A 72,089-nucleotide genomic window follows, 5' to 3' on the forward strand; every position below is an offset into this window, starting at 1 on the left:
CAGAAATTCTTTGAAGGCAAGCAAAACCAACATTCTCAAGCTCAAAATTGCTCTTATCAACTACCAAATCATGCCCAAACATTAAAACCCATAAAACAGAAATTTTACCTATAAAACAGAAATTTACTATACCTCTACTTAAACCCAAAAACTTAGCTACAAAACTACACATGTAACATCTCCAATCCACTACTTTGCAAGTATAAAGAGTAAAAGAAAATTTCTAGATAGTTTACCTTGAAATGAAGGAAAATGATAGCTTCGAGCTCCAACTCCAAAACTCACTCCACCAATCCCTTAAACCCCTCCTAGCTAGCACTTGTACGGAAGGAATTAGAAATCAAATGGTGAAATCTCAAGATTGAAGCCAAAATTGAAGTTAAGAAAAGAGAGCTTTGCTTGGTCTTTTCTCTCAAAAGCCACGGTTGAGCAAGGAAGAAATGAAGATATTTGTGACCCAAAACAAGATAAGAAGGAAGAAAAATCGCAGGTCAAAGCTGCTGTCTCATCAGAATCCGGCCCGATTCCAGGCCGGATATGAGGCAGTAGCTCAACCAATTTTTTTTCAAAAACGTCAAGCAATCCGGCCAGCAATCCGGCCAAGAACTGGCCGGATTTCCGGCCGGATTCGGTCCTTAGGTCTTTCAAAAACTTTTCTTTTTTCCAAGTTCCATCCAATGAATATATGTTCAAAACTCATGCACAAATACTTAATACACACAAACACATGTTCACATATATGAAATGAAACCCTCCTTAGCAGAAGGTAACAAATTCTTTTTGTTTTCAAAAGGAAAAATAAGCATCAATAAAGGCGGAGAAAAAATGAAAATTTAGGGTTCTCACACTCTCTCGCCCTTAAAAGAATTTCGTCCTCGAAATTCCTTATCCCTTCACTAACCAATCCGTATCCATTCACTGGCCAATATACCATGCTAGTAGGCAATCGGTGGCAATCGGTAGAATACTAGAATCTTACCTTCCACGTCTTCATACAGGTCCGAGACTGGATGCTGCTTTAGGGTATACACCTGAGCCGACACCTTTGGTCCATTCTTTTTCCCCTTTGACTGGTCAAGGTTGGTCGTGGATGGCTGTTGACTCCTATTTCCTTCTCGAGAGCGGCCTGGGCAATTTGCGATTTGATGATCTGCGCTCCCACAACGCAGACATTTTCTTCCTTTCTTCCAGCAAACTTCCTCCGTGTGATTCGGCTTCCCACAGTACCCATAAGGACCGCGGGAAGCAGAAACTGAGCCTCACTGTGAGGCACCACTCGACATCTCTGGCAGTTGTACTCCCCCATTGCCCTTTCCAATCTTAAGGGGCTTGCTTTTATCTCCTTGTTCCGAACTACTTCCTGGAAACCCCCTTTTCTTGGCTTGAAAATTCTTAACTTGTAACCTCGCGCCTTCAACTCGTTGAGCTTTCTCCACCGCATCACTAAAAGTATTAAGTTGGGCCACGGCCAAGTCCTTCTGAATCTCAACGTTTAATCCTTGGACAAAACGCCTTATCCGCCTCTGCTCAGTGACGATTAGTTCGGGAGCGAACTTAGACAATCTGGTGAACTGGCTTTCATATTCGGCGACGGTTTGAGTTCCCTGACGCAGCCTAATGAATTCATCTTCTTTCTTTTCTTGGATCAAAGGTGGAAAATATTTCGTGTTAAACTCTCTCATGAAATTCACCCACGTCCTTGGGGTTTGCTCTCTTTCCCATTTCAACCTTATGATATTCCACCAAGAACGGGCTGCTCCCTCTAGTTGGAAGACAGCAAAAGTGACCTGTCGCTCCTCGGTATAATGTAACGCGGCAAATATATCAATCATCTTCTCTAACCATCTCTCGGCCACGTCGGGGTCTGGTCCTCCAAGAAATTTCGGTGGGGAGAACTTCTGAAATCGTTCGAGGGCTCTATCCTCACCCTCTATATGATTACCAGGGTTGCCCGGCTGATTAACAGGATTTTGACCCTGATGTTCCACTACATGGGCCAATAAGTCAGTCATACGCTGGATGGCGGCAGCTACCTGAATATTAGGATCTATGCTAGGTTCAGGGTTAGGTTCAGGCATTGGTTCTCGAGTTTCCCCTCCAATCGAGGGTTGCTTACGGCCGCGCCCCTGGCCTCGTCCTCTACGCGTACTTTCCATTGGTATAACCACTCTAGGGTCGAAACGTAAATACAAGATTAAAACAAATGCAGGTAGGTACAAATAACAACAGTAGATACAACAAAAAGGGCATCTATATAACACAACTTGATCTAGTAAATCACGCAGTATCAGGCAAATGGAAGCAAAAGTAAGTCCAGGCAAGTAACAAGGTCAAATTCAAAATGCACAAAAAAAACTAGACCCAGAAGTATACAACAGCAAGCCAAAAGCTTCCATCCATAACTTACAGGAATACATCGTTTATATCTTAATCAGGACTAATCACACTTCATGAAATCTTACTTTCTCACACAAAGTTCCGCAAATCAAATTCCCAATTGGTCTAAGCGATCTCTAACCTAGGCTCTCATCGATTTAGTAGTCGGGTACAAGAATCCCAAAATAAGAAAATTTCACCACTCGGGCTGGCCAGGCCCAAGAGTAATTCATCTACAATCGAGATTCCCACCAGACCTACAGATCTACTATCTCCAAGCACTATGATACAAATTTAATACTTATAACACTTCACGATCCATGACTTATGCTCAAAGAGCACTTAGACATTCATAAACATTCGCAAAGTCGGGACCATAACACCACTTGGCCCAAGCTCATTCCGCGCAGAGACCACGCGAAGTGGCTCTGATACCACTTGTAACGGCCCCACCTCCCCCTAAGGCGAACCAGAGGGTTCGGCGGGCCGCCTGCCCAGCTCTCGCCGGGACTCAGTCGAGCACTACACTCACAGCTCGAAAGTACGCGTGACAAAAATCAAAGGAAGCGAACAATTCGGAAGCCACCAAGTTAAATAATAACTGACCAAGCCATAAGATTGTCGAAAAACCCTGCCACATTTTTTTTTTCTTTTCTTTCACGCTTGAATACTATACCCGTCCGAAACCTCAGTAATTTCAATAACTCCAAGCAACCATAACGAATGAACATGTTGGAGAGGGGTAACACGTGTACATGAGCAAACACTTTTATATATATACATGATCACGCTTTTACAAATCAGAAGGGAGTTGTTTGATCAAAATACATTCAAGGTTTCCATCTATTGAGGAGCTATACAAAAGAATATATATAACCAGCTCAACTCATGCTTACAAAAGATTTTCCTGTAAGGAAAACAAGGATAACAAAACGGGGTGAGCTATAAGCTCAATGAGGTACCAAAAATTAATAACGATCAAGAACCAACGCACTTCATGCTCAATTAATCACCTAAGTCTACCAAATAAAGAGATAAGTAAACAGCTAGATAGAAAGGATACAGATGGCTCTCAGGAGCCAATTTTCCCGTTGCAGTACTTGATCCGACTATGTTGACCCTCCGTCAACTTCCAAATAAAGAATAACCAGTCCAGTAGAACACCACTTAAACGCCAAATCCCGTTCACCATTCATACCCCTTACCGGGCCCGAACGCCAAATAGAAACAGGAAAGGTAATACTCGAGTATACCGGAATCAAGAGTCTCAATACTCAAAGATTCCATAAAAACAGGCACTCACGGTTTGTCAATTTCCTCGACCAAGCCCTTGCATGGCTCGATTGAATTAACTCCCCATGAGGTTGAGCTCAGGTTTAACAAGGAGGCCGTTGGACGCATCCAAACGACATTATAACAAGTGCAGGTAACAGACTCAAGTTCATAACATGTACGAGTGATAGATTGCAGTTTGTACCACACAAGCAAGAGTACGAGTGTGATAAAGTACACCCTCGTCTCAATCACACTACACAGGATTCATAGTCATTCATGTCATAGATTTCACGTACAGATAACTCAAGTAGCAACAATACAAGGGGGTGGTACACTCACCAGATCAAACAAGAATAGTTTCAAAAGTTTCCTTGCCAAATGTGGTTTTACTCGCTGGCACCTCCTAGAACAAGCAAGGTAAACACTTAAGACTTGACATTAAATCAATGAAATTTGCAAGTAACTCGGTTACAAATCCTGTGCGTATCCACATGAACCATTAATGCAAAGGCAATGCGACTTTGGAGTGAAAAGGGGGGTAACAATCGGTCTTAAAGGCATGAACAACCTCAATACCCTACCTATCATAGGTAACCAACTCCAAATTTGAAGTAGAAAATGAATGTACGATCATTACTCGGAAAACAGGATTTTCCAGTTTTGCACAACCCTATAAAAAAAATCGTATCTCAAGTTTTGTAAGTCCAAAATTGATAAAATTTACACCGTTGGAAACTACATTCAAAGGGTTATAACTTTCCAGAAAACACCATCTTAAGAATCAGAACGCAAGTCGGTCAAATTTAAGTCGCAATTTACTGCTTTAACCATCAGAAGACAGAACAGGTCACAATTTCCAGTTAACTTTGAAAAAACACCATAAATTGTACGGACAGAAACAGGGTCTGAAATTTACACAGTTTATAGCCCTATGTGTCTAGTTTGAAATGCACAAACGGAACTCAATTCCGATATTCCTACATCAAGATATAGTAAATTTCCCAAGACTGCGCAGGAACTCCTACGAAAATTTTGACAGCACTTCCCTTAGTTTTTCCAAACTTGTCCAACCAAACCTCAATACCAACTCACTCCTCAAATTCACCACAATCTTCCCCACAAATAACAAGCTATAACACACCTTTAATTAAGACCACAAGATCCTTCAAATGCAACCAAGTAAAAGACAAAAATTATAAACCCTAAAACTGGAAATTTTGCTACAAAAGCAGAAATTCTTTGAAGGCAAGCAAAACCAACATTCTCAAGCTCAAAATTGCTCTTATCAACTACCAAATCATGCCCAAACATTAAAACCCATAAAACAGAAATTTTACCTATAAAACAGAAATTTACTATACCTCTACTTAAACCCAAAAACTTAGCTACAAAACTACACATGTAACATCTCCAATCCACTACTTTGCAAGTATAAAGAGTAAAAGAAAATTTCTAGATAGTTTACCTTGAAATGAAGGAAAATGATAGCTTAGAGCTCCAACTCCAAAACTCACTCCACCAATCCCTTAAACCCCTCCTAGCTAGCACTTGTACGGAAGGAATTAGAAATCAAATGGTGAAATCTCAAGATTGAAGCCAAAATTGAAGTTAAGAAAAGAGAGCTTTGCTTGGTCTTTTCTCTCAAAAGCCACGGTTGAGCAAGGAAGAAATGAAGATATTTGTGACCCAAAACAAGATAAGAAGGAAGAAAAATCGCAGGTCAAAGCTGCTGTCTCATCAGAATCCGGCCGGTTTCTGGCCGGATTTTCGGCCGGATTCCAGGCCGGATATGAGGCAGTAGCTCAACCAATTTTTTTTCAAAAACGTCAAGCAATCCGGCCAGCAATCCGGCCAAGAACTGGCCGAATTTCCGGCCGGATTCGGTCCTTAGGTCTTTCGAAAACTTTTCTTTTTTCCAAGTTCCATCCAATGAATATATGTTCAAAACTCATGCACAAATACTTAATACACACAAACACATGTTCACATATATGAAATGAAACCCTCCTTAGCAGAAGGTAACAAATTCTTTTTGTTTTCAAAAGGAAAAATAAGCATCAATAAAGGCGGAGAAAAGATGAAAATTTAGGGTTCTCACAAAATTGGTGCCTTGACCTTTTCTTTATTTTTGGAGGGTAAATAAGTCATTTCACTCCATTAGAGCTCCAACTCGAGGGAGGTACACTCTATCCTTTATTTTTTGATCTTATTTGACCCTACGTGCGTATATGTGCCTTATGTGTGCAATTGCATGACTTTAAGTGTCTCATTTCATTTTCACTTTATTTCTCTCTAGTTCTTTAATTTCGCTTTAATTTTAGTTCAATTTTTGATCATTTGGGAAGGCACTTGAATGCCACAATTGTAATAGTTAGATTTATTTTAACTATTTATTTCATTCCATTTCCCCTTTTAGATTGTAGTAGGCCTTCCCCTCTAAAAATGTAATAGTTAGGGCCTTAATTGCCTTATGTGTGTTGCATGCCTATGTGCTATGTGTTACCGCTTTCTTAGGGATTTGGCATTTAGATATGCATGCTTATGTGTTATGTGTTATGTGAATTACGTGCTCACATGTCTACTTGCTTTAATTATGCACATTACTTATATATGTGTGTATGATGGATACAAATGCACGAAACCGTGGCTAGTCCAATGCTAGTCATGGTTGTCCCCTCGAGCTCTTGCAAGTCCAATGCTTGTGAGAGAGCGTAGATATGGGCTAGTCCAATGCTAGACCCTTAGGAGCCCCTTGCGCGATTAGATCATGATTGCATGATGAAATCACTCCATCTCATGCATATTTTCACTTTTTAGGCCCTTTTATCATTTTGTATGATATTCCCCTTATACGTATAACCCTTATCCCTAATTTCCCTATACAAATATATACCCCTATGCATGATACATGACATTATAATTGCATTTCATTCTAGAAATAGGATTAGGGTAGTGCATTTGCTTGATTAGATTAGGAGCCCCTTGGATATGGGATATGGACGAGTTTGGCTTTCTAGCCTTAGCACGCTCGTATTCCCTCTATTAAAAGGAAAATTGAGTCACGAACATTAGTCCCTCGTACCCGACATGATGCATTCCTTTAAGACATGTATATTTCTATAATTATTTTATCCTTTTCCTCTTCTTGGAGTCTCATATTTTGCATTTTTCGTGACCTCTCCAAAGAGTCGTTATTTGGGCATCACAATTAATGTGATTGGCACCATTCAAGCTTTGAAGAGAAATCTTACCCCCGATTCCCCCCTAGGTCTAGAGTTTGCATTCATATAGTACATCCAAATGTGATAAATTCTTTGGTTAAAACAGGAAAATCTTTGACTAAATCACGCAACTAGCCTTGGCTAGGTCGAATGGGTGCCTTGGATTTTTATCCTTGCCTTCCCCTTCATCAAATGTGACTCCCGAACCTTTTTCATTGGTTTACGTAGACTAGGAGTCGTTTAAAAGGGGTTTCTTTCTACCTTTCCTCAAAAAATTCATTTTTAGGTGACTTGGTATGTGACAGCCCCACCTTCCCCTAAGGCGAACCAAAGGGGTTAGCGGACTGCCTGCCCAGCTCTCGCCAGGACTAACGGTGCAGTTTAGAGCGATCTATTGCGTTCCGGAACTTATAACACGCGTAAACAAGGCAAAAGGGCAAAATAACCCAAAATAAAAAAAATGAAATCCGGAATCGGTCATGAATAGTAACCGACCCGTCAGAATCCAACCGAATAGCAAGCAAACATTCACATCTTGAACTTTAGCAATTGCAATCCAAAGTGACATACAAAAGTTTTCAAAAGTTAATATATACACGGTTTGCCAAATTGAAAGCGAAAACGGCCCTAAAAATACATTTAGGGTTTCACTTCATATACAATACAAAAGAGATATACATCTAGTTCATTCGGCAACCATCTATCAAGATTCATTCCAAAAGAGTCATATTCCTGTAAGGAAAACAAAAGGAACGGTGTGAGCTAATTGCCCAGTGAGATACTATCACTTACGCAACCAAGTGCATATAAGCATCAAGCTTTCATTCAATATAGTAAAATAAGCAAAGGTACACATCAAATATGGTGATAAAAGGATACGGATGGCTCTCAAGAGCCCTTTCCTCATTTGCATTTCTTGATCGGACGTCATTGACTCTCCGTCAATGTTCAAAAGTAACCAACCGTAGACTCCACTTTACTCCCACTCCTTCCACCTAACATACCCCTACCGGGCCCGAAATCCAAACACTTGCACTTTGGTATTACTCGAGTATACCGGAATCGAGAGTCTCGCATACTACAAGATTCCATATAACTTTACCCAAGGTTCATTAATTGGCACGACCAAGCCCTCGCCGGCTCGATTCAATCAACTACCAATGGGGTTGAACTCAATGATAACATTTGTAGTCGTTGGATACTCGTCCAATCAATTCACTTTCATTTCATTTCATGTAACATTTCATGTAACATTCCAATAACATGACAACAATGATATAAGGCATATAAGTGAGAGTGATAAAGTACACTTTCACTTCAATCAAGTCACATTCAATTCACTTCAAGCAATGTACATTCAAAGCCATATAGTAACATACAAGTGAGTAGTACTCACCAAGGTCAGTGCAGATACCTCCCAAAAGAGAGCTTTAATCACCAAGAAACCCTAAAATAATCCAAGGAAAACAATTGAAGGTTCCACTTTCAAAATCGAGTATACAGAATGCACATGTGAGGCTCGACTACCAGTCGTATGCCTCACCAAATAATTACTAAAGCAAGGGTGCAAAACATGATTTTTGGTAACGAAAAGGTAACATGAAGACCTAGGCTCAAACAACCCAAAAGCCCTTCGTTCAAATCACAAGTAAATCCAACTAGCCTTCAAGAAACATTTTGGCAGCATATCCCTTGTTTTTACCTATTTTCCAGCCATCATGGCTTCATTATGTCCTCAAATCAGTCCCAACATCTCGTATAAAATAATCTCATTCCCAAAAGCCGTTCACTAGGCTTAATGGCATTCAAGTACAAAATTTAGCTAGGAAATGACCGGATATGAAAGTCAAGCCCTAAACTAGTCAAATAAATACAAGAAGACTCGATTATAAGTCATAAACCAATTCTACATACTACCAAAATAAGGTTCCCTAAGCATACACAAACAATAGAGGAAACCAGAAAATTCGGAAATGCGATTAGCTTTGGCCCTGAAAAAAAACAGTTTTTGTCCTCATTTTGCGGTAATGGTGCCAAAGGCACTACGATTATCGGATGAAGGTGTACGACCCACCGATTCGAAGCTAAAAGACAGGGCTACAACATCACAGAAGGTCACTCAACCCAGTTTTGAGTACAAACAGGTCAAAAATGCAAGAGACTACATCAAAAACGTAAAACAGATTCACCAAAACGCATTCTAGCGGAAACATCATAACTCAGGCTCTCAAAGTTCAAATCCAGAAATTCCAAAGCCTGATGAAACCTAAGAAACAGGGATAAATTTCATCAGAAGACCTACACAACCAATTCGGAAGCAATTCCAGCCAAAACAACCAATTACAGGCGCAGTTCTTACATTCGGGTAAAACCAGAACAGCAATAGTAATTTCGACTTTTCTCATTCTACACTATTCCGATTGACCTGAAATTTTGTAGACACCTCTAAAATGTCATTCCCTACAACTTTCATGTTTTAAGCCAATGCCAATTCGGCCTCTAACTAGGAGATAAAAATTCGGGCAGAATGCTCCCTCAAGAACCCTAATTTTCTGAAATTTCTTCCAAACCAGCAATTGGTTGCAATTAATCACTTTTTCCACCTCCTAGAGTCATTTTATACCATTTCCAATCATCATAGATAGCCACACAATCATGCTTATATGAAAACAGAAAATCCCCAAAAATAATAAAATTCCATCATTTCAACCACAAATCAGGAATTAATCCATAAACTTGCATCTCATACTACCACTAAGCATGATTTATGCATCAATTAAAGGAGGAGGGTGGTTCTTCACAACTTACCTTAAAAACAAGAGAGAGAGAGCTATTGGTCACCTTAACTTTCCAAAAAACTTCACACAACAACTCACCAACACTTCCTTAAGTGGTTTTATGGAGCAAAATCAAAGTTGGATGGTTGGTTTTGATGATTTGGAACAAGATTGAAGTGTTTTCTTCCTTGTGCTTGGAGTAAGAGAGAGAGAAAGAGAGCAAGAGAGGGCCGGCCACCATGGAGGATTTTTTTTGATGATTTTTGGGTCATTTTTGGTTTATTTAAGTCAAATGGTAAGACCATGAATAGTGGTCTTAAGGTTGGACCACTCAAATAGTGACACTTGTCACCTTTTATTAAATGCTCACCTACCTTGTCTCTCTTATATCAATCCACTTAGCACCCTCTACTTATCTCTTAACACCCAGTAAATTAATTCCAGAATTCAAAACTTAACCTAGTTGACCGAATTTTTCCGAACTTTTTGCACTAGTGGGTCCCACGTCCGGTATACGCTCTTAATGTCTCAAAACCTATTCGATACTAGAAAAATCATCTAAAAATTATATCTGCTCCTTAAAAGTATCTAAAAATTTTTCCTAATCACGAAAATGCAGAAAACAAGCCACGGAAAATAATAAAACCGAGAAAATGGGAAAAAATGCGGGTTCTCACATGGTACACCTTAACTCCAAACCAAGTGGCGACTCCGATTTTTATTTCAAAAACCCTTTTTAAACTACATTTTGGGTCAAATGGTCACATTTTCAAGTCCCATTTAAACCCATGTTTTTCATTTTCTTTCAAATCAAAAATTCATTTTTTAAACCATTTATTTATTTTTCTTGTAAAAAATGGGGCGCGACAGCTGGCGACTCCACTGGGGACTTAGAGAGTCCGAGCATTTGATTTAGTCGATTGTTTTCTTCTTTTAACCTTCTTATCTATTACATTTGGATGTTTAGGATTGCATTCCTCTTTCCCTTTTTGCCCTTTTTCTCTTTTTAGGGATTTTGCATCCACCACGTGCCTAATCGTTCTTCGCACACTATGTATGTGATGAATGGATGGATCATTTATTTATTTACTTACTTTTACTTGTTTCGCGATTGTATTTTGGAATGGGGGGTAGTCACCCTAGAACCTCCGTCCGCATCTATTGGTACAATCCCTCCCCTTACTAAGAAAGCACTTCATACGTGCATGCATAGTCTTATTTACCCCATTTTTTTCTTTTTCATGGGCGTTTCCCACACCTCCTTGTAGGATTATGATCGATTGCCTTGGGTAGGCGGATGGTGTGCCCTGCGCCCATTGCGCTACCTAAGGGATCACTCGAGCCACCGACCAAAGGCCTTGGGAGTGATGACCCTTCGCCTTTAGGTCTGAAGGCTTGGGAGCCGAAGCCTGTCTAGATGCATTAGTGAACCAAACCTCATGCATCCATATTAGAAGTGCCTAGGATAAGTCGACCTACCTGATTAGGGACACTAGGCACGAGGGGAGGGATCCCACCCCTCTTTCCCTTATTTATCTTTTTACTTTTAATTGCCCAACGTGTTATGTGATTATGTGTTGAACTAACGTTTCTTTGTCTTCTTGTCTTTTGCATTCACAAACCTTAGGAATAAGAGGTCTGGCATGATCTTCTTTTAGGACCTGCCCTTGTAGGTAGGCTATTGCACGTTTAAGAAATTTTGGTATATTTTGTTCATAGATTAATAATTGCATATCATCTTAGGCCTACCCTGGCAAATAAAGGGCCCCTTAGGTCATGTTTCATTTCAAATTGCACATTTTACTGCTTTAATAAATTGACATCACGCATAAACCATAGAAAGGGAATGCCACTTAGGGGATCCCACGTTAGGAATAAACCACCCTGGGTCTCGGATATTTAATCCAAGGAGACTTGCACGTTTATATTTTTTGTACCATCCAAAGGGGTAGTGTACAAGGTAAGGTAGAATCCGATCCTTTCCATGAGCCTGGGGCGATCTTTGGTACATTAGAATATGAGCATTTAACGATCATCCTTTGGCCATTTTTAACATAGTTGGTAAAAATCCCTTGCTTAAAGGACATTAACTTGAAAAAATTTGCAAATAATTCCTCATTATTGAGATGGTAAACTTATTGAGGCCAAATCTTGATAGTAGGAGGCTCATAGGCTAATGCATCGCAATGCATTTCTGAAACTACCAAATGGGAGATAATTCCATCAATTTTTGAATAAATCATCAATTTCATTCAACCCATTTGACCAATTAGGGTTTCAATGTCAAATTTCAAATTGGGAAACCTAGTCGATTTTGAGAAAACCATCCATTGTATCCAGCCATTTGATCAGTTGGGGTTTTGACCCATGCTTTGTGAGAAAATTTGTCAACGAATTTCAATCTCTCTGATAGGAAGTTCGTCAAGGTCAAACCGATGCGTTTTTGCAAATTCTAGTCTCGATCGAAATGATCAATCCATTCGGACGTTGTCCTCATTGTGACAAATGTTTCTCGTCACTCCAATTGGCTAATTTTTTTCAAATCATTTTTCACCCAATCAGTTGATCGGATTCATCAGGTATTGTATGGTGCCTACCCTAGAGGATTGCATTTTCATGCTAGGCCTACCCTTGGCACAAAAAGGGTCCCCCCATAGGACATGCACACCGATTTTATAGTCTTGCTTACTAACTCGGGGTATTTTTCTTTTTATTTTTCCCCCTCCCCTGTATTCATAAAAATGCTTCAATAAGGTAAAGAACATTTTTCTATATCTGATAATAATTCTGATCTAATAAAGCGTGAAAATTACAAGTATTATTTGATTCTTGGGCAGACTTTGCAATGAAAACATGAAGGATCTATCTGGAAGCGCTAGGCTAAAGCATCTAAGAGACTTCATAATTGTTGGTTAAAGAGAAAATGTTTGTTCATTTGATTTGTTAATACATTTTTGTTCCAAAAGAAAAGAAGACAAAAAAAATGTAAATATGTGGAGTTTTTTAGAAGTTTTTCTCTTCTCATTTGTATTATAATTGAACGAGAATTTTTGTTTTAAACTTTTTCAGCAATAAAGCTTCAGACAATTATTTGTTTTGTATATACTCATGTACATTTCATTCTTTATTGAGCTCATTAAGAGATTTCATGATGAATTTTAAGAAATAAGCTCAAATTGAGATTTTTCAACCTCTTGCCTGAAAACTCACAAACGTATACACCAGATTGATGACCCGAGCTATGCAATAAGAATGCTCAGAATTAAAAGAGGTCACTCAAAAGACCCAATACGATACCTTTTTCTCCTTCACTGTACAATTCATATTTTACCCACTTCTATTAACCCCAAAATAAAATCAGTCACATTGATTGATAAATCGTAAATTGGGGCAATCTTTGTTTGAAAATGCTCACTGGTCTAACCAGATTCAATCACATCTAAGTGAAAGCAAAAATGTGCATTATTCTTGTTTATTTTGAAAATTTGGAATGATACTTCAAGCATTCGTTTCTCTACCGATACAGATTTTATCATTTGCTCTCCCATTTGAGCCTTAAAAGAATAATTTCGTTTCAAATAAGGGCCTTAATGATCACTACCCTACATTGGGAAGATTTTCAAAAGGGAATGGATTCTCAACGAGCAATTCGTTTACTTGGTTATCATGAGGTGTAAGAATGATACTTTGGTCATCGTTTCTACAACCTAAACACTATTTATCCCTTGCATCCTCATTTGAGCTAAAATTGGTGGTTCTTTTCAAAAGCACTTACGATCGCACCCCACATTGGGGAGGGAGATTGGAGAATTTTCCAAAAAGGAGAAAAGAAAAAATGCTAAATTAAAAGAAAAGAGGGAATCACAAATTGGAGAAATTTGTTTCTGCCGGGGTTTGAAAGAAGAAAAGAAAAGAAAAGGAAGAGTTTTGTCCGCGCGGATCGCCTATGTTTCACAGATATGGATGAACAAGGGTCTTCCTCAGTCAGTTAATTCAGATACATGCAAGAAATTTCGCATTAAAGAAAGTTTCCTTTCAGGGTTAATGTAAGGAACGGAATAAAAGTCAGGCCTTCTTCTTTTCCAATCAAACGTTCTATCCCTAGTTATCCCTTTTGAACTTTCAGAATAAGATACTTCATTTGGCAACCCCTGAGAATCGCAAACCCCACACTGGGGCAAGTTTGAGTTGAAAAGGAAAAGTTTCAAGAAGGAGAAAGTGATAAAGCAGCAAAATCAAAAGGCAAAAGAAGAAAAGAGAACCTCAGTTCAAAATAAACTGGGGCAAATTTTGTGAAAAGTTCAAAAAAATGGCAGAAGGCCGAAAAATCAAAAGAAGAAAGAAAATGAAAGAGAAAAGCCTCAATTGAGAATAAACTGGGGCCAGTTCTGATTTAACCCTAAAAAGGGGTTGATACAACAATACGATCTCGGATTCTTCAAACCGTTTTTGAAATTCGCTTTCAAGCCTTAACTTTTCTAAGCACCCCACCAAACCCCATTACGAAAGCCGAAAGTCCTGACTTCTGTTCTTTGCAATATCTCCGTCAAGGAATTTTCTAATTGGCAAGTGATGTTCATATACTGATGCCAAGAAATTTTTTTGAATGTATTTTTGAATTGATTAGGTGTGAGGTTGACACGGCTTTTCATGTGAAACCTCGCGAGGGCACTTTTGGAAAAAAAAAGAGAAAAGAAAAAAAAGAAAAAACGAGCGAAATGAATGCAAAAGAAAATGCAAAAAGATTTGATGCTGAAAGACCCTATTGAGTGATGATAAAAGGTCAAACAAAGTCCAAGATCTTGGAGTCCAAAATGAGGGCAATTTTGAGAAAAACGCGATCTTCGATGCAATGTCCTTGAAAATTATTTCTTTAACTATCGTCTTCAAGCCACATTACAAGCCCATAAAAGTCCATCGTTGACTTATTCCTTCATGACAACTCAAAACAAAGGTCATGCTTCTAAGGAGTCCATCAATCATTCGTGATCATAAGGCTATGACCAGTTTTCACATGTTTAGCTATCATTTCCATCCATATTGTTGCAAGCCTATAAAGCTTATATGTGGACTACGTTTTCTTAAGAAATAAGGGTGATAAACTCTTTGCTTTCACTAAGATGTGATATTGAAGGGATTACATACAATTTTGGGCACAAGAGCAAGACAAATCTTGACCTCCCATTTCCTTTAGCCACCTCAAAATCATAAATAACGCCCACTTGATTGGTCCTGAAAAATGAGCCAACAAGAAGTGGTGACCCATTACTCTAAGCATCAATGCTAAAGTGAGGAAGGAATCACTTGTAATTTGGTATTATTTTGAGAAATTCATCATGAAATTTTCTGTTAGGAAGCATAGTTTCTTACTTTGTTCAAATAAATGGAGAGACATCCAAATCAATTTTTGCAATCAAATGGGCCCACACTGGGGCAAAAATTTTCATTTGTAAGATTTCGCAAAATAAGCCCACACTGGGGCAAATTTTTTATAGTCCATTTGAGGATTTCGTCAAAGAGTCAAGCAAGACTTTCAAATCAATCACACTGCTCCTTCCATGAGTAGTAGTTGCAATATTTAAAATAAAGTGCACGTTGTATTTTGGCAAGCCCCTGTGCAGGTATCCATGCTGAAATCGAGGAAGAAGCGTAAGTCAGAATCTTACGAATCAAGACCTCAAGGAGGAGCAATCATGCCGTAATGCAAATCAATTGATCAGTTGCACAACAATTGGTGGAAATTGGGGCAAATTATCTTTTGAAAAGATTTTCAAAAAAAAAAAAAATTCAAGTTTGAATTTAATTTCTTATTCCTTGACAAATTTCAATTTCTTGTCGATGAAATCTCAGCGCCCGCCACGAACCCTTCTATACCCCCTTTCTTGACAATCACACTAAATTTCTTGACCAATTGGATGGCAGGACTGGGTCTTATCCCACTGACCATTCACAAATATCACGTTGGGCTTGAATTTTGTGCCACCAACTTCACAAACATCACGTTGGGCCTGGACTTGGTGCCGCCAACATCACAAATATCACGTTGGGCCTGGACTTTGTGCCGCCAACATCACGTTGGGCCTGGACTTTGTGCCTCCAACATCACGTTGGGCCTGGATTTCGTGCTGCCAAGATTACGTTGGGCCTGGACTTGGTGCCGCCAACATCGCAAAGTTCACGTTGGGTCTGGATTTTGTGCCGCCAACCTCACAAAGATCACGTTGGGCCTGGACTTGGTGCCGCCAACATCGCAAAGTTCACGTTGGGCCTGAATTTTGTGCCGCCAACCTCACAAAGATCACGTTGGGCCTGGATTTTGTGCCGCCAACTTCACAAACATCACGTTGGGACCGGGTTTTATCCCGCCAACCTCGGCAGGACCGGGTCTTATCCCGCTGACCGCTTATATCATGTTGGGACCGGGTTTTTATCCCGCCAACCTCGGCAGGACCGGGTCTTATCCCGCTGACCGCTTATATCACGTTGGGACCGGGTTTTATCCCGCCAACCTCGGCAGGACCGGATTTTATCCCGCTGACTGCTTATTTCACGTTGGGACCGGGTTTTATCCCGCCAACCTCGGCAGGACCGGCTTTTATCCCGCTGACCGCTTATATCACGTTGGGACCGGGTTTTATCCCGTCAACCTCGGCAGGCTCGGGTGCTATCCCACTGACCGACCAATTTGTCAAAGGCAGGCTCGGGTGTAATCCCACTGACCGATCATCTCGGCAAACTCGGGTGCTATCCCACTGACCGACCAATTTGTCAAAGGCAGGCTCGGGTGTAATCCCACTGACCGATCACCATGGCAGGCTCGAGTTTAATCCCACTGACCAATTCATCACACTGGGGCAAATCTTTGGATAATTTTTCGAGCAAGTCTTATACAGTTTCTTCATATATACCAGCATTTCATTTTACATCGCCACTAGCCGTGGGTCAGTCCCACTTGTGAGCATTTCATTTTGCATCGCCACTAGCCGTGGGTCAGTCCCACTAGTGAGCATTTCTTTTGCACCGCCATTTTATGTTGGGGTCAGTCCCCTCGAGTCAGTCCCATGATTTTAAATTTTGTTCGGGTCAGTCCCATGATTTTAAAAGTTTGTTCGGGTCAGTCCCATGATTTTAAATTTTGTTTGGGCCAGTCCCATGATTTAAATTTTATTCGGGTCAATCCCATGATTTTTTAAATTTTGTTCGGGTCAGTCCCGTTTAAATTTCTTATTTAGGTCAGTTCCATTTTAAATTTCTTGTTCGAGTCAATCCCGTTTTAATTTCTTGTTGGGTCAGTCCCATTTTACAATTTTGGTCAAAAGGGGTCAATCCTCATTTCAAAGACGGCAGTCGTTCGAATAGTTTGCAGCCCAATAACACAGGTGAGTATTTGGTGTCTACTTCTTTGTCTCAAATTTTTTCAAAACTCAGACAAAGAGGGGCAAACTGTAGACACCAAATTTTTAAGGTATTTTTGTTTACTATTATTTTTATTTTTGATTAATTTCATTTACTTTTAGTCTTTTATTCTTAAGTCATTTTATCATCTAATTAAACTTTAATCATTTAATCATTTAATTTTTATTTTTGTTTGTTTCGATTCTAGGTTTTTATTTTATTTTTTATTCGTGTCTCTTGTCTTGCTTTAATTGAATTAAGAGTTTTTTGCACTAAAATTTTCGGAAAAAAAAAAAGAAGAAAAGGGAAAAAAGAAAAAGTCAATCAAAGAGACAAGAATAAGACACATAAGCCTACTCTGGGGTTTAAAATCTTGGCCTTTCATATTAGGTTTAGTTTTTTGGGTGCCTTTAAAGATGAAAACAGCCGCAAGCCAAAAGGGGGGGAACAATTAGAAAGGGGAAGCTCTCGGTTGAGGACTAAGGAGGAAAAAGGAAGAACGAAAAAATAGAGGGTGAAAGGCGAGGAACAAAAGAAAGAAATGGGAAAAGAGCTACGGAGGGAGGCTTGGGCAGAAAAGGAAGAAAAGGGGGCCGCAGACTGGGTTTAGAAAGAGAGAAAACACAACAGAGGGTTTCGGCCGTGAGTTGGAGAAGGAGAAAGCAGGGAGTTTCGGTCTAAGGGGCAGTGGAGAAAGGCTTCGGCAGAGCAACGAAAAACAGAGAGCTTGCGGTGGAGGCTACGGAAAAAGGCTAGGAAAAGCAAGGAGTGGCGGCTGGGTAGAGGATAGCCGAGGGAGGAGGAGGCGGCTGAGCTTGGAGAGGAAAGAAAGAAGCAGCTTTGGAGAAGAAAAAGGAAAAGCTCACAGGGGAAAATCTGGGCAAAAGGGAAACAACCGAGAGAGGGAGCTGGGGTTGACGGGCTTGAGAAAGAGAGTGGCAGCCGGAAAAAGGCAGCAGAAGAGCCCTTAGACGATCTTCACCAGAAATCCGTCACTTTGAAATCTGCATCTGGACGCAATCTTGTGAACCAACTCCCTGTTCAGTAGACTCCGTAAGACGTCAAAGGTAATCTCTTTTGCCTTATACTTCTCATACAAGCCTAGATCTTCTCTGAATATGCCAAAGATCTTACTACTTTTTGTTATGAACATGCTTTGCTGTTTTGATTCTTATGGCAGCCGAATGGGTTGATTTTTTGTTAAAAATCTGTTGTTTAATCTTGTCCTTAGGAAATAAAATCTAATGGTCAATGTTTTGGTGAAAATTTTTGCTCCAAGTTGTTTGTTTGATCTGATATGCCGCAGATTTGAAAAACCAGAAATTTGTAAGGTTTCATGAACAAATCTGGTTTTTGGCTAGCTTTTTCATCCCACTCAGGTTTTACTCTTGTTTGCATGCTTAGTATTGAATCCTGATGATGTGTTTAAGATTCATTTTTTTTTTAGAGTTTTCCCTTTCTTTTCTGGTGAATCCGTGAAGTATGGATTGCGAAAAAGCTGCAACAAGTTTTGAGCTTTTAGATTGTTGCAGCAATTCTTTCATTTTTCCTTCTGGTTCGCGGAAGCATTTTTTTTCCCCTGATGTCGACAAAACTGTCTTGTGTTGTCTTTGTTATGTATGATCTGCTCTAGAAAGCCTAGTTCATCAGGTTTAGCACTTTAGTCAACGTGTGTTTCTGATATGAGATGAATAAAACAATTCGTCTGTGGAAAGTAGCTACTGGAGCCATGTTTTTTTGTATCCTGTTTTCGGCTGTTTGATCCTAAGTGAGTCAGTTTGGGTTTTGGGGCATTAGTTTGAGGTTTCTGCATGCTCCATTGGAGTTTATAAATGTGTCGTGTGTGTGCTGAAATTGTAGAAAGGAAGTTGCGCAAAGTCTGTGTTTTCTTTTAGTTTCTTTCCTTATGCATCTTTGCTGCATTTTGTGCACCTTCAAATCTGTTGGGATATATCCTAAGGTAATGGCGTCAGTGGGTGGAAAATTATTACACTTGGTAGGTTGGATTTAAGTTGATTGTATGAGCATGCTGCATGAGTAAGTTGCAGCAAGACTGAAGTGAATTGGTCTGCATTTTGCTGAATTGTTATTTATTCCTTTGTGAGTTATTTGTCTCTCCTTGTTCCAGAAGTGCATGGTCACCAAAAACTAGGTAATTGGGTTGATGCCTTGGTATGATATTGTTCTCTTACCTCAAGAACCATGAGCAGCTTTCGGTTGCTGAAATTGAATAGCATAGGGAAATAAATTGCAGACTTGTTTCCTTCATAGTTTGCACCAAATCTGCATGATGTCTTTCTAAGTTTTAGCTTGTTTGTATGCGGAAGTCATGTGTTTCGTTGCTTGGCTTGAAGTTATGATTTTTGGTTGAAAAGCTTTGAATCAAAGTTTGTCTGGAATCCTCATTTGAAATGAAATGGCAGCAGGTTTGAGTTGCAGAAACATAAGCTTCGTAGCTTTGCATGAGTTTGCATGGAAAACTTTCGACAATTGCACTTTAACCCCCCAAGTCTCCCCTTGTTCTATTATGACCCAACCAATTGAATGATTTCCTCAATTTGGTCCTTGGCAACTCTAATTTTACAACTTGTCATTGCTTGTTTGCTTCAATTAACTACCATGCTTTGTTTAAATTGCACTTGATTCATGATTTTAAGAGCTTTATGATCAAGAGAGTTTGTGTTTGCATATTTTCTTTAATTGTTTCAAATTAAATTGGTGCCTTGACCTTTTCTTTATTTTTGGAGGGTAAATAAGTCATTTCACTCCATTAGAGCTCCAACTCGAGGGAGGTACACTCTATCCTTTATTTTTTGACCTTATTTGACCCTACATGCGTATATGTGCCTTATGTGTGCAATTGCATGACTTTAAGTGTCTCATTTCATTTTCACTTTATTTATCTCTCTAGTTCTTTAATTTCGCTTTAATTTTAGTTCAATTTTTGATCATTTGGGAAGGCACTTGAATGCCACAATTGTAATAGTTAGATTTATTTTAACTATTTATTTCATTCCATTTCCCCTTTTAGATTGTAGTAGGCCTTCCCCTCTAAAAATGTAATAGTTAGGGCCTTAATTGCCTTATGTGTGTTGCATGCCTATGTGCTATGTGTTACCGCTTTCTTAGGGATTTGGCATTTAGATATGCATGCTTATGTGTTATGTGTTATGTGAATTACGTGCTCACATGTCTACTTGCTTTAATTATGCACATTACTTATATATGTGTGTATGATGGATACAAATGCACGAAACCGTGACTAGTCCAGTGCTAGTCATGGTTGTCCCCTCGAGCTCTTGCAAGTCCAATGCTTGTGAGAGAGCGTAGATATGGGCTAGTCCAATGCTAGACCCTTAGGAGCCCCTCGCGCGATTAGATCATGATTGCATGATGAAATCACTCCATCTCATGCATATTTTCACTTTTTAGGCCCTTTTATCATTTTGTATGATATTCCCCTTATACGTATAACCCTTATCCCTAATTTCCCTATACATATATATACCCCTATGCATGATACATGACATTAGAATTGCATTTCATTCTAGAAATAGGATTAGGGTAGTGCATTTGCTTGATTAGATTAGGAGCCCCTTGGATATGGGATATGGACGAGTTTGGCTTTCTAGCCTTAGCACGCTCGTATTCCCTCTATTGAAAGGAAAATTGAGTCACGAACATTAGTCCCTCGTACCCGACATGATGCATTCCTTTAAGACATGTATATTTCTGTAGTTATTTTATCCTTTTCCTCTTCTTGGAGTCTCATATTTTGCATTATTCGTGACCTCTCCAAAGAGTCGTTATTTAGGCATCACAATTAATGTGATTGGCACCATTCAAGCTTTGAAGAGAAATCTTACCCCCGATTCCCCCCTAGGTCTAGGGTTTGCATTCATATAGTACATCCAAATGTGATAAATTCTTTGGTTAAAACAAGAAAATCTTTGACTAAATCATGCAACTAGCCTTGGCTAGGTCGAAGGGGTGCCTTGGATTTTTATCCTTGCCTTCCCCTTCGTCAAATGTGACTCCCGAACCTTTTTTATTGGTTTACGTAGACTAGGAGTCGTTTAAAAGGGGTTTCTTTCTACCTTTCCTCCAAAAATTCATTTTTAGGTGACTTGGTACACCTTAACTCCATACCAAGTGGTGACTCCGATTTTTATTTCAAAAACCCTTTTTAAACTACATTTTGGGTCAAATCGTCGCATTTTCAAGTCCCATTTAGACCCATGTTTTTCATTTTCTTTTAAATCAAAAATTCATTTTTTAAACCATTTATTTATTTTTCTTGTAAAAAATGGGGCGCGACTGAAAAGATTGACTATGCCACCAGTTTTAGCTCTACCTAATGGAAAAGACAATTTCACTTTATATACTGATGTCTCGAGAGAAGGATTGGGGTGTGTATTGATGCAAAATGAAAATATGATTGCCTTTGCCTCTAGAAGTTGAAACTTCACGAACAAAATTATCCAACCCATGATTTAGAATTAGCAGCTGTTGTCTTTACCCTGAAAAAATGGAGGCATTATTTGTATGGACTAACTTTCGAGGTCTATACGGATCATAAGAATTTTAAGTATTTATTTTCTCAGAAGGAACTAAACATCAGGCAGCGTCGATGGATGGAATTTTTGAAAAATTATGATTGTACGATTAATTACCATCTTGGAAAGGCTAATGTAGTAACAGATGTTCTAAGTCGAAAGACTCAAGTGGCTGCATTAATGATTGAGAAATGGAATATGTTAGAAAAGGTTAGTGAGTGGAATCCTCACCTTGAACACCAAAAGGTGATTTTCGAAAATATTACGATGAGAACCACCGTACTAGATCGAATCAAAGAAGCTCAAAAGAAAGACTCTATAGTACAGAAGTGGACAAAAAAAGTGCAAAACGGAGAATTCTCTGATTTCAATTTGAGTTCCGAGGGGATTTTGAGATATCGGAGCCGAGTGGTTGTGCCGAAAGATGAAATATTGAAAAAGAAAATTTTGGAGGAAGCTCACCGGTCTAAGTATACGGTCCATCTAGGTAGTAATAAGATGTATCAGAATTTAAGAGGGTTATATTGGTGGGATAACATGAACAAAGAAATTGCTCAGTATGTTCAAACATGTCTCACCTGTCAACAAGTTAAAACCGAACATCAAAAACTCCAAAACTTGTTACAACCCCTCAAGATACCTGAATAGAAGTAGGAACACATTACCATAGATTTTATCTCAAGTTTGCTACGAATGCAGAGAGGCCATGATGCTGTTTGGGTAATCGTTGACCGGTTAATCAAATCGGCCCATTTCTTACCCGTGAATATGAAGTATTCCATGGAAAAGTTGGCTCAGTTATATATGGATGAGATTGTAAGGTTGCATGGAGTACCCGTAAGTATAGTCTCAGACAGGGATCCCCGATTTGTGTTCCGATTTTTACAAAAGTTCCAAGAAACATTAGGGACCAAATTAAGCTTTAGTACCACATACCACCCTCAGACAGATGGACAATCCGAAAGAACCATTCAAACCCTTGAAGATATGTTAAGCACATATATTCTAGATTTTGGAGGTAGTTGAGGCCAATACATGACGTTAGTGGAGTTTGCCAATAATAATAACTACCATTCATCTATTCAAATGGCACCATACGAAACTCTCTACGGAAGAAAGTGCTGGTCACCAGTTTATTGGGATGAAGTAGGGAAAAAGAAGATTTTGGATCCAATGACAGTGCCATGGATGGAAGATGCACATGAAAAGGTTAAGTTAATACGTCAGAGACTTCAAACAGCTCAAAGTCGGCATAAGAGTTACGCAAACAATCAAAGGAAGGATTTGGAATTCGAAGTTGGAGATCTCGTTTCTTAGGGTTACCCCGTTGCGAAGTGTCACGGTAGGTAAAGAAAAGAAGCTCCAACCAAAATTTATGGGACTTAAAATTCTTCAATGAGTCGAAAAAGTGACATATCGACTCGAACTACCATCGAATTTATCCAGGATTCATGATGTTTTTCATGTCTCGATGCTAAAGAAGTACCATCATGATCTACTCACATCTTACAGTCAGAAGAAATTGAAATAGATGAATCTCTAACCTATGAGAAGAAACCGGTACAACTGCTTAACCGAAAAGTTAAGGCACTAAGAAATAAGCAAATTTTCTTGGTGAAGATCCTGTTGAGAAATCACGGTGTAGAAGAGGCAACCTAGGAAGTGGATGAAGAAATGCAAAAGAAATACCCTGAGCTGTTTGTTAATTAAGGTGAGAATTTCGAAAACGAAATTCTTTTAAGATGGAGAGAGTGTGAGGACTCGAAAAAAATATTTTATTTTATTTTGTTTCTTTGAATACATTTTCTTTACTTTACTTTATTGCCTTAATTTCCTAAATATTTTTATAAGAGAATTAAGATTTTTAACCATTTTCTTGTATAAGTTAGTGCATGTCAAGTTCGTAGTGCATTATGGAAATAGGACCCACTAACAAGGTGTGTGTGATAAATTTTTGAAGATTAAGAGAAGTTTTGTGCAAAGGATTATTATTTTATAAGGTGTTAAGGGATGATTAGAGGTTGGTTAGATATTTTAGCATTTGGAAGACAAATAGATGAGGATTAACCTTGGAAAGCCAAGTGTCACCAAAGCCATGGAGTTTTGACTTTGACTAAGACCTTCCTTAACCTTTAATTAACAAAAAAAAATTGACCAAAAATCTATCATCTTTCCTTTCTTCTTGGCCAACCCTCTTGAGGAAAAAAAAAGAGAAAAATTTCATCTTCAACCTCAAAATATTGCTTGAATCCTTAAGCTTTCACCATAAACTTGCAATCCAAACCATAAAAAGTGACATTTAGGAAGGATTAAGGTCTTTGGTGGAGAGATTTGGGAGAAAGAAGCTCTTGGTTTCTATTTCTTCTTCGGGTTTCAAGGTAACTATATCAAGAAACCATCTTCTCTTTTATTACATGCATATGAGTAGATTTAAGGCTTGATTTTGGTAGTTTTCATGAAAAATTTCATGGTTTGTGTGGTGGTTGGAAAATTCCAGCTTTGACTGAGAAATTTCAACTTTGATCGATGATTTGAGCTTAGCTATGATCTATTAGCTTTGCCATGTGAATTTTCTAGCTTTTATATGTTGTTTTGGCTTCATTATAGAAAATTTCGACTTGTAGTTTTAAATTTCAGCTTTGGGTTATATTTCTCCAACTTTATTCTCAATCCCCCACTCAAGAAAGCACATACTTAAACCATTGCCAATAATTACTCCTGTGTGAGAATGTGAGATATTATAAAAATTTAGCACCCGTTTTTTCAACACCCAATCACTATCAACAAAATGCCTTGTCACAACCATGTATTGAATTTTTTTGCCAGATTTCCACAAATCTATAATTATACTAACCCTGTTGACACTTTTTAATATATTTTTTGACCTTCTCTTTTCAAGCATGTAAGCAGTCACACAATCTTCCTTTACGTTTGCTGATTACTCTTTTATAAAACGGAAATGCACCTTTCATGCATTTGTTAAAAACTACATGGTCCAACATAGAGAAAGGACACTCATGTACAAGAACCATGTGAGCTGCTATCTCTCGTACCTTTGAATGATCATAGGAAAAATTAGTGATAGAAATTGTACCGTCCAAGGGTCCTTCAGTGAAGGATAAGATCTGTTGTCCCTTTTGGTTTTCCTCTGTAATGATCCCACATCGGCTAAGGAGGAAGTCCTGGGGCTGCTTTAATAGCCTGTAGTGGCCTCTCCCACCTAGTCGAGGCCTTTTGAAGGGGTACGGGGCTTCATGACCTACGGGTTTGGGCTCCTCATCTGTTGTGGTTTCACCCACCTCCAGGAACAAAACCCACGGCCCAATGGGGCAGCTAACTGTGGGACAATATTGGCTAGGGGCGTTAGAGTTGGTATCAGAGCCGACTCCCGACCCTGGTGTGCCAGCGAGGACGCTGGATTCCCTAAGGGGGGTGGATTGTAATGATCCCACATCGGCTAGGGAGGAAGTCCTGGGACTGCTTTAATAGCCTGTAATGGTCTCTCCCACCTAGTCGAGGCCTGTTGGAGGGGTGCGGGGCTTCATGACCTGCGGGTTTGGGCTCCTCATCTGTTGTGATTTCACCCACCTCAAGGAACAAAACCCACGGCCCAATGGGGCGGCTAACTGTGGGACAATATTGGCTAGGGGCGTTAGATCCTCCCCAAGAGCCAACTTCTTTTGTAAACAATTTTTTAGGTGATGCTTGTGCTGAGAAGTGGCTCTAGATGTACTCTTGGCAAATAACTCCTTACAGTGATTGCACTATAGTTTCAAAGTTCCATTGGCCTGTTTTACTACTGCCATATCCTCCCATATTGTTGACTTCTTTTTTCTTTTCTTTTTTTGAAATGGTTTTGCTCCTTCATCTGGACCGTTTTGTCCTATTTTTGCTCCTTTATTTGGCTATTCTTCTAAGATTTCTAAATCCAACTCTTCTTCACTCATCTCATCAGCAATTTCCTCCAACTCAACTTCTTGATCTACAACTTCATTTCCACCACCATAATAGGACTTGATGATGATCCTTGGTGTGAATGAAATGGAGGACTGTACATACCTATTTTTTTTAAGGAAAAGAACCAATCAATTTGGTGTTAGCATGATCCAATAGAGAAAGGAAAATAGCTGTGTATTATCAAGATATAAAAGTTCTATTCCTAGATTAGAATAAAATCAAAATATTGAATTGTGATAGTAGGTAGTATTAAGATCTAAAATAGCCAAATCTTGAACCTATAAATCTCTAAATTGGCCTGTCTACCCAATTAACAAAGTATTGTATATATTACCATTAATTATGAATTGCCATTTCAACTATATAAAATTATGCATTACATAACTGAATTAGAATTTCTGTGGTAGGAAAAGTAGCTGTAAAGATGTGGCACGAGCATAGACCAATATAACTCTTAATATTTGATACAGTAGTCCAAAAGTAATCAATCAACAAAAATGGTTCTCATATATACCATATAGTAATCCTACAAAAACTGAAAAAGCACATGAAAAATCCTATGTTATTCCTAGGTACAAAAATATGTTAATCTTAGTCCCTAACTTTTGATGTTTATAAAACAAATGGATGATACTAATATCTTATCAAGAAATACCTTCAGCGATGAAGCAAATCAGATTCAAAATCAAGTGCAATTGAAAGAAACAAAGGTTGTTGAAAGCTGTCAGACGCTTGTGAAGATAGGACCAGACGTCTGATAATCATTGCGCAACTTCGGACGCATGATGAACTCCACTACCGGACGTCCGAAAGAATTAAGACATTCCCTCTAACTCACTGACTTCGATCGGACACAAAACATTAGAGCACCGGACGTCCGATAAACAATACAGCACTTTGGACGCAAAGCATTGGAGGTACCGGATGTCCGACAGAACTGAAAAAAATTTCTCATATTTATCATCAGCTTTCAGACGCAAGCATCAGAGACACTGGACATTCGAAAGAATTAAAGAAATTTTCTCAAGCTCACTGCCTGCTGTCGGAAGCAAGTGTCGGATGTACCGGATGTCGGACACTCCCAACGGCTAGTTGACTCTTCAGCTGCCTTCTATCCGTTGGAAGCATTAATAGAGAAACTTTTTGGTCTCATATAAATAGTGTATAGTTAACTACTTTTAGACAACTTTTGCACATTGAAACTACAAAAGATCAAGAGTAATTTTAGTATGAAATTACTCTACAAGGAAGATTTGCACTCTTAGTTGTGTAAATTTTGTATAATTTTTTCTTGTGTGAGAAAAATACTTCAATAGTGTAGTTTTGTGAGGGTTATCCGAGTGATTGTAAAACTTCCTGACTTGACCAAGTGTGGCTTGGGACAAGGAAGAAGTGATCCTTCCTTTGTGCACAAAGATTTGTTGTATTTGATCAACTTGAAGAAACTTGCTCTATAAAGTAACATTCAAACTCAAGAGGAGCTTGGAATTTGGTTTGCTATTCTTTCCCATTACTTACTATCTTGTAAACATAAATTGCTCATCTTTTCTACTCACAAGCAATCTTGCTTTCTTATTAACTGTTTGTAGACACCAAAATTTTAATTAATTCAATTTTAGATTCCTTTTATTATTTTTTTTTATTTTATCTCATTTTAGTTGATTAAGTTTGCCAAGATGATAGTTAGTCTTTATTTTATTTATTTTAGTAAATTAGGTTCATCATTTTTCTTTTTAAGATATTTTTGCATTCAATTTCAGAAAAAGAAAATTCTTTCAAAAATTCTAATCTTTTTATCTTTTCAATTTTTTCAAATAAAATAAAATGAATTTTTGCAAGGTAAAATAAAAAAAAAGGGAATGTAACATTTGTTATTTATCCTAAAAATTTTTTTGGAAAACAAAAAATTAAAAAGGAAAAATTTGTGCAACACATGTATAATAGATAGGTGGAGGCCATGCAAACTAAATAAATGGGATAGGTAAGGGTTGGACAAGTATCCTCATTTTTTGTTGACACCGCAACATCTAGAGGATAGGTGGCTAGGACAAGTGTAAAGCTTAGGCAAAATCTGAAAAAAAAAAAAAAAGAAGACAAAGGAAAAGGAGGTTACCGGCAATTAGAAAAGATAGAAAAAAAGAAAAAAGCTTCGGGCAGTAGAGAGCAAGAGGAAGAGGAAAAAACAGAAAAAAGAAAAGAAGACAAAGCTGCGGGCAACAAGGGAACCGAGAAGAAGGAAAGGAGTTGTGGGGGAAAAAGGAAGGGAAAAGAGGAAAAGAAAAAGAGAGAAGGGAGGACCTAGGAGAGTGAGACAGGAAGGGGGAGGCTATAGAGAGAGCAAGAGAAACAAGAAAGAAATGGAAGAAAGGGAGAAAAGAGCGTTTCGGGGAAGAACAAGCAAGGGAGAGAAGAAGAAAAAGAAAGAGAAAAGAAAGAAACCAGGAAAAAGGAACCTGGGAAGAATCTAGGGAGAATCAGAGGAAAAACAAGAAAGAAAAACAAAGGAGAAAGACAACAAAAGAGAGGGGAATCAGAGAGGAAAAAGAAAAAGGGTAGCAGAATTTTTTTTCCAGAAATTTTTGTGCCAGGGTTGATTTTCTGACCCCATATTTGCCCAAAATCCCATTTCGATTTTGTCTTTTAGGGGATTTTTATTGTTGCTGCACCATATACGTTTATCAGAGAGCAACTTTCGTTCAGGAAAGTTCTTAAAAAATGTCTTCAAGCACGTTGAAATCGGGCTCGAAATCATTGCCTCGTCAGTCCTTGAAGCTGGTTTCAGGAAGCTTCAATTTTCAAGTTCTTACATTTGGATCCGTTGCCTTCGAGGTTTGACATGTTGTTTCATCTCTTTAAAGTACCAAAGGTGAGGCATTTCGTCTGCTCCCGTTCCATTTAAGCTCAGAATCACATTAGACTTGTCAAAAATTATTGTCGAATTTGTTTTCCTATTTTTCTACTATTTTTCTGCTTATTTCATAGCATTTAGATCAGATTTTCTTGCATGAGATTGCGTTAAATTTTTCTTGAGAGTCTAAGGTCACATGGGTTTGTGTTTTGGGTTTGAATTCTTAGTGTCTTCTTGCTTGACAAGGTTGTTGCATTTAAGAAACCCAGAAAACGCAGCAAAGCTTCGACTAGGCTGCATGAAATTTTGGAAATTCATATTTTTGGCCCATCTGATGTATTTAACATTCAAAAAATTATATAATTTGATGATCCATATTAAATTGACCCAATTTGATGTATTATAATAAAAGACTTAATTCATAATTATCAATGGGCTACAATAAAAATAATTACTTTATTGGTCCATATACAAATATACACCTTAGCCTAATTGATAAAAAAAATTTAAAATTAGTGATCTATCCTCTTGTTGACTCATATACAAATATACAAATAATTACTTGAAGGCTTGGTGAAGATAAGAAATTGAGTGATATATCTTGTTATTGGCAGATTGATGATATTTGTTCTCACTCTTTCTGTATCAATTGCAACTATAGAATGTACATTTTCAATTGTGAATATAATCAAAACAAAACTCTAAAACAAGATAAAAGATAATTTCTTGAATGATTGTCTAACAATGTATATAAAAAAAAGGATGATCAAAATTTAACACTGATTCAATTATAGATGAATTTAGTTCTATGAAAGAACGTAAAACTCAATTTACTTTTAAAAAAAGAGGTTGAAATTTCAAGGTATGCTAACATAACTTTTATCTTTTATTAATTGAAAATAGTTATATTATATTGTATAGTTATATTTTTATTTTTGCACAAATGACATATTGAAGCATCTTCTCATAATGTACAATTTGGGTAGTTTGTTATGTTATAAGATATTTAATCAAAGGTTATTTTTTGTCCTAATTTTTGTTATGACTATGCTGCATATTTATGTAATAGACATACCTTTATAATTAAAATTAAAATTTGATATTTTAAGATATCATATATTTAAATAGATGAAAATTATTTTGAACATAACATATTAAGATAATTTTGTTCAGAAAAATTTTGGCCCCCCTCCCAAGGAAAAAATCCTGGCTCCGTTTTATAGTCTATAGAATGGACATTTTCAATTATGAAAATAATCAAAATAAAGCTCCAAAACAAGATAAAAGATCATTTCTTGAATGATTGCCTAACAATGTACATAAAAAAAGGAAGTTGTTCGAAAATTTAGCATTGATTCAATTAGAGATGAATTTAGTTCTATGAAAGAACGTAAAACTCAATTTATTTTTAATAAAAGAGGATGAAATTTCAAGGTCTATTAACATAACTTTTATCTTTTTTTAATTGAAAATAATTATATTTATATTACATAGTCATATTTTTGTTTTTGCACAGGTAACATATTGGAGCATCTTCTCATAATGTGCAACTTAAGTGGTTTGTGATGTTATAAGATATTTAATCAAATGTTATTTCTTATCTTAATGTTAGTTATGACTATGCTACATATTTATGAAATAGACATACCTTTATAATTAAAATTAAAATTTGATATTTTAAGATGTCATATATTTAAATAAATAAAAATTAGTTTGAACATAACATATTAAGATAATTTTGTTTGAAAAAATTTTGGCCCCCCCAAGGAAAAAATCTTGGCGCCATCACTGCCCATCTCTACCCTAGATTTCCTTGGTTTGTATTTTCAATCTTGTGTTTGATGATGGTTTTATGGAATCGGACGAGTGTTTGGGTTCGAAGCTCTGTTTAAAATCATTGCAAGCTTCTTGGGTTGCTAAATTGCTCGAGACTGCAGAAGAAACTAACGAAGAAGAAAGCTGTCTTCGAAAGCTTGCATGAAAACTTCCGAAAATCGAATTTTGCCCCCTATTTTTTCAAATAATGTTACTATGGCCCGAAATTTGAAAAAATAGAATCAATTTTGTCCTTTCAAAATTTTAACTTTCTTTGGCATGCTTTAATTTGATTTCTGGACATAATATTTGTGAATTTTAGGATGAAATTTGGAGGTTTAATAATTTTTGATAGATTTATAGTTTTGATTTGGATTTAGTAAAATTTTGGGTAATTTTGTTGTTTAATTATAGCAAATGGGTTTTCATTCATTTTGTGAAGTTTAGCATTTAGTTTTGGTATGCTCCATCGTAAGCCCTTAACTTAACTTTATTTTTAATTTAGGCCCCTTAATATTTGTAATAATAATGATTTGACCTCTCAAACTTCTTTTCTTTCAATTAGGTCCTTGCTTGTCTTAATTTTTTTTTTTTGAATATAGGTTGTTTACTTTCATTTAAATGTTTCACTTGTTCAATTTCATATTTATTTCCCTCTCTTATGATTATTTGATAATTAAAGTGGTGCCTTAATCATTTTTTTTTGTGTTGGAGGGTAGAAAGGGAAATTTCATTCCACTAGATCACCAATTCAATGGAGATACACTTTACTCCTTTATATTGATTTTACTTGATCCTATTTGCTCCTATATGATTTTATGTGTGTAATTGCATGCATTTTTTGAATGTCTTTTATTTTATTTCATTTATTTATTTATTTGCTTTATTTATTTTAATTTTAGTTATTTGAAAGGCATTTAAATGCCAAATTGTAATAGTTAGGTATTCATTTTATTTTATTTATTTGTTTTCCCCTTTTTAGATTGTAGTTAGGGTCCCCAAATATAATAGTTAGGTTTTTATTCGCTTTTATTTGTTTATATGTTTGCATGTTTGTGTATTTATGTGTTTACCGCTTTCCTAGGGTCTTGCATCTAGATATCATGCTTATGTGCTATGTGTTATGTGCTATATGCAATTTATGTGTTTATTTGCTTTTATCATGTTTTATATGATTTATTTGATTATAATGAATGTATAACGCCACCACACTAGTCCAACGCTAGTTATGGCCCTTTTTCTCGATCTCTTGCTAGTCCAAAGCTAGTGAGAGCCTATAGACATGGATTAGTCCAACGCTAAACCCTTAGGGACCATCCACGCACTAGATCATGTTTGTGTGACAATCACTACATTTTCATGCATATTTTCTACTTTTTAGGGTTTTTTCGTTTTTTCATGATATTTCCCTTATATGTATATCTCTTATCCCATATTCCCCCTATATGTGTATCCCTTATCCCATATTCCCACTATATGTGTATCGCTTATCCCATATTTCCCCTATATGTATATTCCTTGCCCTTATATGTGAAACATGACATGTAAACTTGCATTCCATTTAAGAATTAGAACTAAGTTAGATCATTTGCTTGATTAGATAGGGAAATTACCCCTCGAATATGGGATATGGACGAGTATGGCTCTCTACCTTTAGCACGCTCGTATTCCCTTTAGCAAAGGGCAAATTGAAGTCACGAATATTAGCTCCCCGCACCCACTATGATGCATTCCCTTAGGTCATGTATGTTTGTATATTATTACTATTTTCTTTCTTTTGAGTCTCATTTTTTGCAAAATTCGTGACCTCTTCAAGGAGTCACTTTTGGGGGTCGTAATTAATGCGATTTGCACCAAATCAAGTTTTGAAGAGACATATTGACCGTTTCGATATACATTAGTTCTAGATTTGCATTCATATAGTAACATCCAAATGTGATAGATTTTTAGCTTAAAATAAGAAAACTTTTGACTAAATCATGCAACTAGCTTTAGGTTAAGTTGAAATGGTGCCTTGGATTTTATCCTTGCCTTCCCTTTCTTCAAACGTGACTTCCGAACACTTTTTTCTGATTTTTGAAGACTTAGAGTCATTTAATTCTACTTTTTCTTTAAAAATTCATTTTAGGTGATTTGGTACACCTTAATTCAATACCAAGTGGCGACTCCTATTTTTTCTTTAAAAACCCTTTTTAAACTTTTAAATTTGGGTTAAAATCGTCGCACTTTCTAGTCCCATTCTAGGCCCATTTTCTTTATTTCTTTTCTAAAAATCAAAATCCATTTTTCATTCAAAAATTAATCAACAATCCAATTTTATAAACCCACGTAATTATTTATTTTATTTCAAAAAAATGGGGCGCGACACTGTTCCATTGAGTGGTCATCTAGAAAAGAGGGTAAATTTCATATTGAGCCAAAAAGTGTCTCATAATTTGATTAGCTTTTTAATTTACCCAATTCACCCTCCCTTAGGTTGTCTTCGATCCTTACAATTGGTATCAAAGTTTGGTCTCCTAGAGATTAAGCTCAAACGGCTTTGGAGTAAAATGACAACCAACAATGCCATGTTTTTTTGAAGGACAATCTGTCACTAGACCCCCAATGTTTAATGGATCCAATTATATGAGTTGGAAGGAAAGAATGATTATTTTCTTGCAATCTATTGATATTGAACTGTGGTTTATTGTCAATGAAGGTCCATATGATGTCTCTATAATAGATGAAGTCGCTCACAGACCAAGATCAAAAACCAAAAATGAATTGACTGGTGATGATAGAACCCACCTCACCTTGAATGCCAAGGCTATGAATGTGTTGTATAGTGCTTTATATTCAAATGAATCCATTAGGTTTAAAGGGTATAGGTCTGTTAAAGAAATCTGGAACAAATTGAGAGAAATTCATGAAGGGAGTGAAAATGTGAGAGAACAAAAGAAATCTATATTAGTTACCAAATATGAATCATTTAAGATGAAACCTCATGAAAATATTGATAAAATGTATTGTAAATTCAATGATCTCATTAAGGATTTAGAGGTACTAGAAAAGGAATACTCCTTAGGAGAGAAAAATAGAAAAATCTTGAATGCCTTATCCAAAAATTGGGAAAGTAAGGTGTCTGCCACTGAGGAAGTTAAAGATTTAAATTCTATGCCTATTGAATCTCTTATCAATTATCTAACCTCTTATGAGCTGAAACTTAAGACTAAGGTACAAGAGAAAGAGGATGCAAAGGTGAGAAGGAGCATTTCTCTAAAAGCTTCTCAAGATGAAGATGACTCGGCTTCCTTGGATGGAGAAGATGTGGAAGTTGATGACAATGATCTTGCTCTCATCACAAGAAGCTTCAAAAGAATCATAAACAAAAGGAGATTCAGAAAAGGAGGGCCTAGCAATTCATATCCAAATCAGTTCAACAATGCAAGAAACAAAGGAAAACAAGAGGCCAACAAAAAGCAAGCTGACAAATGCTTTGAATGCGGCCAACTTGGACATTATATGAGTGAGTGCCCGATAAAGAAAAAGAAAGAGGGAAAAGCTGAACGAAAGTCAAAATTCAACAATTTTCAAATCACATGGAATGATTGCAACTCAGATGGTGATGTTGAAAAGGAAGAAGAATCAGCTCAAATGGCTTTCATGGCCATTGGTGATGATGAGGTAACTACTTGCAACTCTCAACCTGTTAGTGATGATGAATCTGATGATGATATTGAATCTTTTATTGAGAGATTGCATGATAGTTTGAAAGAATCTTATGCTAGAAACAAGGAGTTAAAACAGAAAATTAGTTTTTTGTTTGAAGATAATGCAAATCTTTTTCAACAAAACAAAAAGTTGAAAGCTGAAAATAACTACTTAAAAAAGAGTGAAACTGCTTTACACTTTGAGTTTGATAGAAAAATAAAGTTTTGTGAATTGTTCAAAAAGGAACAAAGTGACTTGAAAAGTAATTATTATGTGAGGAAGAATATGATAAATGGCATGAAATGCATGTGGATAGTTAGACATAATACTAACTCTCAAGGATCCAAAAAGTAAAAGGTATCAAATATTATCTTGTGAACTTTTGTGTAGGTAAACTTGATGAACATCATTAAGGAATCAAAATGGTTCATAAATAGTGGATGGTCAAGGTACATGACCAATGATCCATCACCATTCATCAAACTCAAGCCAAAATCAAGTGAAAAAGTGACATTTGGAGATGATAACAAAGTCAAAACAATTGGAGTAGGAGATATTTGTGAGAACCCGTAACTTTTCCATTTTCTAGGTTTTATTATCTTTCTAGGTTTTCTTATCTTCAATGGCTTGTTTTCTGCACTTTCTGTATCCGAAAATTTTTCTAGATAATTTTTATGAGTAAATATAGTTTTAAATGATTTTTCTAGTATCGAATAGTTTTTGAGAAATTAAGAGCGTATACCGGACGTGGGACCCACTAGTGCGAAAAGTTCGGAAAAATTCGGCCAACTAGGTTAAGTTTCGGATACTGGGTTTAATTTACCGGGTGTTAAGAGATAATTAGAGGAAGCTATTTGGATTGATGTGAGAGGGAACAAAGTGATAGACTTGCATTAAATAAGTGACAAGTGTCACCATTTGATTGGAGGAACTTGTAAGACCACTATTCATTTTCTTACCATTGACCAAATAAATCAAAAATTCACCAAAAATTCCTCATTTTTGTCTTCCTCTTGGCCGAACCTCTTCCTACAAGAAAAGAAAGAAAAGCTTCCAAGTTTCTTGCTCCAATCTCACAAACTAACCGTTTCATCTTGAATTCCTTCCATAAAACCTCTTCAATTAGTGTTAGTGAGTTGATTTGTGGAGTTATTTGGAAAGCTAAGAGGACCTATTGCTCTCTCTCTCTTGTTTCTAAGGTGAGTTGTGAAGAACCACCCTCCTCCTTTAATTGATGCTTAAATCATGATTAGTGGTAGTATGAGATGCAATATTATGGATTATTTCTTGATTTGTGGTTGAAGTGATGAAGTTTTATTATTTTTGGGGATTTTTCTGTTTTAATATAAGCATGGTTGTGTGGCTATCTATGATGATTGGAAATGGTATATAATGATTCTAGAAGGTGGAAAAAGTGGACAATTGCAATCAATTTCTGTTTTGGAAGAAATTTCAGAAAATTAGGTTTTGTGAAGGAACATTCTGCCCGAATTTTTAGCTCCTAGTTAGAGGCCGAATTGGCCTTGTATTAAAACATGAAAGTTGTATGTAATGATATTTTAGAGGTTTCTACAAAATTTCAGGTCAATCGGAGTAGCGTAGAGTGAGAAAAGTCGAAATTACTATTGCTGTTCTGGTTTTACCCGAATGTAAGAATTGCGCCTGTAATTGGTTATTTTGGCTGGAATTTCTTCGGAATTGGTTGTTGAGTCCTTCTGATGAAATTTAGCCCTGTTTCTTAGATTTCAGTTGGTTTTGGAATTTCTGGATTTGGACTTGGAGAGCCTGAGTTATGATGTTTCCGCTAGAATGCGTTCTGTGAATCTGTTTTTGTGATTCTGGTATTGTATCTTGCATTTTTGACCTGGTTACACTCGAAACTGGGTTGAGTGACCTTCTGTAATGTTGTAGCCCTATCTCTTAGCTTTGAAATGGTGGGTCTTGCACCTTCATCCAATAATCGTAGTGCCTTTGGCACCATTACCGCAAAATGAGGACAAAAACTATTTTTTTTCAGGGCTAAAGCTAAATCATTTCCGGATTTTTCTGGTTTCCTCTATTGTTTGTGTATGCTTAGGGAACCCTATTTTGGCAGTATGTAGAATTGGTTTATGACTTGTAATCGAGTCTTATTGTGTTTATTTGAATAGTTTAGGGCTTGACTTTCATATCCGGTCATTTCCTAGCTAAATATTGTACTTGAATGCCATTAAGCCTAGTGAACGGCTTTTGGGAATGAGATTATTTTTGTACGAGATGTTGGGACTGATTTGAGGAAATAATGAAGCCATGATGGCTGGAAATTAGGTAAACACAAGGGATATGCTGCCGAAATTTTACTTGAAGGCTAGTTGGATTTACTTGTGATTTGAGCGAAGGACTTTTGGGTTGTTTGAGCCAAGGTCTTCATTTTACCTTTTCGTTTCCAAAAATTCATGTTTTGCACCCTTGCTTTAATCATTATTTGGCGAGGCATACGACTGGTAGTCGAGCCTCACATGTGCATTCTGTATACTCGATTTTGAAAGTGGAACCTTCAATTGTTTTCTTTGGATTATCTTAGAGTCTCTTGGTGATTAAAGCTCTCTTTTGGGAGGTATCTGTACTGACCCCGGTGAGTGTTCCACTACCTGCTACCCGTTATGTGAAATATCTGAATACTTGATTTATGACTGTTGGAGCCAAATACTGTTTTGATAAAAGGGAGGCGAGGGTGTACTTTATCACACTCGTTCTCTGGTCTGTTCATATGCCAATTTTGAACACGTATCTGAATCTGCTATCTGTATCTGTTATCTATATCTAGATCTGTATCTGTTCTAACATCGTTTGGAAGCTTGTATCCAATGACCTTTCTGTGACCTCTGAGCTCAACACCTGTGGCCAGTTACTCGAGTCGGGCCGGCAAGGGCCTGGTCGATTAGATAATGAACCACGGTAGTCTGTTTTGGGATCTTTGGGTATTGAGACCCTTGATTCCGGGTATACTCGAGTATTACCATTTCTGATCTGATTGGATTTCGGGCCCGGTGGGGTATGTGAGGTGAAAGGAATCGAAGAAAGTGGAGTCTACGGTATTGGTTACTTCTTTAGCGTTGACGGAGTGTCAACTATTATTTCGATCAAGTTTCGATGATGCTAATGGGAATTTGGCTCCTGAGAGCCACCTGTATCCTTCTGATTTGAATCATTGGTTCATTTACTTTACATCTGGCATGTGTACCTGATTTGTTAAATGTGAAATGCCATGATTTTACTGCTATATGTCTGGTACCTCATTGAGCGCAAGCTCACCCCTTTCTGTTCCTTTTTGTTTTCCTTACAGGAAAATAAATACTTTTGGACTGGATTTGACAATTGGCTGCCAAATTGAGCTAGTTGAACATATCTTTTGTATAGCTCATGTATTGAAACCCTAAATGTACTTTTGGGACCGTTTTCCTTTTGATTTGGCAAACCAGACATGTATCCACTTTTGAATACTTTTGTATGCCACTTTGGCTTGTAAATGCTAAGTTTCAAGATGTGAATGTTTGCTTGATATTTGGTTGGGTTCTGACGGATCGGTTACTATTCATAGCCGACTTCGGTTTCATTTTTTATTTTATTTTAACATTTTGATTTGTTTACCCGCGTTGGTAAGCTCCGGAATGTATTAGCTCGTTCTATACCGAACCGTTAGTTCTGGCGAGAGCTGGGCAGGCAGTTCGCTAACCCCTTTGGTTCGCCTTAGGGGAAGGTGGGGCTGTCACAATATTGGTAAGAATGGACAAACTTTTGTTCATAATGTTTTTCTAGTTGATAATTTGAGTTATAACTTGCTAAGTGTTAGTCAATTGTGTGATAGAAATCTATTTGTATTGTTCAAAAAGCATGAATGTTTTGTTCTTGAGTCAAAGTTTAATATTATCTTCAAAGAAAAAAAAATAAATGACATCTATGTAGTTATTCTTGAAAATGTTGATTCTTCTAAACTTAAATACCTTAAAGTTTCAAATGAAGATCCTTGGTTGTAGCATAGAAGGCTTTGTCATTTCAACATGGATTTGTTAAAAGAAATTTCCAAAAAGGAACTTGTTAGAGGTTTGCCAAAATTAAAGTTTGAAAAGGACAAAATTTGTGATGCTTGTCAATTTGGAAAACAAGTCAAAGTTTCTTTTAAACCCAAGAAATGTGTTTCTACTTCAAAACCTTTAGAACTTCTACACCTGATTTGTTTGGTCCTACACAAATTGCTAGTTTTGGTGGTAAAAGATATTATTTGGTTATTGTTGATGATTATTCTAGATACACTTGGGTGATGTTTCTTGCTCACAACGATGATGCCTTTAAAAATTTTGTCTCCCTATTTGCAAAAGTTCAAAATCTGATTGGTTTGAAAATTGTTAAGATTAGAAGTGACAATGGTTCGAAATTTAAATTTTGTGGCTTTCCAGAATTTTGTGATCATAATGGAATTACTCATGAATTTTCAATTGCAAGAACTGCTCAACAAAATGGTGTTGTTGAAAGAAAGAATAGAACTTTTCAAGAAGCCGCAAGAACCATGTTAAGTGAATGCAACTTGCCAAAATACTTTTGGGCCAAACCCGTGAATACAGCTTGTTATGCAATGAATAGAGTTCTTTTGAGACCATTTTTGAACAAAACCTCTTATAAGTTGATTTTTGATATAAAAAAAAGCCAATTGTTGGATATTTCAAAGTTTTTGGTTGCAAATGTTTTATTTTAAACATCAAGGAACATCTTGAAAAATTTGATAAGAAATCCGATGAAGGCATTTGCTTGGGTTATTGTGAAAACAAAATAGGTTTTAGAGTATATAATAGAAAAACCCTTGTTATTGAAAAAGTAATACATGTTACATTTGATGAATCTAATAATGATATTTTCAAAAGTTGTTGTGAGGATAATGATGTAGGTGTTCAAGAAGGACTTAAGAAACTCACAATTCATGATCAAGACAATGCTCCATTAGAAGAAAATTCAAAGGAAAATGATCCTCAAGAGAATCAAGCATTAGAAGAAAATGATAAGGATGTTGGTACTTCTAAGGATCTTCCAAGAGTTTGGAAGTTCGCTCAAAATCATCCCAAGGAGCTCATTATTGGTGATCCATCCGAAAAGGTAAGAACTCGTTCCTCCTCTAAACAATTGATGGATAATTTTGCCCTCGTCTTACACTTTGAACCTAAAAATATTGTTGATACTTTGAAAGGTGAAAACTAGATTTTAGCCATGGAAGAGGAACTAAATCAATTTGAAAAGAACAAGGTTTGGACACTAGTTGAAAGACCTCAAAATCATCCTATTATTGGCACAAAATAGGTGTTTAGAAATAAAATAAATGAAAAAGGTGAAATTGTGAGAAAAAAGGCTAGACTTGTAGCTAAAGAGTATGCTCAAGAAGAAAGAATAGATTTTGATGAAACATTTGCTCCCTAGCTAGGCTAGAATCAATTAGAATGTTCTTGGCTTTTGCATGTTTCAAGAATTTTAAATTATCTCAAATGGATATTAAAAGTGCCTTTTTAAATGGTTTTATTGATCAAGAGGTCTATGTTGACCAACCTCCCGGTTTTGAAAATGAGACATATCCAAATCATGTGTTTAAACTTTCAAAAGATTTATATGGATTAAAACAAGTTCCAATAGTATGGTATGAACGTTTAAGTGATTTTTTGGTTGAGAATGATTTTAAAAGGAGTATTGTGGATACCACTCTTTTCACTAAACAAAGTTCAAGTGATCTTTTGATTGTGCAAATATATGTGGATGATATTATCTTTGTGCTACTAATGAGTGTTTGTGCAAGGATTTTTTTCACTACTATGCAAAATGAGTTTGAAATGAGCATGATAGGAGAGTTGAACTTCTTCCTTGGGCTCTAAGTGATTCAAAATCGAGATGGGACATTCATTAATCAAACTAAATATACGAAGGAACTCCTCAAAAGATTTGGAATGGAGGATTCAAAATAAGTTGGAACACCTATGTGCATATCTACCAAACTTGACTGTGAGAACCCGTAAAACCCTAATTATTTTCTTAGGGTTTAGTTCCCTTTAATTGCATGTTTTCTGCATTTTCTGGTTTAGAAATATTTTCTTAGTGGATTTTATGAGCAATTATAGTTTTAAGATGATTTTTCTAGCATTGGAGAATTTTTAGAAAATTAAGAGTAAATAGTGGACGTGGGACCCACTAGTGCGAAAAGTTCGGAAAAATTCGGCCAATAAGGTTAAGTTTCGGATACTGTTTAAAATTTATCGGGTGTTAATAGATAAGTAGAATGTGTGAAGTGATTGATGTGAGAGAGGAAAGAAAGATAAGAATGCATTTATGGAGGTGACAAGTGTCACCTCCTCATTGGAAGTTTTTTTAAGAATTACTATTCCCAATTTTGACTTTTTTGACCAAAGGATTATATATCAAAAAAATGCACAAAAAATCACCATTTTTCTTCTCTTGTTGGCCGGCCACCTTGAGCAAGGAAGGAAGAAACTTTCTTCACCATTCAAGCTTCTACTTGTTGCAAATCAACCAAAAACATTGGTTACATCCAATTCCATTCCATACAATCTTACCTTCTAGTGCTAGTAAGTTGTTTATTGAAGCTTGGTTGAAGGTTTAAGGTGTTCAACAACCTCATCTCTCTTGTTTCTTGGTAAGTGAAGCTTGAACACCCTCTTACACCCTATGAAGCTTAAATTATGCTTAGTAGTGCTTGAAGTGCTGAAATTTCTGGTTTTATCTTGGTTTGAAGTGATTTGGTGAAGTTTTTCATTTTATTGATGATTTTTCTGGTTTAATATGATCTTGATGTTGGGTGCTTGTATGATGGATTGTAATGGTTGGAAATGACTCTAGTGAGTGTGAATTGTGGTTAAATGCAATCAATTTTGGATTTGGTGTGAAAATTGAAAAGTTAGGGTTCTTAAATCCCCTATTCTGTCCGAAATTTTAGGTCATAGCTAGAGGCCGAATTGGACTTTGATCAAAACATGAAAGTTGTAGGTATTGGTGAGCAAGAAGTGCCTGCAAAATTTCAGGGAATTTGGAGTAGTATAGAGAGAGTTATGCCGTTTTTACTGTTGCTGTTTTTGGTGAACAGAATGTGCGGAACTGCGATAGTAATTGCCTATTTTGACTGGATTTGGTTTGGATTTTGAAGTTGGTGTCTTCGATGAAATGTTACTGGATGTCTTAGCTATCATATGCCTTTGGAATTTCGGCATTTGGACTTGTATAGACTGAGTTATAGTAATTACAGTTTTCTGTGTTTTGCAAACCTGTTTTGGTAATTCTGGTATAGTATTTGGCACTTTCGACCTAGTTAAGCTAGGAACTGGATTGAGTGCCCTTCTACATTGTTGTAGCCCTGTTTCATAGCTTCGAATCGGTGGGTCTTACACCCCCAACCGATAACCGTAGTGAAATTGACGCCATTACCGCATTATAAGATCAAACACGGTTTTTCTATTAAGGCTTAAGTTAAGGTCATATATTAATTGCTGGTTTGCTACCATGCTTATTTATGCATATGAGACCCTATTGGGGTTGTGTTCAGCATTGTTTTATGACTCGTCGTCGAGTCTCTCTTAGGGCTTGCTTTCATTTTGGTTGTTTCCTAGCTAACTTTTGTACTTGTACCACTTTGAGCCCTGTACGGCTTTTGGGAAATGAGATGACCTTTGGTGTGAAATGTTGGGGCTAATTTGAGGAAATAATGAAGCCTTAATGGCTGGAAAAGTAAGAATTTTAGGGACGGTGCTGCCCGATTTTCTAGGCCGTTTGGTTCCTTTAAGTAGATTTGCCTTTTGGTGGAAATGAAAGGCTTTTGGGTTGTTTGCGCCTAAGTCTTCATGTTACCTTTTTGTTTCCAAGAAAATCATGTTTTCCACCCTTGCATTAGTAATTATTTTGGCGAGGCATACGACTAGTAGTCGAGCCTCATGTGCATTGTGTTTACTCGATTCTGGAAGTAAAACCTTCAATTGATTTATTTTGATTATTTTAGGGTTTCTTGGCGATTAAGGCCAATCTGAAGTGAAAACTTTTGAAGTTAAGCCGGTGAGTGTACCACTCCCCTCAATTGCTATTTAACTTGATTTCTGCTCTGCAATCTGTTTATTTGTTCGAGACGAGGGTGTACTTTATTACACTCGTTCTCTAGTCTGCTCATATGCCAATTTACTATGCAAAAATTTGAATCTGTTATCTGTGTCTGCATCTGTTCGGATTTCTGTTCGGATTTCTATGACCTATGAGCTCAATCCTGTGGCTAAGTTATTCGAGTCGGGCCGGCAAGGGCCTGGACGATTAGATAACGAACCACGGTAGTCTGTTCGGGGATTTTGGGTATTGAGACCCTTGATTCCGGGTATACTCGAGTATTACCATTTTTGTTCGTTTGAGGTGAGCGGGCCCGGTAAAGGGGTGTTTGGTGGACGGAATTCGGTGATAAGAGGGGTCTACGGACGCATTGGTTCTATATACGTTGACGGAGAGTCAACCGGTTAGGATCAAGTATTGCGCTGGAAATTTGGCTCCTGAGAGCCACCCGTATCCTTCTGATTTGAATCATTGGTTCCTTTGCTTTACATCTGACATGTGTATCTGATTTGTTAAATGTGAAATGCCATGATTTTAATGCTATCTGTTTGGTACCTCATTGAGCGCAAGCTCACCCCGTTCTGTTCCTTTTGTTTTCCTTACAGGAAAAATAAATACTTTTGGACTGGATTTGATAATCGGTTGCCGACTTGAGCTAGTTGAACATATCTTTTGTATAGCTCATGTATTAAAACCCTAAGTGTACTTTTGGGGCGTTTCTCTTTTGATTTGGCAAACCGTGTATATGTATTATCTTTTGAAAGCTTTTGTATGTCATTTTGATTTGTAAACGCTAAAGATCAGATGAAAATGTTTGTTAGCTATTTCGGTTGGGTTCTGACGGGTCGGTTACTATTCATGGCCGGCTCCGGATTTCATCTCATTTTATTTTGGGTTATTTTACCATTTTGACCTGTTTACGCTCGTTTGTAAGTTCCGGATCGCAATAGATAGCTCTAATCTGATCCGTAGTCCTGGCGAGAGCTGGGCAGGCAGTCCGCTAACCCCTTTGGTTCGCCTTAGGGGAAAGTGGGGCTGTTACAATTGGTATCAGAGCCACTTCGCGTGGTCTCTGCGCGGAGTGAGACTGGGCCAAGTGGTGTTGTGGTCCTAATTTCATGAATATGTCTAAGTGCTCGTTTGAGCGTAAGTTATGAACCGGGCATGTGATAAGTGTACGAATCATTATCATAGGACTCGAGGAAGCTAGGTATGTATGTCGGGTAGGAATCTTTAATAAGGATGGTTTACTCTTGGGACCGGCCGGCTCGAGTTGTGAATTATCTTAGATGGGATTCTTGCGCCCGGATACGAAAGATATGAGGGCCTAGGTTAGAAAGGATTTGGTGAACTAGAAAGGCCATTCCTCGGTGGATCGTCTATGTTTGTACTTGACTTAACTGGCTGTATGTATGTGTGCGGCCTAATTTTGACCGACTTGTATATATGCGTTGATCTTGTTTGGAATGTATAAATGTGTGTTATCATAAAAGTTTTGAGTGTTACTTACATGTATCGTGCTTATTTTGGTTTAGCATTCTTGCCTAGACCGAGTGAAACTTATGGAAGGAACACGAAGTGGTCGGGGACGTGGGCGCGGAACTAGACAACCCACGCCGGTTAGGGAAACGGGGGAAACCTCTACTGGACCCAATCCTGAATCCCAAATAGACCCCAATGTGCAGATAGCTGCCGCTATGCAGCAAATGACAAACCTACTAGCACAAGTAGTACAACAACAGGGCCAAAACCCAAACCCTAACCCCGGGAACCCTGGTAACCACGTCGAGAGCGAGGATAGAGCTCTCGAACGTTTTCAAAAGTTTTCCCCGCCAAAGTTTATTGGGGGACCCGACCCCGACGTTGCTGAGAAGTGGCTTGAGAAAATGGTTGATATATTCGCGGCCCTACACTACCCTGACGAAAGGCAGGTCACTTTTGCCGTGTTCCAACTGGAGGGAGCTGCCCGTTCCTGGTGGAACGTAATTAGACAGAAATGGGAGCGGGAGCAGACGCCTAGGACTTGGGTGAACTTCATCCGAGAATTTAATGCAAAGTTTTTCCCTCCTCTAGTCCAGGAGAGGAAGGAGGACGAGTTTATCCGGCTCCGGCAAGGGGCTCAGACTGTGGCGGAATATGAGAGTCAATTCACCCGCCTATCCAAATTTGCGCCCGAACTCATCATGACCGAGCAACGGCGAATAAGGCGTTTTATCCAGGGCTTGAACGTGGAAATTCAAAAAGATCTGGCGGTAGCCCAACTTAATGCCTTTAGTGATGCGGTGGAAAAAGCCCAGCGCGTTGAAACTGCAGGGTTACAAGTTAGAAACTTCCAAGCAAGAAAAAGGGGTTTTCCGGGAAGCAGCTCAGAACAAGCAGATAATAGTACAATCTCTAAAGTTCGCAAGGGAAACGGGGAAGTACGGCAACCAGGGGTGTCGCGTGATGTCCCTCAGGGAGGACTGGTCTCTGCTACTCGTGGTCCCTGTGGATATTGCGGAGGGCCAAGTCATACGGAAACAAATTGCTGGAAGAAAGAAGGAAAATGCTTGCGCTGTGGAAGCGCTGAACATCGGATTGCTAACTGTCCAGCTCGCCTGCGCGAGCGGAGAGGGATTCTGCCACCGACCAAGCCCAATTCTCAGCAACCCGCCAAGAACAACCCTGGACAGACGAAAGGAGAAGGGACGGGATCGAAGGCACCAGCTCGAGTATATTCTCTAGAGCAGCATCAGGTCCCTGACTCGTCTGAGGATGGAGAAGGTATGGTCCGTTGGGTACTCTAGATTTGATAGATTCCGTTAATAAGAAATTTCGAGGACGAAATTCTTTTAAGGGGGGGAGAGTGTGAGAACCCGTAAAACCCTAATTATTTTCTTAGGGTTTAGTTCCCTTTAATTGCATGTTTTCTGCATTTTCTGGTTTAGAAATATTTTCTTAGTGGATTTTATGAGCAATTATAGTTTTAAGATGATTTTTCTAGCATTGGAGAATTTTTAGAAAATTAAGAGTAAATAGTGGACGTGGGACCCACTAGTGCGAAAAGTTCGGAAAAATTCGGCCAATAAGGTTAAGTTTCGGATACTGTTTAAAATTTATCGGGTGTTAATAGATAAGTAGAATGTGTGAAGTGATTGATGTGAGAGAGGAAAGAAAGATAAGAATGCATTTATGGAGGTGACAAGTGTCACCTCCTCATTGGAAGTTTTTTTAAGAATTACTATTCCCAATTTTGACTTTTTTGACCAAAGGATTATATATCAAAAAAATGCACAAAAAATCACCATTTTTCTTCTCTTGTTGGCCGGCCACCTTGAGCAAGGAAGGAAGAAACTTTCTTCACCATTCAAGCTTCTACTTGTTGCAAATCAACCAAAAACATTGGTTACATCCAATTCCATTCCATACAATCTTACCTTCTAGTGCTAGTAAGTTGTTTATTGAAGCTTGGTTGAAGGTTTAAGGTGTTCAACAACCTCATCTCTCTTGTTTCTTGGTAAGTGAAGCTTGAACACCCTCTTACACCCTATGAAGCTTAAATTATGCTTAGTAGTGCTTGAAGTGCTGAAATTTCTGGTTTTATCTTGGTTTGAAGTGATTTGGTGAAGTTTTTCATTTTATTGATGATTTTTCTGGTTTAATATGATCTTGATGTTGGGTGCTTGTATGATGGATTGTAATGGTTGGAAATGACTCTAGTGAGTGTGAATTGTGGTTAAATGCAATCAATTTTGGATTTGGTGTGAAAATTGAAAAGTTAGGGTTCTTAAATCCCCTATTCTGTCCGAAATTTTAGGTCATAGCTAGAGGCCGAATTGGACTTTGCTCAAAACATGAAAGTTGTAGGTATTGGTGAGTAAGAAGTGCCTGCAAAATTTCAGGGAATTTGGAGTAGTATAGAGAGAGTTATGCCGTTTTTACTGTTGCTGTTTTTGGTGAACAGAATGTGCGGAACTGCGATAGTAATTGCCTATTTTGACTGGATTTGGTTTGGATTTTGAAGTTGGTGTCTTCTGATGAAATGTTACTGGATGTCTTAGCTATCATATGCCTTTGGAATTTCGGCATTTGGACTTGTATAGACTGAGTTATAGTAATTACAGTTTTCTGTGTTTTGCAAACCTGTTTTGGTAATTCTGGTATAGTATTTGGCACTTTCGACCTAGTTAAGCTAGGAACTGGATTGAGTGCCCTTCTACATTGTTGTAGCCCTGTTTCATAGCTTCGAATCGGTGGGTCTTACAACCCCAACCGATAACCGTAGTGAAATTGACGCCATTACCGCATTATAAGATCAAACACGGTTTTTCTATTAAGGCTTAAGTTAAGGTCATATATTAATTGCTGGTTTGCTACCATGCTTATTTATGCATATGAGACCCTATTGGGGTTGTGTTCAGCATTGTTTTATGACTCGTCGTCGAGTCTCTCTTAGGGCTTGCTTTCATTTTGGTTGTTTCCTAGCTAACTTTTGTACTTGTACCACTTTGAGCCCTGTACGGCTTTTGGGAAATGAGATGACCTTTGGTGTGAAATGTTGGGGCTAATTTGAGGAAATAATGAAGCCTTAATGGCTGGAAAAGTAAGAATTTTAGGGACGGTGCTGCCCGATTTTCTAGGCCGTTTGGTTCCTTTAAGTAGATTTGCCTTTTGGTGGAAATGAAAGGCTTTTGGGTTGTTTGCGCCTAAGTCTTCATGTTACCTTTTTGTTTCCAAGAAAATCATGTTTTCCACCCTTGCATTAGTAATTATTTTGGCGAGGCATACGACTAGTAGTCGAGCCTCATGTGCATTGTGTTTACTCGATTCTGGAAGTAAAACCTTCAATTGATTTATTTTGATTATTTTAGGGTTTCTTGGCGATTAAGGCCAATCTGAAGTGAAAACTTTTGAAGTTAAGCCGGTGAGTGTACCACTCCCCTCCATTGCTATTTAACTTGATTTCTGCTCTGCAATCTGTTTATTTGTTCGAGACGAGGGTGTACTTTATTACACTCGTTCTCTAGTCTGCTCATATGCCAATTTACTATGCAAAAATTTGAATCTGTTATCTGTGTCTGCATCTGTTCGGATTTCTGTTCGGATTTCTATGACCTATGAGCTCAATCCTGTGGCTAAGTTATTCGAGTCGGGCCGGCAAGGGCCTGGACGATTAGATAACGAACCACGGTAGTCTGTTCGGGGATTTTGGGTATTGAGACCCTTGATTCCGGGTATACTCGAGTATTACCATTTTTGTTCGTTTGAGGTGAGCGGGCCCGGTAAAGGGGTGTTTGGTGGACGGAATTCGGTGATAAGAGGGGTCTACGGACGCATTGGTTCTATATACGTTGACGGAGAGTCAACCGGTTAGGATCAAGTATTGCGCTGGAAATTTGGCTCCTGAGAGCCACCCGTATCCTTCTGATTTGAATCATTGGTTCCTTTGCTTTACATCTGACATGTGTATCTGATTTGTTAAATGTGAAATGCCATGATTTTAATGCTATCTGTTTGGTACCTCATTGAGCGCAAGCTCACCCCGTTCTGTTCCTTTTGTTTTCCTTACAGGAAAAATAAATACTTTTGGACTGGATTTGATAATCGGTTGCCGACTTGAGCTAGTTGAACATATCTTTTGTATAGCTCATGTATTAAAACCCTAAGTGTACTTTTGGGGCGTTTCTCTTTTGATTTGGCAAACCGTGTATATGTATTATCTTTTGAAAGCTTTTGTATGTCATTTTGATTTGTAAACGCTAAAGATCAGATGAAAATGTTTGTTAGCTATTTCGGTTGGGTTCTGACGGGTCGGTTACTATTCATGGCCGGCTCCGGATTTCATCTCATTTTATTTTGGGTTATTTTACCATTTTGACCTGTTTACGCTCGTTTGTAAGTTCCGGATCGCAATAGATAGCTCTAATCTGATCCGTAGTCCTGGCGAGAGCTGGGCAGGCAGTCCGCTAACCCCTTTGGTTCGCCTTAGGGGAAAGTGGGGCTGTTACAATTGGTATCAGAGCCACTTCGCGTGGTCTCTGCGCGGAGTGAGACTGGGCCAAGTGGTGTTGTGGTCCTAATTTCATGAATATGTCTAAGTGCTCGTTTGAGCGTAAGTTATGAACCGGGCATGTGATAAGTGTACGAATCATTATCATAGGACTCGAGGAAGCTAGGTATGTATGTCGGGTAGGAATCTTTAATAAGGATGGTTTACTCTTGGGACCGGCCGGCTCGAGTTGTGAATTATCTTAGATGGGATTCTTGCGCCCGGATACGAAAGATATGAGGGCCTAGGTTAGAAAGGATTTGGTGAACTAGAAAGGCCATTCCTCGGTGGATCGTCTATGTTTGTACTTGACTTAACTGGCTGTATGTATGTGTGCGGCCTAATTTTGACCGACTTGTATATATGCGTTGATCTTGTTTGGAATGTATAAATGTGTGTTATCATAAAAGTTTTGAGTGTTACTTACATGTATCGTGCTTATTTTGGTTTAGCATTCTTGCCTAGACCGAGTGAAACTTATGGAAGGAACACGAAGTGGTCGGGGACGTGGGCGCGGAACTAGACAACCCACGCCGGTTAGGGAAACGGGGGAAACCTCTACTGGACCCAATCCTGAATCCCAAATAGACCCCAATGTGCAGATAGCTGCCGCTATGCAGCAAATGACAAACCTACTAGCACAAGTAGTACAACAACAGGGCCAAAACCCAAACCCTAACCCCGGGAACCCTGGTAACCACGTCGAGAGCGAGGATAGAGCTCTCGAACGTTTTCAAAAGTTTTCCCCGCCAAAGTTTATTGGGGGACCCGACCCCGACGTTGCTGAGAAGTGGCTTGAGAAAATGGTTGATATATTCGCGGCCCTACACTACCCTGACGAAAGGCAGGTCACTTTTGCCGTGTTCCAACTGGAGGGAGCTGCCCGTTCCTGGTGGAACGTAATTAGACAGAAATGGGAGCGGGAGCAGACGCCTAGGACTTGGGTGAACTTCATCCGAGAATTTAATGCAAAGTTTTTCCCTCCTCTAGTCCAGGAGAGGAAGGAGGACGAGTTTATCCGGCTCCGGCAAGGGGCTCAGACTGTGGCGGAATATGAGAGTCAATTCACCCGCCTATCCAAATTTGCGCCCGAACTCATCATGACCGAGCAACGGCGAATAAGGCGTTTTATCCAGGGCTTGAACGTGGAAATTCAAAAAGATCTGGCGGTAGCCCAACTTAATGCCTTTAGTGATGCGGTGGAAAAAGCCCAGCGCGTTGAAACTGCAGGGTTACAAGTTAGAAACTTCCAAGCAAGAAAAAGGGGTTTTCCGGGAAGCAGCTCAGAACAAGCAGATAATAGTACAATCTCTAAAGTTCGCAAGGGAAACGGGGAAGTACGGCAACCAGGGGTGTCGCGTGATGTCCCTCAGGGAGGACTGGTCTCTGCTACTCGTGGTCCCTGTGGATATTGCGGAGGGCCAAGTCATACGGAAACAAATTGCTGGAAGAAAGAAGGAAAATGCTTGCGCTGTGGAAGCGCTGAACATCGGATTGCTAACTGTCCAGCTCGCCTGCGCGAGCGGAGAGGGATTCTGCCACCGACCAAGCCCAATTCTCAGCAACCCGCCAAGAACAACCCTGGACAGACGAAAGGAGAAGGGACGGGATCGAAGGCACCAGCTCGAGTATATTCTCTAGAGCAGCATCAGGTCCCTGACTCGTCTGAGGATGGAGAAGGTATGGTCCGTTGGGTACTCTAGATTTGATAGATTCCGTTAATAAGAAATTTCGAGGACGAAATTCTTTTAAGGGGGGGAGAGTGTGAGAACCCGTAAAACCCTAATTATTTTCTTAGGGTTTAGTTCCCTTTAATTGCATGTTTTCTGCATTTTCTGGTTTAGAAATATTTTCTTAGTGGATTTTATGAGCAATTATAGTTTTAAGATGATTTTTCTAGCATTGGAGAATTTTTAGAAAATTAAGAGTAAATAGTGGACGTGGGACCCACTAGTGCGAAAAGTTCGGAAAAATTCGGCCAATAAGGTTAAGTTTCGGATACTGTTTAAAATTTATCGGGTGTTAATAGATAAGTAGAATGTGTGAAGTGATTGATGTGAGAGAGGAAAGAAAGATAAGAATGCATTTATGGAGGTGACAAGTGTCACCTCCTCATTGGAAGTTTTTTTAAGAATTACTATTCCCAATTTTGACTTTTTTGACCAAAGGATTATATATCAAAAAAATGCACAAAAAATCACCATTTTTCTTCTCTTGTTGGCCGGCCACCTTGAGCAAGGAAGGAAGAAACTTTCTTCACCATTCAAGCTTCTACTTGTTGCAAATCAACCAAAAACATTGGTTACATCCAATTCCATTCCATACAATCTTACCTTCTAGTGCTAGTAAGTTGTTTATTGAAGCTTGGTTGAAGGTTTAAGGTGTTCAACAACCTCATCTCTCTTGTTTCTTGGTAAGTGAAGCTTGAACACCCTCTTACACCCTATGAAGCTTAAATTATGCTTAGTAGTGCTTGAAGTGCTGAAATTTCTGGTTTTATCTTGGTTTGAAGTGATTTGGTGAAGTTTTTCATTTTATTGATGATTTTTCTGGTTTAATATGATCTTGATGTTGGGTGCTTGTATGATGGATTGTAATGGTTGGAAATGACTCTAGTGAGTGTGAATTGTGGTTAAATGCAATCAATTTTGGATTTGGTGTGAAAATTGAAAAGTTAGGGTTCTTAAATCCCCTATTCTGTCCGAAATTTTAGGTCATAGCTAGAGGCCGAATTGGACTTTGCTCAAAACATGAAAGTTGTAGGTATTGGTGAGTAAGAAGTGCCTGCAAAATTTCAGGGAATTTGGAGTAGTATAGAGAGAGTTATGCCGTTTTTACTGTTGCTGTTTTTGGTGAACAGAATGTGCGGAACTGCGATAGTAATTGCCTATTTTGACTGGATTTGGTTTGGATTTTGAAGTTGGTGTCTTCTGATGAAATGTTACTGGATGTCTTAGCTATCATATGCCTTTGGAATTTCGGCATTTGGACTTGTATAGACTGAGTTATAGTAATTACAGTTTTCTGTGTTTTGCAAACCTGTTTTGGTAATTCTGGTATAGTATTTGGCACTTTCGACCTAGTTAAGCTAGGAACTGGATTGAGTGCCCTTCTACATTGTTGTAGCCCTGTTTCATAGCTTCGAATCGGTGGGTCTTACAACCCCAACCGATAACCGTAGTGAAATTGACGCCATTACCGCATTATAAGATCAAACACGGTTTTTCTATTAAGGCTTAAGTTAAGGTCATATATTAATTGCTGGTTTGCTACCATGCTTATTTATGCATATGAGACCCTATTGGGGTTGTGTTCAGCATTGTTTTATGACTCGTCGTCGAGTCTCTCTTAGGGCTTGCTTTCATTTTGGTTGTTTCCTAGCTAACTTTTGTACTTGTACCACTTTGAGCCCTGTACGGCTTTTGGGAAATGAGATGACCTTTGGTGTGAAATGTTGGGGCTAATTTGAGGAAATAATGAAGCCTTAATGGCTGGAAAAGTAAGAATTTTAGGGACGGTGCTGCCCGATTTTCTAGGCCGTTTGGTTCCTTTAAGTAGATTTGCCTTTTGGTGGAAATGAAAGGCTTTTGGGTTGTTTGCGCCTAAGTCTTCATGTTACCTTTTTGTTTCCAAGAAAATCATGTTTTCCACCCTTGCATTAGTAATTATTTTGGCGAGGCATACGACTAGTAGTCGAGCCTCATGTGCATTGTGTTTACTCGATTCTGGAAGTAAAACCTTCAATTGATTTATTTTGATTATTTTAGGGTTTCTTGGCGATTAAGGCCAATCTGAAGTGAAAACTTTTGAAGTTAAGCCGGTGAGTGTACCACTCCCCTCCATTGCTATTTAACTTGATTTCTGCTCTGCAATCTGTTTATTTGTTCGAGACGAGGGTGTACTTTATTACACTCGTTCTCTAGTCTGCTCATATGCCAATTTACTATGCAAAAATTTGAATCTGTTATCTGTGTCTGCATCTGTTCGGATTTCTGTTCGGATTTCTATGACCTATGAGCTCAATCCTGTGGCTAAGTTATTCGAGTCGGGCCGGCAAGGGCCTGGACGATTAGATAACGAACCACGGTAGTCTGTTCGGGGATTTTGGGTATTGAGACCCTTGATTCCGGGTATACTCGAGTATTACCATTTTTGTTCGTTTGAGGTGAGCGGGCCCGGTAAAGGGGTGTTTGGTGGACGGAATTCGGTGATAAGAGGGGTCTACGGACGCATTGGTTCTATATACGTTGACGGAGAGTCAACCGGTTAGGATCAAGTATTGCGCTGGAAATTTGGCTCCTGAGAGCCACCCGTATCCTTCTGATTTGAATCATTGGTTCCTTTGCTTTACATCTGACATGTGTATCTGATTTGTTAAATGTGAAATGCCATGATTTTAATGCTATCTGTTTGGTACCTCATTGAGCGCAAGCTCACCCCGTTCTGTTCCTTTTGTTTTCCTTACAGGAAAAATAAATACTTTTGGACTGGATTTGATAATCGGTTGCCGACTTGAGCTAGTTGAACATATCTTTTGTATAGCTCATGTATTAAAACCCTAAGTGTACTTTTGGGGCGTTTCTCTTTTGATTTGGCAAACCGTGTATATGTATTATCTTTTGAAAGCTTTTGTATGTCATTTTGATTTGTAAACGCTAAAGATCAGATGAAAATGTTTGTTAGCTATTTCGGTTGGGTTCTGACGGGTCGGTTACTATTCATGGCCGGCTCCGGATTTCATCTCATTTTATTTTGGGTTATTTTACCATTTTGACCTGTTTACGCTCGTTTGTAAGTTCCGGATCGCAATAGATAGCTCTAATCTGATCCGTAGTCCTGGCGAGAGCTGGGCAGGCAGTCCGCTAACCCCTTTGGTTCGCCTTAGGGGAAAGTGGGGCTGTTACAATTGGTATCAGAGCCACTTCGCGTGGTCTCTGCGCGGAGTGAGACTGGGCCAAGTGGTGTTGTGGTCCTAATTTCATGAATATGTCTAAGTGCTCGTTTGAGCGTAAGTTATGAACCGGGCATGTGATAAGTGTACGAATCATTATCATAGGACTCGAGGAAGCTAGGTATGTATGTCGGGTAGGAATCTTTAATAAGGATGGTTTACTCTTGGGACCGGCCGGCTCGAGTTGTGAATTATCTTAGATGGGATTCTTGCGCCCGGATACGAAAGATATGAGGGCCTAGGTTAGAAAGGATTTGGTGAACTAGAAAGGCCATTCCTCGGTGGATCGTCTATGTTTGTACTTGACTTAACTGGCTGTATGTATGTGTGCGGCCTAATTTTGACCGACTTGTATATATGCGTTGATCTTGTTTGGAATGTATAAATGTGTGTTATCATAAAAGTTTTGAGTGTTACTTACATGTATCGTGCTTATTTTGGTTTAGCATTCTTGCCTAGACCGAGTGAAACTTATGGAAGGAACACGAAGTGGTCGGGGACGTGGGCGCGGAACTAGACAACCCACGCCGGTTAGGGAAACGGGGGAAACCTCTACTGGACCCAATCCTGAATCCCAAATAGACCCCAATGTGCAGATAGCTGCCGCTATGCAGCAAATGACAAACCTACTAGCACAAGTAGTACAACAACAGGGCCAAAACCCAAACCCTAACCCCGGGAACCCTGGTAACCACGTCGAGAGCGAGGATAGAGCTCTCGAACGTTTTCAAAAGTTTTCCCCGCCAAAGTTTATTGGGGGACCCGACCCCGACGTTGCTGAGAAGTGGCTTGAGAAAATGGTTGATATATTCGCGGCCCTACACTACCCTGACGAAAGGCAGGTCACTTTTGCCGTGTTCCAACTGGAGGGAGCTGCCCGTTCCTGGTGGAACGTAATTAGACAGAAATGGGAGCGGGAGCAGACGCCTAGGACTTGGGTGAACTTCATCCGAGAATTTAATGCAAAGTTTTTCCCTCCTCTAGTCCAGGAGAGGAAGGAGGACGAGTTTATCCGGCTCCGGCAAGGGGCTCAGACTGTGGCGGAATATGAGAGTCAATTCACCCGCCTATCCAAATTTGCGCCCGAACTCATCATGACCGAGCAACGGCGAATAAGGCGTTTTATCCAGGGCTTGAACGTGGAAATTCAAAAAGATCTGGCGGTAGCCCAACTTAATGCCTTTAGTGATGCGGTGGAAAAAGCCCAGCGCGTTGAAACTGCAGGGTTACAAGTTAGAAACTTCCAAGCAAGAAAAAGGGGTTTTCCGGGAAGCAGCTCAGAACAAGCAGATAATAGTACAATCTCTAAAGTTCGCAAGGGAAACGGGGAAGTACGGCAACCAGGGGTGTCGCGTGATGTCCCTCAGGGAGGACTGGTCTCTGCTACTCGTGGTCCCTGTGGATATTGCGGAGGGCCAAGTCATACGGAAACAAATTGCTGGAAGAAAGAAGGAAAATGCTTGCGCTGTGGAAGCGCTGAACATCGGATTGCTAACTGTCCAGCTCGCCTGCGCGAGCGGAGAGGGATTCTGCCACCGACCAAGCCCAATTCTCAGCAACCCGCCAAGAACAACCCTGGACAGACGAAAGGAGAAGGGACGGGATCGAAGGCACCAGCTCGAGTATATTCTCTAGAGCAGCATCAGGTCCCTGACTCGTCTGAGGATGGAGAAGGTATGGTCCGTTGGGTACTCTAGATTTGATAGATTCCGTTAATAAGAAATTTCGAGGACGAAATTCTTTTAAGGGGGGGAGAGTGTGAGAACCCGTAAAACCCTAATTATTTTCTTAGGGTTTAGTTCCCTTTAATTGCATGTTTTCTGCATTTTCTGGTTTAGAAATATTTTCTTAGTGGATTTTATGAGCAATTATAGTTTTAAGATGATTTTTCTAGCATTGGAGAATTTTTAGAAAATTAAGAGTAAATAGTGGACGTGGGACCCACTAGTGCGAAAAGTTCGGAAAAATTCGGCCAATAAGGTTAAGTTTCGGATACTGTTTAAAATTTATCGGGTGTTAATAGATAAGTAGAATGTGTGAAGTGATTGATGTGAGAGAGGAAAGAAAGATAAGAATGCATTTATGGAGGTGACAAGTGTCACCTCCTCATTGGAAGTTTTTTTAAGAATTACTATTCCCAATTTTGACTTTTTTGACCAAAGGATTATATATCAAAAAAATGCACAAAAAATCACCATTTTTCTTCTCTTGTTGGCCGGCCACCTTGAGCAAGGAAGGAAGAAACTTTCTTCACCATTCAAGCTTCTACTTGTTGCAAATCAACCAAAAACATTGGTTACATCCAATTCCATTCCATACAATCTTACCTTCTAGTGCTAGTAAGTTGTTTATTGAAGCTTGGTTGAAGGTTTAAGGTGTTCAACAACCTCATCTCTCTTGTTTCTTGGTAAGTGAAGCTTGAACACCCTCTTACACCCTATGAAGCTTAAATTATGCTTAGTAGTGCTTGAAGTGCTGAAATTTCTGGTTTTATCTTGGTTTGAAGTGATTTGGTGAAGTTTTTCATTTTATTGATGATTTTTCTGGTTTAATATGATCTTGATGTTGGGTGCTTGTATGATGGATTGTAATGGTTGGAAATGACTCTAGTGAGTGTGAATTGTGGTTAAATGCAATCAATTTTGGATTTGGTGTGAAAATTGAAAAGTTAGGGTTCTTAAATCCCCTATTCTGTCCGAAATTTTAGGTCATAGCTAGAGGCCGAATTGGACTTTGCTCAAAACATGAAAGTTGTAGGTATTGGTGAGTAAGAAGTGCCTGCAAAATTTCAGGGAATTTGGAGTAGTATAGAGAGAGTTATGCCGTTTTTACTGTTGCTGTTTTTGGTGAACAGAATGTGCGGAACTGCGATAGTAATTGCCTATTTTGACTGGATTTGGTTTGGATTTTGAAGTTGGTGTCTTCTGATGAAATGTTACTGGATGTCTTAGCTATCATATGCCTTTGGAATTTCGGCATTTGGACTTGTATAGACTGAGTTATAGTAATTACAGTTTTCTGTGTTTTGCAAACCTGTTTTGGTAATTCTGGTATAGTATTTGGCACTTTCGACCTAGTTAAGCTAGGAACTGGATTGAGTGCCCTTCTACATTGTTGTAGCCCTGTTTCATAGCTTCGAATCGGTGGGTCTTACAACCCCAACCGATAACCGTAGTGAAATTGACGCCATTACCGCATTATAAGATCAAACACGGTTTTTCTATTAAGGCTTAAGTTAAGGTCATATATTAATTGCTGGTTTGCTACCATGCTTATTTATGCATATGAGACCCTATTGGGGTTGTGTTCAGCATTGTTTTATGACTCGTCGTCGAGTCTCTCTTAGGGCTTGCTTTCATTTTGGTTGTTTCCTAGCTAACTTTTGTACTTGTACCACTTTGAGCCCTGTACGGCTTTTGGGAAATGAGATGACCTTTGGTGTGAAATGTTGGGGCTAATTTGAGGAAATAATGAAGCCTTAATGGCTGGAAAAGTAAGAATTTTAGGGACGGTGCTGCCCGATTTTCTAGGCCGTTTGGTTCCTTTAAGTAGATTTGCCTTTTGGTGGAAATGAAAGGCTTTTGGGTTGTTTGCGCCTAAGTCTTCATGTTACCTTTTTGTTTCCAAGAAAATCATGTTTTCCACCCTTGCATTAGTAATTATTTTGGCGAGGCATACGACTAGTAGTCGAGCCTCATGTGCATTGTGTTTACTCGATTCTGGAAGTAAAACCTTCAATTGATTTATTTTGATTATTTTAGGGTTTCTTGGCGATTAAGGCCAATCTGAAGTGAAAACTTTTGAAGTTAAGCCGGTGAGTGTACCACTCCCCTCCATTGCTATTTAACTTGATTTCTGCTCTGCAATCTGTTTATTTGTTCGAGACGAGGGTGTACTTTATTACACTCGTTCTCTAGTCTGCTCATATGCCAATTTACTATGCAAAAATTTGAATCTGTTATCTGTGTCTGCATCTGTTCGGATTTCTGTTCGGATTTCTATGACCTATGAGCTCAATCCTGTGGCTAAGTTATTCGAGTCGGGCCGGCAAGGGCCTGGACGATTAGATAACGAACCACGGTAGTCTGTTCGGGGATTTTGGGTATTGAGACCCTTGATTCCGGGTATACTCGAGTATTACCATTTTTGTTCGTTTGAGGTGAGCGGGCCCGGTAAAGGGGTGTTTGGTGGACGGAATTCGGTGATAAGAGGGGTCTACGGACGCATTGGTTCTATATACGTTGACGGAGAGTCAACCGGTTAGGATCAAGTATTGCGCTGGAAATTTGGCTCCTGAGAGCCACCCGTATCCTTCTGATTTGAATCATTGGTTCCTTTGCTTTACATCTGACATGTGTATCTGATTTGTTAAATGTGAAATGCCATGATTTTAATGCTATCTGTTTGGTACCTCATTGAGCGCAAGCTCACCCCGTTCTGTTCCTTTTGTTTTCCTTACAGGAAAAATAAATACTTTTGGACTGGATTTGATAATCGGTTGCCGACTTGAGCTAGTTGAACATATCTTTTGTATAGCTCATGTATTAAAACCCTAAGTGTACTTTTGGGGCGTTTCTCTTTTGATTTGGCAAACCGTGTATATGTATTATCTTTTGAAAGCTTTTGTATGTCATTTTGATTTGTAAACGCTAAAGATCAGATGAAAATGTTTGTTAGCTATTTCGGTTGGGTTCTGACGGGTCGGTTACTATTCATGGCCGGCTCCGGATTTCATCTCATTTTATTTTGGGTTATTTTACCATTTTGACCTGTTTACGCTCGTTTGTAAGTTCCGGATCGCAATAGATAGCTCTAATCTGATCCGTAGTCCTGGCGAGAGCTGGGCAGGCAGTCCGCTAACCCCTTTGGTTCGCCTTAGGGGAAAGTGGGGCTGTTACAATTGGTATCAGAGCCACTTCGCGTGGTCTCTGCGCGGAGTGAGACTGGGCCAAGTGGTGTTGTGGTCCTAATTTCATGAATATGTCTAAGTGCTCGTTTGAGCGTAAGTTATGAACCGGGCATGTGATAAGTGTACGAATCATTATCATAGGACTCGAGGAAGCTAGGTATGTATGTCGGGTAGGAATCTTTAATAAGGATGGTTTACTCTTGGGACCGGCCGGCTCGAGTTGTGAATTATCTTAGATGGGATTCTTGCGCCCGGATACGAAAGATATGAGGGCCTAGGTTAGAAAGGATTTGGTGAACTAGAAAGGCCATTCCTCGGTGGATCGTCTATGTTTGTACTTGACTTAACTGGCTGTATGTATGTGTGCGGCCTAATTTTGACCGACTTGTATATATGCGTTGATCTTGTTTGGAATGTATAAATGTGTGTTATCATAAAAGTTTTGAGTGTTACTTACATGTATCGTGCTTATTTTGGTTTAGCATTCTTGCCTAGACCGAGTGAAACTTATGGAAGGAACACGAAGTGGTCGGGGACGTGGGCGCGGAACTAGACAACCCACGCCGGTTAGGGAAACGGGGGAAACCTCTACTGGACCCAATCCTGAATCCCAAATAGACCCCAATGTGCAGATAGCTGCCGCTATGCAGCAAATGACAAACCTACTAGCACAAGTAGTACAACAACAGGGCCAAAACCCAAACCCTAACCCCGGGAACCCTGGTAACCACGTCGAGAGCGAGGATAGAGCTCTCGAACGTTTTCAAAAGTTTTCCCCGCCAAAGTTTATTGGGGGACCCGACCCCGACGTTGCTGAGAAGTGGCTTGAGAAAATGGTTGATATATTCGCGGCCCTACACTACCCTGACGAAAGGCAGGTCACTTTTGCCGTGTTCCAACTGGAGGGAGCTGCCCGTTCCTGGTGGAACGTAATTAGACAGAAATGGGAGCGGGAGCAGACGCCTAGGACTTGGGTGAACTTCATCCGAGAATTTAATGCAAAGTTTTTCCCTCCTCTAGTCCAGGAGAGGAAGGAGGACGAGTTTATCCGGCTCCGGCAAGGGGCTCAGACTGTGGCGGAATATGAGAGTCAATTCACCCGCCTATCCAAATTTGCGCCCGAACTCATCATGACCGAGCAACGGCGAATAAGGCGTTTTATCCAGGGCTTGAACGTGGAAATTCAAAAAGATCTGGCGGTAGCCCAACTTAATGCCTTTAGTGATGCGGTGGAAAAAGCCCAGCGCGTTGAAACTGCAGGGTTACAAGTTAGAAACTTCCAAGCAAGAAAAAGGGGTTTTCCGGGAAGCAGCTCAGAACAAGCAGATAATAGTACAATCTCTAAAGTTCGCAAGGGAAACGGGGAAGTACGGCAACCAGGGGTGTCGCGTGATGTCCCTCAGGGAGGACTGGTCTCTGCTACTCGTGGTCCCTGTGGATATTGCGGAGGGCCAAGTCATACGGAAACAAATTGCTGGAAGAAAGAAGGAAAATGCTTGCGCTGTGGAAGCGCTGAACATCGGATTGCTAACTGTCCAGCTCGCCTGCGCGAGCGGAGAGGGATTCTGCCACCGACCAAGCCCAATTCTCAGCAACCCGCCAAGAACAACCCTGGACAGACGAAAGGAGAAGGGACGGGATCGAAGGCACCAGCTCGAGTATATTCTCTAGAGCAGCATCAGGTCCCTGACTCGTCTGAGGATGGAGAAGGTATGGTCCGTTGGGTACTCTAGATTTGATAGATTCCGTTAATAAGAAATTTCGAGGACGAAATTCTTTTAAGGGGGGGAGAGTGTGAGAACCCGTAAAACCCTAATTATTTTCTTAGGGTTTAGTTCCCTTTAATTGCATGTTTTCTGCATTTTCTGGTTTAGAAATATTTTCTTAGTGGATTTTATGAGCAATTATAGTTTTAAGATGATTTTTCTAGCATTGGAGAATTTTTAGAAAATTAAGAGTAAATAGTGGACGTGGGACCCACTAGTGCGAAAAGTTCGGAAAAATTCGGCCAATAAGGTTAAGTTTCGGATACTGTTTAAAATTTATCGGGTGTTAATAGATAAGTAGAATGTGTGAAGTGATTGATGTGAGAGAGGAAAGAAAGATAAGAATGCATTTATGGAGGTGACAAGTGTCACCTCCTCATTGGAAGTTTTTTTAAGAATTACTATTCCCAATTTTGACTTTTTTGACCAAAGGATTATATATCAAAAAAATGCACAAAAAATCACCATTTTTCTTCTCTTGTTGGCCGGCCACCTTGAGCAAGGAAGGAAGAAACTTTCTTCACCATTCAAGCTTCTACTTGTTGCAAATCAACCAAAAACATTGGTTACATCCAATTCCATTCCATACAATCTTACCTTCTAGTGCTAGTAAGTTGTTTATTGAAGCTTGGTTGAAGGTTTAAGGTGTTCAACAACCTCATCTCTCTTGTTTCTTGGTAAGTGAAGCTTGAACACCCTCTTACACCCTATGAAGCTTAAATTATGCTTAGTAGTGCTTGAAGTGCTGAAATTTCTGGTTTTATCTTGGTTTGAAGTGATTTGGTGAAGTTTTTCATTTTATTGATGATTTTTCTGGTTTAATATGATCTTGATGTTGGGTGCTTGTATGATGGATTGTAATGGTTGGAAATGACTCTAGTGAGTGTGAATTGTGGTTAAATGCAATCAATTTTGGATTTGGTGTGAAAATTGAAAAGTTAGGGTTCTTAAATCCCCTATTCTGTCCGAAATTTTAGGTCATAGCTAGAGGCCGAATTGGACTTTGCTCAAAACATGAAAGTTGTAGGTATTGGTGAGTAAGAAGTGCCTGCAAAATTTCAGGGAATTTGGAGTAGTATAGAGAGAGTTATGCCGTTTTTACTGTTGCTGTTTTTGGTGAACAGAATGTGCGGAACTGCGATAGTAATTGCCTATTTTGACTGGATTTGGTTTGGATTTTGAAGTTGGTGTCTTCTGATGAAATGTTACTGGATGTCTTAGCTATCATATGCCTTTGGAATTTCGGCATTTGGACTTGTATAGACTGAGTTATAGTAATTACAGTTTTCTGTGTTTTGCAAACCTGTTTTGGTAATTCTGGTATAGTATTTGGCACTTTCGACCTAGTTAAGCTAGGAACTGGATTGAGTGCCCTTCTACATTGTTGTAGCCCTGTTTCATAGCTTCGAATCGGTGGGTCTTACAACCCCAACCGATAACCGTAGTGAAATTGACGCCATTACCGCATTATAAGATCAAACACGGTTTTTCTATTAAGGCTTAAGTTAAGGTCATATATTAATTGCTGGTTTGCTACCATGCTTATTTATGCATATGAGACCCTATTGGGGTTGTGTTCAGCATTGTTTTATGACTCGTCGTCGAGTCTCTCTTAGGGCTTGCTTTCATTTTGGTTGTTTCCTAGCTAACTTTTGTACTTGTACCACTTTGAGCCCTGTACGGCTTTTGGGAAATGAGATGACCTTTGGTGTGAAATGTTGGGGCTAATTTGAGGAAATAATGAAGCCTTAATGGCTGGAAAAGTAAGAATTTTAGGGACGGTGCTGCCCGATTTTCTAGGCCGTTTGGTTCCTTTAAGTAGATTTGCCTTTTGGTGGAAATGAAAGGCTTTTGGGTTGTTTGCGCCTAAGTCTTCATGTTACCTTTTTGTTTCCAAGAAAATCATGTTTTCCACCCTTGCATTAGTAATTATTTTGGCGAGGCATACGACTAGTAGTCGAGCCTCATGTGCATTGTGTTTACTCGATTCTGGAAGTAAAACCTTCAATTGATTTATTTTGATTATTTTAGGGTTTCTTGGCGATTAAGGCCAATCTGAAGTGAAAACTTTTGAAGTTAAGCCGGTGAGTGTACCACTCCCCTCCATTGCTATTTAACTTGATTTCTGCTCTGCAATCTGTTTATTTGTTCGAGACGAGGGTGTACTTTATTACACTCGTTCTCTAGTCTGCTCATATGCCAATTTACTATGCAAAAATTTGAATCTGTTATCTGTGTCTGCATCTGTTCGGATTTCTGTTCGGATTTCTATGACCTATGAGCTCAATCCTGTGGCTAAGTTATTCGAGTCGGGCCGGCAAGGGCCTGGACGATTAGATAACGAACCACGGTAGTCTGTTCGGGGATTTTGGGTATTGAGACCCTTGATTCCGGGTATACTCGAGTATTACCATTTTTGTTCGTTTGAGGTGAGCGGGCCCGGTAAAGGGGTGTTTGGTGGACGGAATTCGGTGATAAGAGGGGTCTACGGACGCATTGGTTCTATATACGTTGACGGAGAGTCAACCGGTTAGGATCAAGTATTGCGCTGGAAATTTGGCTCCTGAGAGCCACCCGTATCCTTCTGATTTGAATCATTGGTTCCTTTGCTTTACATCTGACATGTGTATCTGATTTGTTAAATGTGAAATGCCATGATTTTAATGCTATCTGTTTGGTACCTCATTGAGCGCAAGCTCACCCCGTTCTGTTCCTTTTGTTTTCCTTACAGGAAAAATAAATACTTTTGGACTGGATTTGATAATCGGTTGCCGACTTGAGCTAGTTGAACATATCTTTTGTATAGCTCATGTATTAAAACCCTAAGTGTACTTTTGGGGCGTTTCTCTTTTGATTTGGCAAACCGTGTATATGTATTATCTTTTGAAAGCTTTTGTATGTCATTTTGATTTGTAAACGCTAAAGATCAGATGAAAATGTTTGTTAGCTATTTCGGTTGGGTTCTGACGGGTCGGTTACTATTCATGGCCGGCTCCGGATTTCATCTCATTTTATTTTGGGTTATTTTACCATTTTGACCTGTTTACGCTCGTTTGTAAGTTCCGGATCGCAATAGATAGCTCTAATCTGATCCGTAGTCCTGGCGAGAGCTGGGCAGGCAGTCCGCTAACCCCTTTGGTTCGCCTTAGGGGAAAGTGGGGCTGTTACAATTGGTATCAGAGCCACTTCGCGTGGTCTCTGCGCGGAGTGAGACTGGGCCAAGTGGTGTTGTGGTCCTAATTTCATGAATATGTCTAAGTGCTCGTTTGAGCGTAAGTTATGAACCGGGCATGTGATAAGTGTACGAATCATTATCATAGGACTCGAGGAAGCTAGGTATGTATGTCGGGTAGGAATCTTTAATAAGGATGGTTTACTCTTGGGACCGGCCGGCTCGAGTTGTGAATTATCTTAGATGGGATTCTTGCGCCCGGATACGAAAGATATGAGGGCCTAGGTTAGAAAGGATTTGGTGAACTAGAAAGGCCATTCCTCGGTGGATCGTCTATGTTTGTACTTGACTTAACTGGCTGTATGTATGTGTGCGGCCTAATTTTGACCGACTTGTATATATGCGTTGATCTTGTTTGGAATGTATAAATGTGTGTTATCATAAAAGTTTTGAGTGTTACTTACATGTATCGTGCTTATTTTGGTTTAGCATTCTTGCCTAGACCGAGTGAAACTTATGGAAGGAACACGAAGTGGTCGGGGACGTGGGCGCGGAACTAGACAACCCACGCCGGTTAGGGAAACGGGGGAAACCTCTACTGGACCCAATCCTGAATCCCAAATAGACCCCAATGTGCAGATAGCTGCCGCTATGCAGCAAATGACAAACCTACTAGCACAAGTAGTACAACAACAGGGCCAAAACCCAAACCCTAACCCCGGGAACCCTGGTAACCACGTCGAGAGCGAGGATAGAGCTCTCGAACGTTTTCAAAAGTTTTCCCCGCCAAAGTTTATTGGGGGACCCGACCCCGACGTTGCTGAGAAGTGGCTTGAGAAAATGGTTGATATATTCGCGGCCCTACACTACCCTGACGAAAGGCAGGTCACTTTTGCCGTGTTCCAACTGGAGGGAGCTGCCCGTTCCTGGTGGAACGTAATTAGACAGAAATGGGAGCGGGAGCAGACGCCTAGGACTTGGGTGAACTTCATCCGAGAATTTAATGCAAAGTTTTTCCCTCCTCTAGTCCAGGAGAGGAAGGAGGACGAGTTTATCCGGCTCCGGCAAGGGGCTCAGACTGTGGCGGAATATGAGAGTCAATTCACCCGCCTATCCAAATTTGCGCCCGAACTCATCATGACCGAGCAACGGCGAATAAGGCGTTTTATCCAGGGCTTGAACGTGGAAATTCAAAAAGATCTGGCGGTAGCCCAACTTAATGCCTTTAGTGATGCGGTGGAAAAAGCCCAGCGCGTTGAAACTGCAGGGTTACAAGTTAGAAACTTCCAAGCAAGAAAAAGGGGTTTTCCGGGAAGCAGCTCAGAACAAGCAGATAATAGTACAATCTCTAAAGTTCGCAAGGGAAACGGGGAAGTACGGCAACCAGGGGTGTCGCGTGATGTCCCTCAGGGAGGACTGGTCTCTGCTACTCGTGGTCCCTGTGGATATTGCGGAGGGCCAAGTCATACGGAAACAAATTGCTGGAAGAAAGAAGGAAAATGCTTGCGCTGTGGAAGCGCTGAACATCGGATTGCTAACTGTCCAGCTCGCCTGCGCGAGCGGAGAGGGATTCTGCCACCGACCAAGCCCAATTCTCAGCAACCCGCCAAGAACAACCCTGGACAGACGAAAGGAGAAGGGACGGGATCGAAGGCACCAGCTCGAGTATATTCTCTAGAGCAGCATCAGGTCCCTGACTCGTCTGAGGATGGAGAAGGTATGGTCCGTTGGGTACTCTAGATTTGATAGATTCCGTTAATAAGAAATTTCGAGGACGAAATTCTTTTAAGGGGGGGAGAGTGTGAGAACCCGTAAAACCCTAATTATTTTCTTAGGGTTTAGTTCCCTTTAATTGCATGTTTTCTGCATTTTCTGGTTTAGAAATATTTTCTTAGTGGATTTTATGAGCAATTATAGTTTTAAGATGATTTTTCTAGCATTGGAGAATTTTTAGAAAATTAAGAGTAAATAGTGGACGTGGGACCCACTAGTGCGAAAAGTTCGGAAAAATTCGGCCAATAAGGTTAAGTTTCGGATACTGTTTAAAATTTATCGGGTGTTAATAGATAAGTAGAATGTGTGAAGTGATTGATGTGAGAGAGGAAAGAAAGATAAGAATGCATTTATGGAGGTGACAAGTGTCACCTCCTCATTGGAAGTTTTTTTAAGAATTACTATTCCCAATTTTGACTTTTTTGACCAAAGGATTATATATCAAAAAAATGCACAAAAAATCACCATTTTTCTTCTCTTGTTGGCCGGCCACCTTGAGCAAGGAAGGAAGAAACTTTCTTCACCATTCAAGCTTCTACTTGTTGCAAATCAACCAAAAACATTGGTTACATCCAATTCCATTCCATACAATCTTACCTTCTAGTGCTAGTAAGTTGTTTATTGAAGCTTGGTTGAAGGTTTAAGGTGTTCAACAACCTCATCTCTCTTGTTTCTTGGTAAGTGAAGCTTGAACACCCTCTTACACCCTATGAAGCTTAAATTATGCTTAGTAGTGCTTGAAGTGCTGAAATTTCTGGTTTTATCTTGGTTTGAAGTGATTTGGTGAAGTTTTTCATTTTATTGATGATTTTTCTGGTTTAATATGATCTTGATGTTGGGTGCTTGTATGATGGATTGTAATGGTTGGAAATGACTCTAGTGAGTGTGAATTGTGGTTAAATGCAATCAATTTTGGATTTGGTGTGAAAATTGAAAAGTTAGGGTTCTTAAATCCCCTATTCTGTCCGAAATTTTAGGTCATAGCTAGAGGCCGAATTGGACTTTGCTCAAAACATGAAAGTTGTAGGTATTGGTGAGTAAGAAGTGCCTGCAAAATTTCAGGGAATTTGGAGTAGTATAGAGAGAGTTATGCCGTTTTTACTGTTGCTGTTTTTGGTGAACAGAATGTGCGGAACTGCGATAGTAATTGCCTATTTTGACTGGATTTGGTTTGGATTTTGAAGTTGGTGTCTTCTGATGAAATGTTACTGGATGTCTTAGCTATCATATGCCTTTGGAATTTCGGCATTTGGACTTGTATAGACTGAGTTATAGTAATTACAGTTTTCTGTGTTTTGCAAACCTGTTTTGGTAATTCTGGTATAGTATTTGGCACTTTCGACCTAGTTAAGCTAGGAACTGGATTGAGTGCCCTTCTACATTGTTGTAGCCCTGTTTCATAGCTTCGAATCGGTGGGTCTTACAACCCCAACCGATAACCGTAGTGAAATTGACGCCATTACCGCATTATAAGATCAAACACGGTTTTTCTATTAAGGCTTAAGTTAAGGTCATATATTAATTGCTGGTTTGCTACCATGCTTATTTATGCATATGAGACCCTATTGGGGTTGTGTTCAGCATTGTTTTATGACTCGTCGTCGAGTCTCTCTTAGGGCTTGCTTTCATTTTGGTTGTTTCCTAGCTAACTTTTGTACTTGTACCACTTTGAGCCCTGTACGGCTTTTGGGAAATGAGATGACCTTTGGTGTGAAATGTTGGGGCTAATTTGAGGAAATAATGAAGCCTTAATGGCTGGAAAAGTAAGAATTTTAGGGACGGTGCTGCCCGATTTTCTAGGCCGTTTGGTTCCTTTAAGTAGATTTGCCTTTTGGTGGAAATGAAAGGCTTTTGGGTTGTTTGCGCCTAAGTCTTCATGTTACCTTTTTGTTTCCAAGAAAATCATGTTTTCCACCCTTGCATTAGTAATTATTTTGGCGAGGCATACGACTAGTAGTCGAGCCTCATGTGCATTGTGTTTACTCGATTCTGGAAGTAAAACCTTCAATTGATTTATTTTGATTATTTTAGGGTTTCTTGGCGATTAAGGCCAATCTGAAGTGAAAACTTTTGAAGTTAAGCCGGTGAGTGTACCACTCCCCTCCATTGCTATTTAACTTGATTTCTGCTCTGCAATCTGTTTATTTGTTCGAGACGAGGGTGTACTTTATTACACTCGTTCTCTAGTCTGCTCATATGCCAATTTACTATGCAAAAATTTGAATCTGTTATCTGTGTCTGCATCTGTTCGGATTTCTGTTCGGATTTCTATGACCTATGAGCTCAATCCTGTGGCTAATTTATTCGAGTCGGGCCGGCAAGGGCCTGGACGATTAGATAACGAACCACGGTAGTCTGTTCGGGGATTTTGGGTATTGAGACCCTTGATTCCGGGTATACTCGAGTATTACCATTTTTGTTCGTTTGAGGTGAGCGGGCCCGGTAAAGGGGTGTTTGGTGGACGGAATTCGGTGATAAGAGGGGTCTACGGACGCATTGGTTCTATATACGTTGACGGAGAGTCAACCGGTTAGGATCAAGTATTGCGCTGGAAATTTGGCTCCTGAGAGCCACCCGTATCCTTCTGATTTGAATCATTGGTTCCTTTGCTTTACATCTGACATGTGTATCTGATTTGTTAAATGTGAAATGCCATGATTTTAATGCTATCTGTTTGGTACCTCATTGAGCGCAAGCTCACCCCGTTCTGTTCCTTTTGTTTTCCTTACAGGAAAAATAAATACTTTTGGACTGGATTTGATAATCGGTTGCCGACTTGAGCTAGTTGAACATATCTTTTGTATAGCTCATGTATTAAAACCCTAAGTGTACTTTTGGGGCGTTTCTCTTTTGATTTGGCAAACCGTGTATATGTATTATCTTTTGAAAGCTTTTGTATGTCATTTTGATTTGTAAACGCTAAAGATCAGATGAAAATGTTTGTTAGCTATTTCGGTTGGGTTCTGACGGGTCGGTTACTATTCATGGCCGGCTCCGGATTTCATCTCATTTTATTTTGGGTTATTTTACCATTTTGACCTGTTTACGCTCGTTTGTAAGTTCCGGATCGCAATAGATAGCTCTAATCTGATCCGTAGTCCTGGCGAGAGTTGGGCAGGCAGTCCGCTAACCCCTTTGGTTCGCCTTAGGGGAAAGTGGGGCTGTTACATGTCATGTGCAAATTTTTGCTCAAAATCAGCACTGATAGCCGTAGGAAACTCTCCTATAAAAAATTTTTAACTCTAATTTTTGCTCATTTCAAAATACCTATTACTGGAGTGTCTCCAAAAGAGTGTGCATCCTCCATCTTTTCCAAAGCTCATTTTGAAAGAAAAAGTATTAGATTCTTTGATGGCCATTGGTGCTACAAGGAGGCTATTTTGGAGCCTAGGACAAAAAGTCGTCATGAAACTCCTGTCACCTCTAGACCTCCCAGAGATCAGTCTCAGTTTGTTTCACCCTTTACCATCCATCCTAGAAGATCATCCACTCAGCCTTCTTCATCTAATCATGAAGTCATCTCCTTACTTAAGAAATTCAAATAACACATTCTCCTTCTTGAAGATGGTGTGATGATGACCATGTCACCTGAGCAACAAGCCACTTTTATAAACAAAAGAAACCTGCTTGTACCTCCTGTCCCTCTAGAAGATGAAAATGTGCATCAAAAGGAGTCTCAGACTGAGTCAACTCCTACTCCACAAGATAAAGGGTCACAACTTGAGTCCACTCCTGAAGTCCATGTCTCAAGTTCTCAACCACAAGATAAGGGCAAGGCTCCAGCAACTAAAGCTAGTGATGATAATGATGAGGAAACTGAAGAAGAAGTGGATCCTGCTCAGTTTCACCTTGCAAGAAGAAGGCCTGGATCGTCCAAGATCACCATTTAGGCACTCTTAGGCACTTGCACTTCATTTTAGGATGGCACTTCATATTAGGCATTTGCATCTTCTGTAATTCTCTCTTTTGATGTTTCAAGTACTCTGTACTAATGGATATCGGTTAACCTTAATGGTTTCTAGCTAATTTGTTTTTCTGATTGGTACTTCTTCTGATTTCTGGTATTAATTTTCTGTGTTTGTGTTTGGATTGCATTTCTGGTATGTTTTGGTATATTGGATATTGGATTGAATTTCTATTGGTTGTATGATTGCAATGCTGATATTGATTGCAGTGCTGATATTGGTTGTTAAAATCATCTTATGATGACAAAAAGGGGGAGAAATGGATGTTGGGATGTTTAGGAAGTGTAAATAAATTGGTTGTATGTAAATTGGTAAGGGGGAGTTATCTTGAGGGGAAGTTATTCTATCCTTAAAAATCTTACCACTTAAAAACTTCTTTGATGCATTGAGTGAGGGGGAGTTTTGGCTCAATTATTTTTTCACCATCAATTGTTTTGTCATCATCAAAAAGGGGAAGATTGTTAATCTTAGTTCCTAACTTTTTATATTTACAAAACAAATGGATGATACCAATATCTCTTCAAGAAATACCTTCAGCGATGAAGCAAATCAGATTCAAAAATCAAGTGCAATTGAAAGAAACAAAGGTTGCTGAAAGCTGTCGGACGCTTGTGAAGACAGGACCGGACGTCCGATAATCATTGCGCAACTTCGGACGCATGATGAACTCCACCACCAGACGTCCGAAGGAATTAAGACATTCCCTCTAACTCACTGATTTAGATCGGACGCAAAACATTAGAGCATCGGATATCCGATAAACAATGCGACACTTTGGACACAAAGCATTGGAGGTACCGGACGTCCGAAAGAACTGAAGAAAATTTCTCATATTTATCATCTGCTTTCGGGCGCAAGCATCAAAGACATCGGACTTCCTAAAGAATTAAAGAAATTTCTTCAAGCTCACTGCCTGCTGTTAGACGCAAGTGTCAGATGTATCGGACGTCCGACACTCCCAACGGCTAGTTGACTCTTCAGCTGCCTTCTATCCGTTGGAAGCATTAATAGAGGAACTTTTTGGTCTCATATAAATAGTGTATAGTCAACTACTTTTAGACAACTTTTGCACATTGAGACTACAAAAGATCAAGAGTGATTTTAGTGTGAAAATACACTATAAGGAAGATTTGTACTCTTAGTTGTGTAAATTTCATATAAGCTTTTCTTGTGTGAGAAAAATACTTCAATAGTGTAGCTTTGTGAACGGCTAGTTGACTCTTCAGCTGCCTTCTATCCGTTGGAAGTATTAATAGAGGAACTTTTTGGTCTCATATAAATAGTGTATAGTCAACTACTTTTAGACAACTTTTGCACATTGAGACTACAAAAGATCAAGAGTGATTTTAGTGTGAAAATACTCTACAAGGAAGATTTGTACTCTTAGTTGTGTAAATTTCATATAACCTTTTCTTGTGTGAGAAAAATACTTCAATAGTGTAGTTTTTTTAGGGTTATCTGAGTGATTGTAAAACTTCCTGCCTTGACCAAGTGTGGTTTGGGGAAAGGAGGAAGTGATCCTTCCTTTGTGCACAAAGATTGGTTGTATTTGATCAACTTGAAAAAGCTTGCTCTATAAAGTAACATTCAAGCTCAAGAGGAGCTTGAAATTTGGTTTGCTATTCTTTCCCATTACTTGCTATCTTGTAAACATAAATTGCTCATCTCTTCTACTCACAAGCAATCTTAACTGTTCCATTGAGTGGTCATCTAAAAAAGAGGGTAAATTTCATATTGAGCCAAAAAGTATCTCATAACTTGGTTAGTTTTTTAATTTACCTAGTTCACCCCCCTCTTAGGTTGTTTTTTATCCTTACAAAATAGAGATAATAAGACATGTGTGAGTAAAAGGAAAAAGCAAAAAGCACAACAATAAGAATAGCAACCAAAGCATCAACCAAAGCACAACATTAACTGAAGCTAAAGATTTCAAAAACAACACTATCTAATCATCCACAGTAGGTGCATTCAAGAATCCAACTTGTTGCATTTTCCAATGCATTGAATGCTCAATAATTTGTAGAAAACTTTTAGCCAATTCACCACAATTGTATGGGATTGATAGTCAAGATTTTGAGAACCAAAAATTGAAATAGTCAGCAATTTTAGGTCTCTCATAGCCCTTTGGATTGGTCACTGGTTTTACAAAATCGCAGTGGTAAATAAGAAAATTTCTACTTACCAGAAATTCTACAATTACCAGAAATTCTACTTTCTAGAAATCTTGTATAAGTAAGAATAATTCTACTTATCAAAAATCATGGTAGTTTTTACGAAACCAACCAAATTGGATTGATCACTAGTCAATGGCTACAGTGGTGGGTGAAATGATAGATGGTCCACTAGTTTTGCCATGAAAAATGGAGAAGCTTTCGGTGGTGGTGGTTGACTGTGACAAATGGAAAACTTCCTTGGTTCCTTGTGGTGGTTTTTGGTGGAGAGCAAAGATGGCTAGAGGTCAAAGGTTGCAGTGATGGCTGGAGATGGCTCGACTGGTGGTTCAGTGCTAGTGCAGCTTGTTGGTGGCTGTGGACTATGGTAGATAGGCAAAGACGCTGAGTGAAGTTGAAGAAGAAGAACAAAAGCAACAAAACATAACCCAAAATCTGAGTTTCTATTTCCTTTAAATTATGAAATGACATATATGGCCTTTCTTCTCGTGCCCAAACGAACTGCTTGAATAACAAATGATTTGAGCTGGCTCGACTCGTTAATTAATAGAGTATATTTCTAACTCAAATTCGACTTGTTTATTGAAATTAACAAGCTGAGTTCGAGCATTATCGAGCCGATCCCATTTAAGCTTTCGAACTACTCGTTTCATTTAATAGCACTATCTGTACTAAGAAAATTCCCATCTAAAATATTAGTTCAAATCATCATTTTGATTTGTTAATCACTAGAACCAAGGACTGATCAATTTAGGTCCTCAAAAATAATTGTCAATAGATTAAGGTCATTATAGGGTTATCCTATAGATTCAAACTATTCTAGTTTTATCTCTATGAGATATAGCAGTCATAATATTTTAGTTGCACAGAAAATCATTCACCCTATGAGAAAGGAGAAAGGCAGGAATAAGGCATTGACGGTAGAACTGGAAAATGCCTATCACCAAGCAAGTTGAGACATTTTGCAACCAACTCTAGAATTCATAGGGATACCTCCAAACCTAGTCACTTTGCTTATGAATTGTATTAAAGTAGAATCAATTGAGATTCTACAACATGGCTGCAAGATATGACCCTTTACACCAAACAAAGGAATTAGGTAGGAGATCCTATCTCCCCATACCTATTTGTTCTTTGTATGGAGTGATTGCATCATTAAATTAACAAAGCAGTGGAGGAAAAAAGGATGAAAAGGTGTGATACTGGTTTTATTTGCAAAAGCTAGTTCTCAACAAGCAGTAGAGGTAGAGATAATAATGGAAGAATTTTGCAACATGTTAAGGCAAAAAGTCAATGTGAGAAAATCTAAACTCTACTGCTTAGCGAGGG

The sequence above is a fragment of the Coffea arabica genome, chromosome 4e, assembly GCF_036785885.1.
Source record: "Coffea arabica cultivar ET-39 chromosome 4e, Coffea Arabica ET-39 HiFi, whole genome shotgun sequence".
In the NCBI taxonomy this organism is placed as follows: domain Eukaryota; kingdom Viridiplantae; phylum Streptophyta; class Magnoliopsida; order Gentianales; family Rubiaceae; genus Coffea; species Coffea arabica.